The following is a 72089-nucleotide window of genomic DNA, read 5'->3' as shown; positions in this document are numbered from 1 at the left end:
CATCATCAATAAACCCACAAACAAGTGCTGGCGAGGATGTGGAGAAAGGGGAATTCTTTTGCACTGTTGGTGGGAATGCAGGCTGGTGCAGCCACTGTGTAAAGCAGTATGGAGATACCTCAAAAATTTAAAAATTGGATCTGCCTTTTGACCCAGCTATCCCACTTCTGGAAATATATCTGAAGGAACCCAAAACACTAATTCAAAAGAACATAAGCACCCCTGTGTTCACTGCAGCATTATTTACAATTACCAAGATATGGAAGCACCCCAAGTGTCCATCAGTGGATGAGTGGATGAAACAACTACGGAACATTCACACAGTGGAATACTACTCAGCCATAAAAAAAGAAGAACATTTTACCCTTTGCAACAGTATAGATGGACCTGGAGAACTTTATGCTAAGTGAAATAAGCCAGTCAGAGAAAGACAAGTACCATATGATGTCACTCATATATGGAATCTAATGAACACACTGAGCTAACAAGCAGAACAGACAGACTCATAGATGGAGAGCAGATGGCAGCTAGTAGGGGAGTGGCTAGGGGGTGGAGGGATTGAGCAAAAAGGAAAAAGGACTCATGGACATGGACAATAGTGTGGTGATTGCCAGGGGGAGAGGAGTATAAGGGGACTAAATGGTAATGGAAAAACTACAATATAAAATACAGTACAATAAAGATTAATTTTTTAAAAAAATACACGTAGTATTAAATTCATAGGAAGTAACTAAAACATTTACATGAAAGCACAGCACAAATTCATAAGAAATAACTAAAATATGTACATGAAAACCCCTGAGTGTTAAATGGAAGTCAATAGGACTGTTAGTCCCAGAAAGGCCTTAGAAAATTAAAGAGATCTGACCTGAATAAACATTTCTGTTGCTAATGTGGCAGCAGGAACTTAATGAATGCTCTGATAAAGATTATGCCTCTTGCCTCCTTATAAACTTATAAAAATAGGTAAAGTTGATGTACCATTTATTATGTGCTAGGGACTGCCCTAAACATTTTATGTATATGAACTCATTCAATTATCAAAACAATGCTACAGAGGATGCACTATGAGTATCCCCACTTTACAGATGCAGAATCTGAGGTAGACAGCAGTGGAGAAAGTTTCCTATCACACAGATAATAAATGGCAGGCAGGATCTGACCTGGCTAGTCCTGTTCCAAAACTAAAACCCTTAAACACCACACTACTTGCCCTTTGAAACTACAGGGCACTGCATTGCTCACCAAGACCTCTGTCCCCCACTAACTGAACACATGCAACCTCAGGCTGTCTGCATGTGGTCACTTCGCTTCCAGCCAACTCCCTGCTCTGCTGCATTGCCAGGAAATTTTTCCACCTCAGCTCTGTCCATTTAGCTTCCTGAAAATAATCCTTAAGAATGAAAACAGTTTGAAATTATTTACATTTAAAGGTGAACAAGGCTATAAGGGCAGATGGAAAGAGGCTGTTTGAAAAAAAGAGGACTTCTGGGGATTACAAGGGGCAGCTCCAGAGGCAAGAGAGGGAACTTCAAAGAACAAGGACATCACTCAGCCAGTCCAGCCTGATTTGTGATTCTCAAGGACTGACTCCTGGAGAACTAGCACAACTCTCCCTGGTCTGCTGATGGCTGCTCAGTCCTGCTCAGTAGGACCGCAGAGCACGCACTGGAACCAGGCAATCAAAGGGGCAGAGCATGGCACTTTTCCACCCAGCCTGGAACAAGCTTAAAACAAGGCCACAGCCTCAGGAAAGATCTCGTCTGGGAAGTCACATATCAAGTTTGTCTTCTAGGGTGCTGTTTTCTGACGGTGTTGGAGAGAGAGAACTGCTCCCTGCAAAAGAGATCCAAAAAGTTGGGTTTTCTTTCCTTGCTTGATCTTTCCCTTGCTCCTGCCTGTATTGGAATTCCGAATTTAGGGCTGGAAAGACCACAGGGAATGGATGTAGTCTTCAGTCTCCCATCCCACCCTGACGCCTATCGCTGGTAAAGGTTAACCCCTAAGGTTTGGTATGCTTACAGAAGCACTTTAATGTCCACGAAAATGAGCACTGCAGTATGGGAGATGATGAATTTCATGCATGCACGTCTTTGAGTAGAATTTGTGTCACCAGGCTCCGCATTTTTGTTTTCAGTTAGACCAGTTGGTGTCCGCTCATGTAAAACTGAACACATCAGCACACTCTTATTACAGAACGCATGTTCTGCTTCATTAAATGCCGGCCATTCTTTCATTAACACACAATAGTCAGTTACACAATAGCAAGTGAACTTTTTACATATTTCATCATGATTTGTAGTTATTCAGATAGTTTTACCATTTATAATTTGGGGGCACTTGTTTGGCTTTTTAATTGAGTGAAGAAATGTCAACATTGAATTTTTAAATATAACTATTGAATAGTCCTTCAAGTTTTTAGATAGTTTAATTTTAAAAGAAAATAAATTACAAAGTGAACTGCTTAAAACTTTAATATTTGAAGCTGTTTATTTTTATAAGTAAGGATTTTTCTCAATGCTGTGCAACCAAAACACAAAAAGGTATGATTTCAAAATCTATAATGCTGATTTCTGATATTTATGCTCCTAAAAATGGCTTTGATGAATTTGCTGAGTGACTCCCAATGAGTAAAAGTTAAAATTTGACTTTATAAAGTAAATGCATACTAATAGAATGCTCTGAACACTCTCCTTTGGGATCTCATTCCCATGCTTATCAGCTCTGGAGCTGACTTCCTTCTGCAATGTCCCTTGCTCTTCTCAGCTTTCTGCTGCTCTGGCTCAAACCATCTGCCCTAAGACACTTGCAACTACCTTCTCTGCATGCACTTCTCTCATTAGATGCTTTGAGCTGCTTGGGGTCATTCACCTCCAGTTTGTGAGACCCATGAATCATATCTTTCATGTCTGGGTGGAAAGCTGGAGAATAGCAGGTTAAGCCAGCCTCTGCACATAACAGAATGTAGCCTGGCTTTTATGACTGCTGGAGTGCAGAGGGGCCCAGGGTACAGAAGACACAGATGTGAAATGCTCCTAATTAAAAGAGCAGTTGTTAGAGCATTTATTAGGACGACGTTGGCTGACCCCAGAAGCACTTGCCATCCAAGGTGGTAGCCAAAGGCCTCTCTGGAGAGAGGTCACCTCTTCTCCTCCCTTCAGCATCTGGCCCATCGTCTGTCTAAGCTACCCTGGAGGTGCCTGCAGCTCATGACAGCAGTGGAAAGGAGCTAGGGTTTGCTGGGGTTCCGGCATATGCCAAGAGCCAGGTGAGCTTGGGGAGGTTAGGTGACCCTTCCCAAGCCAGAGAACGCTTCCTGTCCATAACCTCCAGGGAGAAGTCACAAAGGTTATTTTGGTTCCCGAGTAAACAAAAATCTCCTGGAAAAGTATGCTTAGGAATGGAACAACCTAAATCAGAAATTCTCCAACAGGGCTATCCGTGTTTCTTCATAACCAGGCAACTGCTGATTAATTGCATAATATTTAGCTTTCAGTTGGGGTTGCCTTTCAGGCCTTATCCTGCCTGACCCAACAGCTGCTTAACTTGGCTCCAGACATTTATGACTTTATTTTGAACAAATCTCTAACATTTTCATTTGACTTTTCCCAACTCGACTATGCAACTCAAAATTTGTTTTAAATTTCACGGTTCTTTTTTTAAAAAATTCTCTCTCCCCTTTTCCTCTTCCCCTTCTTACAGCTGTAGCTTTGGAATTTGAGTTGGTTTTCTTTAGGCAGCAGCAGATTTTGTGCTGCAAAAGAAAGGACGTTTGCAGAAGGGAAGGGGGTAAAGCAGGAGGTGGGGAAGGTCATCTTACTAACTCTTTGGATCCCTTCAGAACAAGCTAAAACCTAATACTGTATAAATATTGAGGTGCACAGTAGAGTCAAAGTGTTCAACAAACCTTTACTGTGAATGGAGGCATTAGGGAAGGCTTAGGCCCCGCCTGAATTCCCATGAAATTTGTAAATATTTCTTTCATTTGTTCTCCATTTACAATTAGTTGCGGTCAAGCTGATCAAAGCCAGAGGAGGCCTGTTGCATGTGAACCCGCATCCCTCACAATGACATCCACGAAGCAGAATGAAATATGGAATATCGGGTTTCCACGGATGTATGAACTTGTAAAAAATCTGAAAGAATAGGAGGTTTTTCACACTGAGTAATGTGAAACATTTGGTGCGGATTGTAGGCCTCTGAAGAGGGAAAGGGAGATCCCAAATCCATCAGGCCATAAAATAGAAGCAGGCCCAAGTGAACACAGGGTCTTCCTCAGCCAGCCTCCAGCGATTTAGCTGTTGCAGGCTCTCTGCCCTCTGGAGGTCCCGGCAAAGAAGCCCCTTGGGCAAGGGAGAGAGGACCTCCACCTGGGATGATGGTTTTTCAGTGGTCCACACTCAACCCCATCCCGCTTCCTTTCCTGCTCTGCATTTCTAGATTGTTGAATTACTACACCCTGATCCCAGCATAATACACACACCTCTTAACTGATACATTCACACAATTCCCAATCAAATAGTGTTAAAGTACTTGGATAAGTACTTAGGCAGGATCTTCTCATTTTTATACACAGACTAAGTAAACAAATAAACCAAGGGAATCCAGCAGTATACACACAACTACAAAGCCTCAAAGCCACATAAAGCTGGTCCCCTGACTTGCTCGTATGGTTTCTTTTTTCTTCTTCTTCTTTCTTCTTCTTCTCTTTCTTCTTCCTTCTACTTCTCCTCCCTTCTTCTTCCCCCTCTCCCTCCCTCCCTCCTCTTTTGCAGACCTCCTCCGCCCATAAAGTCTATATCACTGTTAGCTGGGGCTGGACGCTTTTTTCTGACATTCAGTGTTTCAGCTGCTTCCTGAGTTTCTTCTCAGCGGTCAGGCCACAGTGGGCTCTGAGGTGCGGACACAGGGGGCTTATGCCATGTATACTAGTTCGCCTCCACAAGTGCCTAGGGCCATGAGGCAGTGTCTCCTCCCCTATTAGAAAACTGAATGGCTACTACTACTAGCTTAATAAAAGACCTCATGGTCATTCACAAACGTTCAGAAGAAAATAATCAAGGGTTGTTGTCAATGATTTCCAACCAGCAAAGGTAGGCGGGATTTACAGCATGTGCAAAATGCCAACATCCACCCTTTTCCCACTACTCACCCTCCATTCACCTAGGAGGGCTATCATTCCATTTACTCTCCTCCCCAGGTTTTTGAGGGGGACATACACTGTTCAAGATACAGCCTAGTGCCAAAACACCAGGAAGATAAGAGAGGCTGAAATCCACTGTATTTTACCAGGTTGACAAAAGGTTTGTAAGGATTAAGGACTGGGCATAGGCAGCAGTAGACAAATGGAATAGAACAAGGTCTTTGTGAAAACTCTGGCTCCCCCATCAAATCACACCCTGCTTTCCACCCTCATCTACTCAAAACAACTAGAGGAAGGAAGATCCGGTAGCCTATACAAACAACAGATGACGCTGAGGGCATGGAGTGAAGGGTCACCTTTGAACTGAAAGCCACTGTCTGTTAGCAAGTTCCTCCTTCAGAAAGAGTTTTCCAAAGCCCTGGTTTGGAGCTCACCTGAGCTCCTACAGTGAACAGAAAGCTCTTCTCTTGGACTCAGAAGAACAGATGTACAACAATATGCAGGACAGGAGGGTGAAAACTTAATGTTCGTAGAATCAAAATGGAGAGAAAACCACCACTTGATGTTCCATGGAAGCTGTCAGCTTAGAAAAACTGAATCGTCCCAAACCTTTCAGAATGGGTTGGGCAAAGCAGAGGAGAAAAACGTTAAATGGTGTAGCCAAGTGTCCACAGACTTTGTGAAAACAAGTAAGTAGCTGTACAAAAATGACTTTTGGCAATTGGTCACAAACGGTTTGAAGTGTGATGGGTTAGGTTTACTCTCAAGTGAATACGGGTGGGTTGTTTTGAGGAGGAGCGTGCTCAGAGGATGACTACGACTGGACATTTGGCTAAAGCCAAAATTGGTCAACATACTTAGCTCACTCAAGGTGCACATCCTTTGCTAGGATGTGGGTGACTACAGACTCAGTGGGCAATGTCATCCGGGCCCAAACAGAAAGGTTGCTGCAATATTTTTCTTAAATGAACAACACCCCTCCATCTTTCTCAAAAAGCTGAACAAAATCACACCCCTTAAGCCACTTGTATATATCACTCACGGCAGCCCATTCCTGCCATCTCAGTAGGTATCCTGAAACAATATGCAGTTTGCCTATATATTTGAACTTCACAATCATGGAATTATACCAACATATTCTTCTTCAGTGACTTGCTTTTATCAATTCAATATGTGTTTGTGAGAGTGATCACTGAGGGTCACAAAACTGATTTTTATAAACACTGCTATATAGTATTCCACTACAAGTATACACCTTTCTTTGGGTAAATCTGTTAGGGCTTTCCAGAGAGGCAATATCAATATATATTCTATTGGTTCTGTTATAAATGTAGGTAAATACATGATTTACAGATAGATGGAGATCATACCTATACACACATAAGTAATAAAGAATTGGCTCATGTAATTATAAAGGCTGAGAAGTCCCATGATCTGCCTCTGCAGAGACCCAGGAAAGCTAGTAGTATAGTTCCAGCCCAAGTCCGAAGGCCTGAGGACCATGGAAGCTGATAGTGTAGGACCCAGTTCAAAGGCAGGAGAATACCGATTCCCCAGCTCAAAGAGGCAGGAAGCAAAAGGGTGAATTCCTCCTTCCTCTGCTTTTTGTTCTACTTAGGCCTTCAATAGAATGGATGATGTCTACCCACAATGGAGCAAACAATCTACTGAGTCCCCAATTCAAATGTTAATATCGTCTAGAAACAACCTCATAGATAAACCCAGAAATACAGTTTAATCTGGGTACCCCATGGCACAGTCAATTTAACACATAAAATTAATTATCACAATAAATAATTAGATTATATGTATTATTTATATTCATAACTTATACAAATGTGTTCTATATTTTTGTCCATAAGAAAAGATAACATTATAAACATCTCTGTGCATGTCTCCTGGTATACATATGCAAGACTGTCTGTGAAGTATACACCTGGTCATGTAATTCATAGGTCATGGGGCATGCTCATGTTTTGACTCTGCCAAACATTTCCAAAATGGTTACACTCATTTCTACTTCTAATAGCACTGGATAGGAACTCCTATTTCTCTGTATTCTAGGTAATACTTGATATTGTTCAACAATTGAGCATAAAATGGTGGGCTATTATGATTTCAATTGGCATTTTTCTGACTAGTAGTAAAATTGACCATCTATCCACTTGTCACGTGAAACTGAGTCTATAAAATTGCTATTTATTTCATGTGTCCATTTTCTATTAGGGTGTTTCTCTTTCTTATTAGTTAGTAGGAATTTGTGTATTCTGAATAATATTTTCACTTTTCTGATGAACAGGAATCCTTAATTTTATTGTAGACTATTTTAATCAATATTTCCTTTTACTTGTTATGCTTTTGTGTCTTAAGTAATCTTTCTGTATCCCAACTTCACAATTATATCCTCATATTAATTTCAAAACATATTATCTTGCCTTCCACATTAGGATCTTTAATGTACCTGAAAGTAATCTTTGAATATAGTGTGAGATAGAATCAAATTTCATTGTCTCAATGTCATTTGTTTCAAATACACCTTTTTTCTTCCACTCTGCCACACAGTCATCACAAATGTCCTTATATTCTTGGGTCCATTTCTAATCTCTCTATTCCACTCAAGTGGTCTATTTTCTACCCCTCTGCCAATAACCATCTATGGGGAGAGCAAGTCAGAGGAAAAGAGATGTAGGACCTTCACAGGTGCAATAGCAAGACTGATAGCTGAACTGAAAGGCACATCAGAAGGAAGGCAGGGGGAAATAATGTGCCCAAGTGTAATTTTCTTCTTATTTTTCCTGTTTGGGAATGATAGCACCTCTTGGAACTATAGCTTCAAGTCTTTCATCTATTTTGGAAAATTTTCAGCCATTACCTCTCCAAATACTGCTTCTGCCACATTATTTCTTATCAAATTTTGTTAGATATTTTCCCTGTGTCCAACATACCTCTTATGCTTTCTCTAAAATTATCTATCCTTTTCCATTTCATTCTTTATTATAGATAGTTTATTCTGATCTACCAGTTTATTCATTCTCTTGGCTGCTGTGTCTAAACCGAAGTTAAATCCCTTCAATGTGTTAATTTTAATATTGTATTTTTTCTACTTTAAAATATCCATTTGATTTTCTTTTTTTAAGTTTCTCATTTTTTGCCAACATTCTCTGTATTTTCTTTTACTATTCAACATACTGATCACAGTGATTTTAAAGTCCAAATCTGATAACTTTAATAACTGGGCCTCTCTGTAGGGCCTGCTCTTGCTGTATTTTTTCTCTTATTTTTGAGTCAAGTCTCATCTTTTTGTATATTTTTATATTAACTATTTTGTATATTTGTATATTAATTATTTTTGATAGCACATAGGACATTTTTAGGAAAAATTAGAGGCAGTATGCTGTTATCCTCAAAAGTGGATTTAATTTTACAGTTATTTTTTTAGGCAGTTACTATAGGAACACGTCACCTTGAACCAACCAGGATTAAGCCGATTTGAGTTTTAGTCCTGGGAGAACTTGACCAGTTCTGGTTCATGCTTAATCCTACTTTACAGCCCTTTAGTGTACTAACTAAAGTTTAGGATGTTTATCAGGGTGTCTTCTTGTTAATGGGCCCCGGATTCTCCTTTTGTCCCTCCAGTCCTGATAGTCTCGAAAACTCTGGTCACTTCTGGATCTCCCAGGCCCTGCTTTTGCTTTCAGAATCTCAGTTGTCTCAAGATGAAAAGCACCTCCCAAATTCTCAGCTCGCTTCTTTTGTGGCTTCCATTATTCCAGATCTTGGACCTGAAACTATTCACTGCCTACCTAGCTCTCTGCACCTTCAAACATTCATTTTGTATATTTTGTGCTGCTTTGCTCTGAGGGTTGGCCTGTGCTATCCTAGTAAGCCATTATTAGAAGTGAAACTCTGATATTTAAGAATTTTGGATCCTACTGTAAGGGTTATCTTCTTAAAACAAATTTTCAATTATAATGACATACAGAAATATGATTGTTTTTTTAATTTTTATTTTTATATCTATCAACAGCACCAAATTCTCTAATTCTAATCATTTACTTACAGATTCATTGAGGTTTTCTAAAAAAACAAAAACAAACAAAAAAACAAAAAACCTAATTATGTAGTTATGCATATCTTCTGTGAATTAGAGCTATGTTTCTTTCTTTCAAATGCTTGTATAGGTTTGAATTATTTTTCTTGTCTTACATGTTAGTTGGAAACACCTATACAAGGTTGAATAGAACTGGTGCTAGAGGGCACCCTTGTCCTGTTCATTGTCTTTAAGATAATGCTTGTATATGTTCTCCATCAAGTCTGATGTTTGCTGAAGGTAATTTATAGATGCCTTTCATCAGGATAAAGAAGTTTTCCTACAGACCTGGTTGACTAAGGCTGGCTGTACAGAAATCAAAGTTGGCTCAGATGCCTGGCAGACTCAAGGTGCACCAACACTGTCAACATGTGACAGTTTGTAGAACTCCAGGACAGCATTTCACTCCTTACATAGAGAGAGCAAGTTGCAAGAGTCACTTACTTACCCTTTGGGAGAGGCCTTTACATTCCAGGTATTAATATATTATTAAAATTCATTTTTGCCTGTTGGGCCCCAAAGCAACATCAGTGTATGTTTCTTTCCTCGTGTCCTTTTCACAGTCTCCCCACATTTTATGTCAGAAAGTTCTTTCTAATGTTTATTTTCTTTTCTTGTCTTTCTGATAAACAGAAAATCAGCTAATGACAAAAACAAGTTTTTCCTGTATTTGAAAAATGTTGAGTATTCCTCTTAGTCTTCTTTTCAACATGTTAAATACAATCACCATTTTTTGCTTTACTTTATGGCTGATATTTACCAGCTCCTCTGAAAGTATTCAAAATTCATCATAACTGCACTTCAGTCCCAGCACCCTAACTTGGACAATAACCATATCAACTGCCAGGGGAAGTTAGGGTGTGATTCCTTGCTCTTTGTATTTCACAGGCTCTGATTTTTCTCTGCCTTTTTGCTCACAGCTCTCCACTGCTGAATGATTGGATAGTTGCAGTTCACTTTGACCTCTGGATACTGAAGTGATAGGATGGAGGTCTGACACCTAGCAGGGCTCTTACACTTGTCTGCATTTTCTCCCCTCTTGTCACAGTCACTGGACATCTTAGTCCTGACGGGTTTCGGGACGTTAGCTATCAGTGTTGCGCAATTCCCCATCCATGGCAGATGGAATTAGTATGTCCTATACTTACTCTTCTAAATCACTAATGAACATGCTAAGTAGTACCATATCAGGGGTCAACATTTTCAGGACTCTGATCAAAAACACAACATTCCCACACTCATGGGGCACCCACCATCTAGGTGCAAATTATGGAGCTTTTTAAAAAGGCCAATACCTGGGCTCTGGCCCAAAAGAATCTGATTTCATTGGTCTGGGGTGAGACTGCCTAAGTGATGTGACTGTGTGGCTGGGATTGAGACCACTGATTAATAGTGTTGACCTACTCTGCTGTATCCAGAGTCTTTATCACAGCTCTCACTGTACATCCAAACCACCTGGAAATCTTTTGAAAATGCAAATAATTCTGTAGGTCTTGGAAGGGACCTGAGATTTTGCACTTTCAACAAGCTTTCAGTCGATACTGGTGCCATGGGCCAAAATTTCAATCACAAGAGAACAGAGACCCTTATTCAAATTGAGCGCCTAGTCCACTGCTGAACAGCCTACTCTAAACTACACGAAACATAAACATGCTAGACAAAGTGTCTCTTAAGCCCAACTCTGACACCTTATTCAAAATAGTTTCTGAAACGCCCTCAGTCTTTGCACAGGCCTTGCGGTCATTCCCAGACCACTCTCTGTCTACTTTCTGATCCACATCATACATGACATACTCTTCTGGGGCTGTGAAATGAGTGATCATATGGAAATGAGTTTCCTAACCAACATCTTGGCATCATTTGCAAGTAGCTACCCCTTTCTCTCTCTCCTCAAACATAGATTTTGACAAGAAGCCTCCTTCTCTGTGGTTCACTGGGTATTCTAAAGGGAAAAGGAATCAGCCAGCATCAGTGCCTTTGTACACACCAAACAGCCTTACCTACACCCAAGTGTCCATGTTTCACATGCAGACCATTGAGTTGTCAGACCCCGGACCTCCTGAAGATCTTCAGATTTCGGGAATCTGCTTTCCTCCCACAGGGAGTCTGGGACCCAGGTAGGAAGGGACACTGTGCAAGACCCTCTGCCTGGGCTCTGCCTGTTTTCAATTCCATCATAAACACTCCTCTCATATATGCTTTGTTTCCTCCACCCCAGTGTTGGAGCCATTCAGGAATGTGTAACTGGATGCTTGCAGCCGGTATACTCAAGGGTATCTTGGCATTTCTTTCAATAGTGCTATGAGATCCTCACTGGGGGAACCTAAGAGGCTTTAAGGAGGGCAAGAATCCCCAATCAGGCACTTAGCAGTTGTGTGAATCTGACAAATTATTTGATTTCTCAGGACATCAGTTTCTTCATCTGAAAATGGTGCTAATATTACCTACCCTATAAGATTGTTGTAAATATTATGTGAGATGCATATGAAATGCTCCCACAGTGTCTGATACTTAACACTGGTTCAATCAAGGCTAGTAACCTACGTCAGAATTCTAGGTAAGTCCTACCTGTGATGTTCTGAGCCCTATTTTGATGCTTCACAAATTCTGTCAGAATTCTAAGAGGAGATATATAACCTTTGTTTCCAAACTAGGCCTCATGTTTATTAAGCTCTGAACCACACTGCACACACTTCCACTGGACTTCCCCAACCCTATCCTATCATCCCCTCCAAACACACACACACACACACACACACACACACACACAAAGTAAGAAAAATAAATCCTCCCCAGAAAATGAAATGCCTTGCCCTTGCCAGAGTGGCTCAGTTGGTCAGAGTGTCATCCTATAACCCAAAGGTTGTGGATTCGATTCTTGGTTCAAGGCACATGCCTGGGTTGCGGGTTCAATCACCTATGGGAGGCAACCAATCAATGTTTCTCTCTCAAATTGATGTTTCTCTATCTCTCCCTCCCTCTCTCTTTAAAATCAATAGACATAAAAAAAAGAAAATGAAATGACTTTATCTTTTGATTTATGCTAACCCAAGTCAGGCATAAAATGTGGGCATAAACTCCCCAGTAGATGTCACCCTCTTTTATGGTTTCATTTTTGTTTTCTAAGCCTGAAAGGTTGGCTGCAGCAAAGCCTGAGGAGAGAATGAGAACTAGGCCTTTCCAAAGGGCAAAGAAAAGACTCGACTTTCCTTCTTTCACAGGGGAAATGATGAGAAGCCAGAGAGTGTGCAAAGAAAAGGCAGATTGGCTTTTTTATCTACTCATCTACTGATGGGCACTTGGGCTGCTTCCAAATCTTGGTTATTGTAAATAATGCTGCAGTGAACATAGGGGTGCATATACATTTTTTATTCACTCATCAGTAGATGAGTAGATAACACAGCTGTGATACATTTACACAACGGAATACTACTCAGCCATAAAAAAGAAGGAAATCTTACCTTTTGTGACAGCATGGGTGGACCTGGAGAGTACTATGCTAAGTGAAATAAACCAGTCAGAGAACGATAAATACCATATGATCTCACTTACATATGGAACCTAATGAACAAAATAAACAAACAAAAAAGCAGCAGCCTCATAGATACAGAAAACAGACTGATAGCTGTCAGAGGGGAGGGCGGTTGGGGGATTGGATGAAAAAGGTGAAAGGATTAAGCAGAAAAAAGAAAACCTCATAGACACAGACAATATATGGAGATTACAAGAGCGAAAGAGGGAGGGGGAAAGTATAGAGGATAAAGGGGAAATAAATGGAGACAGAAGATGACTTTGGGTAGTAAACACACAATACAATATGATGTATTATACAATTGTACACTTGAAACTTTTATAATTTTACTAACCAATGCCACCCCAATATATTCAGTACAAAAAAAAAAGGCAGATTGGATACACAAAAGATAGCAATTCCATGCTTCTAGACAATTTAGGAAGACTCTGGATGAGCCTGTAAGGAGTAATGGAATCCACAGTCAAATATCGGCCTGTTTTGGTTTGATGCTGTTAGCTAATAAAGCAAGTCAGTTACCAGGACAACTCCAACTCCTTCTATCCCAACCCCCGATAAAGCTCCAAATGCACAGGACCTGTACTAGGTAATATCAAGGCTCTCCAGATTATCAACACCCCACATTCTTGTTACCTACCCCACCGCAACATTTGTTTTCGCTCCAGTTCATACAGAGGGTGGGGGAAGGAAGGCACAACTACTTTTCAAGTTCTTTTATGGCATAATAATGCGTCCAATTCTTTTGTAAATATAATCTTTAATCAGATCCATAAAAATACTACTTTTAGCAGAAAGCAAACCCATGGTTGGGACTTTCCTACCTTTCCTTTTGGTGTACTTGGCCGAGCAAACTTTTAAAGTTGGAAACTGCTATCAGGATTTGATTCCTAGTCAAGATAAATGTCAATTGTGCTGAGATAGTACTGAAAATTGTCAACGTACATTTATACTATGTCCTTGCATATTTTTCTAAACCAAAATTCAGAATTCCAAGTTTGGTAAGAATATACAGGGTCCAGCACAAATAATGCCCCTATTTTATTACAAAATGTTTTATTAGAAAAATCATAAGCATGTAATTCTGAAACATAACAATATCACACTCAAGTACACCATATAACATTTTAGGTGAAATGTTCAAATTAGAACTATAAATTACTATACCCATATTATTACCCTGCCAACCACACTAAAGCAGGCCTTACTTCTGCCAGACCCTGTATTTTGATTTGTAAAAGACTTCAAAGGTTTTTAAATGAGATCATATTTAGTTACCTATGTAATACAATGATCCCTCACCCCCCAAAAATTACATGAAATTGTCATTTGACCATCCTAGAAAATATGTAACAATCTAAATATGCTCAGGAAACTAATCCTCCCACATGGCTTCAGATAGCAGTTACTCTGCAAACACACTGCCACATTTGGTGTGGACAGGATTCCAAGTCTTCTCGATCCCTCAAAGTCACCATCAGGCTGAGCCACTCAGAAGAAGATGAAAAGAAAGCCATAACTTTGTAAACCCAACTGGCACTCTCTGACCTCAAGTAAGTTTAGCTGAGACATAAGACATTAGTAGAACAATGACAAAACATAGATTTTACTTGGTCAGGACTGAGATTTCTAGATCCATGTATTCTCAATTTCTAGAACATTCTCAGGCACATAGAAGGCACTCAATAATGCAATAATTGCCAAAAGAATAAATGAATGACTTACATATGACTGATTCCTGACAAATAAAAACTAAAATGCTTTTATTTCAAGCACAATAACCCTCATTTTTTTCCCCAGCATTCTGGGCTCAAGAGAGTGGACTCGAAGTATTCACTTCTAATATGTAGAGAGGAATGGGAGAAGGAACAAGGATTCCAGGTGAAAGAGCAGATAATCAGATAGGAAGCCACAGCGAACTGGAGACCTAATGGGAGACAATTAGAGGTTGGGGATCTCCCTAACCCAGTGGTGTTAAGCTAGGGTCCAAGACAGAACCGTAGTGGTATTACACAGGGTCTTGTACAGGAAGCACAACAGAACACGTACCCCAAGCCAGCTGAGTCCATGACTTACTTGAAGGCCCCACCATGACTTTACATATCGTTTACTACACACCTGGCCCTCTTTCATTAAACAGGTCAAACACCTATGTGAGGGAAGGGGCACAAAGGTCATCTCAAAACTAAACTTGTGTTTTGCATCTTTTCTATTTAAAAACAAAACAAAGGCGAGAAAGAGAAAGCATGTAGAAAACTTTTCCAATTTTTGAGTTTCCACGTATTATACCTACAATTTACATGCGAGGTTCACATTAGTTTGTATCTTTTAACACACATCATCTGTCTAGAGGGGATAGTTAATGGCATCCTGGGCGAGAAGAAGAAGCCAGCAGAGGTTTTGAAATCTGCTATTGATGTGTCCCAAAGACAGCAATGTACAGGCAGACAGACAAATGCTGACAGGGCTTCAGTGGGTGCTGAGGCCATGAGACCCACCGCCACCATACCAGTCATCCCTCCACAGACCCTGTACACAGCACTTCAGTGGGAATATCCCTCGTAAGGGGAGGGGAGAGTCATAGACTTTGCTTCATCTTGTCCAGAGAATTCTGCTGGAGCAGACTCCACACTGAGCCAGGCCCACTCACCTACTGAGCCTTTAACCAGTTAGGAGACAGAGTTAATGGTGGTCTGGGAGTAGTTAAAAGGTATGTCTTGGATTAGCTCTTAACCAATAAAAGGGAAGGTCCCAAAGTCCTTGCACCAGAAAGAGGCACAAGAAACGGATAATAAAAAAACTGAGAGCAGATAGTTGTGGGCTTCAAATGAAAATATAATCTATAGTTTCCAACAAGTTTGAAGTATTCACAATTTTGAGTTTTCACATTTAAAAAGTGATTTAGTTGTATTGTTCCACTGTCTAACCTTTATAGGTCCACTAAAGTTTTAAGTAACATACAAGTTATCAGTATCAATAAATAGAATTTCAGTAAATACCTCCACAGAACAAACATTACCCATTGGTAGGCAAGTGGATATTAAATTCCTAGAGGGCAGGAACCTGAATTTGCACGCAGCACGTAATGCAAAAGTGACTATGGGAGTAAGTTAAGGTGGGAAGAATTGCAACATCCCTACATCAATCTATTTATTGTAATGCGGCTAGTATGTAAAACTGTCTCTGAAAAATTGTTGCCCCTGACCTGTCTTCTCATAACTATTAGTCCATAATGGAATCCTCTGATATCATACCAGTACATTACCAACTGCTCTTAAAATTCTGCATTTCTAGGAACCTAATCAACAAAACAAACAAACAAGCAAAATATAACCAAAGACACTGAAATTGAGAACAGGCTGACAGTGACCAGAGGGGAGAGGGGAGGGAATTTAAGGGGAAAAGAGTGAATAGTTTGCAGGAACAATTATAAAGGACATATGGACAATAATGGGGGGGTAGAAACAGGAGGGAGGTGGGGAGAACTGGGGGGCTGGGCTGGACTGGGGGGAAAACACAGAAAACTGTACTTGAACAACAATAAAAATAGTAACAATGTGAAAAAAATTCTGCATTTCTGAGACTAGGGGGAAAATGGTCACCGAAAGGTCTAGGCAGGTGCCCAACAGTAGCAGATTCCATAAACCCAAAAGGGCAAGCACAACATGTTTGTGACTCCAAAGCTGACCCCACCTTTGTTTGGCCCCTCACCTGATCCTGAGTTCTCCACCTCAAAATCTAGAGAGCTCTACAATTCATGCCTCGGTAGCCAGGCAGAATCAGGTCTGTCCACACTTGGAGTTCATAGATGTACCCCAATTGGCTCTTGAATGAGCCAATCTGTGCTTACTGAGGGAGGGTGAAAGGAGGGGCAGCTTTCACATCAGGAAGGTGGTTGAACAGATGGGGCCATGTGGGACCAGGATCCTGACATCACACAACTCCATGGGTATCATCTGCACTAAGTATTTACATAAATGGCAGCATGAATGGTGCTTCCTGGAGTTATGCCACACAACCCTGTATGGGAAAATAATCTGAGACCAGACCCATGGGACTGGTGATAGAAGATTCCAGAATGAAAACGTCTATGGCTTCTGAGCCCCAATCAATACTTCAAATCATAATTTTTTAAGTTAAAAAGAAAAGTGGCCTTCAAGCCTATAAAGTAACTAAACCAAGCAAACCCTCATTCTTCATTGTCATAGAAGGCTCCACAACAGAGACTAGGGGTAGATAAGAACAATTATAGCCTTGGAAATCTAAACAATTAAATGGATATTTTATTTAAACATAAGTTCTAATACATATTTTCTTCAGATAAAGAGTGTGGCCTCTGAAATGGAAAATATCTGGTTTTGTTACTTTCTAGCCATGTGACCTATTGATCCTCTGTTTTCTCACCAGAAAAAATGGAAATGAAAATAGTGAAGACAACATAAACATGATTTATACTTTGTCATAGGGATTCCCCAGGTATTTTTTCCCTTTGACCCTCCTTAGTAGTTGTTAGCTGTCAGAATGCTCCTCATTCTCCCTAAACAGGGCTTCTTTTTTTTAGGGGGCCAGCACCTCTTCAGTTACCTTGTATTCATACTCAGTTGGCCACTACCCACATTCCTCCTGGTTTGGCCCCCCATCTTATGTCCACCTACACCCCAGCTCCAGTTCTGACCTTCTAGGCCCCCCAAAATCATGTTTCATCACATATTCCTAAAAATTCTACAAGTTTCTGAGTGTTGAATCTCTGGATCCATAAATGGCTTTTGATAGTAAGACAAAGCTAAGTCAAGAAATAAGACTTAACCAGCAAAGGCCAAGCAAAGAACATGTTCATCCTATTGGCTTTATCTCACAATTGATGCCCAATGAATACATTTAAAATTTCTAAGAGCATGAATAAATACTTGGTTGCAAAATATTCAGAGATGTCCCATATAGTTCAGGATTTTCTCTTTTCATGTAAATGGGGTCCCTTATTTTCATGACACCTTCTCCCAGCTAAAAAGATAAGTTTTATGGTGTGCCAATTGACCCATGAATCATGGGGAGATGGATTCATTACACAGGCTCTCCTAGAGAATGCATTTAATAGCAGAGAAGCCTATTGAGGTTTTGCTTTTAGCAGCTTGGTTGTTGGGTGTATCCTACCATCAGGTCTGAGAACAGACACGAGGGAGGAATTAGCTTAGCCTGTTAACAGTCCACAAATCACTAAACTCTGTTTCTATAGGATTTCTAGAACAAGTCACCATAAATGTCATTGCTAAAGCTGAGAGCTAGGTCCAATCCCAGGGGCCGGTGCTTCCCATTTTGCATGCCACTCATCACGGAACAAGAACCACATCTCAGGATCTCCAGCTGCACAATACATTTGACCATATGCATTGATACGGAGATCAATCAGTACTCTGGTGGAAAACATCGCCTCACTATCCAGGAGAAGCATGGCTATCAGCACCAGAATCCCAAAAAGGAGAGGAACTAAACATTGTGAGTAAATCTGGTCCAGAAAAGCCACAGAAAGGGCAAAGTCAGGAAAGTAAATATTTGTTTAGTAGTATGTGGTTTCATGCTTGTAAATCAGGCCACACCGTTAAACTTTACTTAGGAGTCATAAAAGTTGTTCCATTGCAAAGCAACCCCAAAACATCCAAATAGAGGATACATTATCCTCAGACCTAATGCTATCACAAGATACCAGTTATGTTTCTACCCTTGGGGTGGGATCCATGGAGATGACCAAATTTCCTTGATGCCAAACTGCTAGGCAGTTTTCAAAGCCAGTGGGCTGATGCCTCTCCCTTCTGACAAAGATGACTGTATCCCAGGAATGTTAAAATCATCAGTCATTTCAGTGGGAATTTTTTTCTAAAATAAAAACAGATGTTTGACAAAAATAACTATGTCTTAAAATACTAATAGTCATTCAACCAAAACCAAATCCTTTGTATTAATGCAGTCTTAAAATGCCAAAGTCTGGAATATCCCACAGGCCAGTGGGCAATGCCTCACTGCTCTCTCGGGGCATCCAACAATGGCGCAGGGAAACTAGGATGAAACATAAATCCTGCCACCATCACCAAGATAAAATATTCAGTTTAGCACCAGTTTGGATGCTGTTGTATTGCCTATCTCAACTGTTAGTCCCTTTTACTCACATTTACACAGCACTAAGCTTCATGCCCCCTAGCTGTGTAGTCCCACGCTCTTGATGTCCCTCCAATGGGTTGACTCAGCATGTCCCAAACTGACACATCCTCTTACCCTAGAAATCTGCTCCTTCTGCCATATTCTCTACTCAGCCAAAGGCCCAGCCCATCGCTCCAGTCATTCACCTCTGCTCCCATATTCATGTTCACAACTGTCCCCTCCTCTCTTTTCCCACTCCCCCCTCCCATTCAAGGTACTCCATGTCCCTGGCCTGGATTATCTCAAAAGCCTCCTAAGTTGTCTACCCTCCCCCAGTCTCTGCTCGACCACTGCATGCGCTGTGGCCTGGTTAACCTTGCTGAGGCGCTGTTTTGTTATGCCGCATTCCTGCTCAAGAATTCGATGGCTTTCCATCCATTCCCAGAGAACAAAGCCCACATTCCTTAGCTTAAGTCAAGACATTACCCTGCTGCCATGATCTAACTTGGTCAAATATATTTTCCCAGCTTAATTTTCTACTGCTCCCTTTCATGTGCCATGCTTTCCAGCCAAACGGCTTTTCCCTATCCACTCCGCACTATATATTTAACACATACCTCTATTCATGCCTTCTCCCAGAATTCCTTTCTGCACACAAATTTATATGTACCAACTATATCCCCCTCAAGGGTCAATCAGAAAGCCATCTCCCTGCTGATACGGAAAGTTTTTTCTCCCTCCTCTGAGTCCCATAACACTTGTACCTCCTCATAGGACACCTGTCATTTGCTTTCTTGAATTGTAATTTTTTATGTACATAGCTTACCTGTTCTACTAGATTTTAAGCTTTTATGAATAAAGGTGCATATTTAAATTATATTTTAACCTCCAAGTTCCATACGCAATGCCTTTTACATAGCACATGCTCTATGACTATTTTTGACTGAACAATCTAATAATTATACATTGAGAGTAAACACTATGTATTAGAGTGTGGTTCAGCAATGCTTAGAGTGAATAAGGGTCAAGATGTCTTTTGTTAGGAGCAGCCACAAAGCATAATTAAGGAAGAACAGAAACTGGAGACATTAATGGGTGATCACTCACCAGCTGTAGTGACTTTGGGGAAATGACTTAATCTCACTCAGTCTCGGTTCTTTTTTTTTATCTGTACGGAGTTGTGGTAAGGGTTATAAGAAAAACACCTGGGCCAGATTTTGATACATAATAAGTATTCAGTAAATGTTAGCTGCTGTTGCAATTCATGACTTACTTGCTGTTTCCTCTCTGCTCCTCAAGTCAGCTCCAATCTGGTCAACACCAACAAGGGTTTGAAGTAGAACTGGCTGGTCTCAGGCTTTCAAAGTGAGAAGATTCACTCCTATCAGAAATGAGCCAGGTACGGGACACCTGGGCCAAACCTGTGTGTTCAGACTGAACTGGACCAGTCCCAGCATAAAATAAGTTGTTCCATTTGCTAATTCATTGACTTATGCCATCTCGTAATTGTAGAAAGACATTTTATTAACGTAGCACACTAAATATTTTAGAATATGTAAAGACAGCTCATCATGTATCATCCAGATATTTAGAACATGTTGATCACTAATGGTATTGCTCTCCACCTGCCATAAAATGGACTGTGAGGCCTTTTTTATATCCCTTTGTAGTTTTGAAATTTTTCCATGGAAAATATTTAGTTGCTTAGTTTCCTATTGGTTTCAGGTGTCAACCCTTGCGTAGTCATTGAAAAGTGAACAGCCTCCCTTGTGGATTGTCTAGTACAGTAGTTTTTCACACTTTTTTCTTTTTGTAAAGGGAATCTCGATACATAAAACAGACAGAAACACAGGGCTGCTCTTGGTGAAACTGTGGAGGGTGGTGAGGAGAAAGTTGAAACAGGCCTAGAGGAGGGATCCTTCTTCCCCCAGGCCATCTAGAAACTGCTTAAGGGTCTCCAGGTAGCCTCCAAGGACTCCTATGAAACACCATTCACTCATATCACACCAAACACTGACTCACATCCAACAATGTTAGAGCTGCTACAGAGCAAAAAAAATGAAATCCATCCTCTCCCTTTTGTAAGAAGAGAGCCAATGTGATAGATTGCTCAAAAACTCAAAGTGGAAACAGGGCAAAAGCAGACAGGAATGCACACCTCTGGAGGTCAGACCAGATCACTGTTCCAAGCTGCCACCCAATGAAAATAGCAGGTAGGTCAAGTTCGTTTTTTTTTTTTCTATAAGATGGTTCTAGTAGCACTTAGTTTTCTTTAACTTCATTCAAAGTATTTTTTTTAGATTGTGTGATAGTCGTCATATCAGTGTGCATTTAAAAAAAACATGGAAATTGGTGAATTTTTGTGCAGCCCTTTTAATACTGAAGATGGAAGAAGATACACAACATTTTCAGCATATAATACTTTATTATTTCAAGAAAGGTAAAAATGCAACTGAAATGCAATAAAAGATTTGTGCAGTGAATAGAAAGGGCGCTGTGACTGATCAAACATGTCAAAAGTGGTTTGTGAAGTTTTGTGCTGGAGATCTCTCACTGGACAATGCTCCACAGTCGAGTAGACCAGTTGAAGTTGATAGAGATCAAATTGAGACATTAACTGAGAAAAATCAACGTGGGAGATAGCTGACATACTCAAAATATCAAAATCAATAAAGTTATTGGTGAAAATGAAAAATTTGTCTTTTAGACGCATGGACAAAATCAAGGGGGAGGGTGGAGGTGGGGGAGGGAATTAGGGGAGGGAGGTGGGTTCAGCTGGGGTAGGGTGAAGGGATGGGGAGAAAAAGCATACAATTGTAATTGAATAACAATAAAAAAATTTAAAAAATTGTCTTTAATTTGTGGAAAAAGCCATATGGACTTTTTGGGCAAGCTGATAAAATCCCCCAGAAAAGGACTGTTGGAAACCCCACATACCACAGATCACATATACTCTAAGCTTTGGTCTCATGAGAGCACCTGGCCCTGCCCAAAAGGAGATATGTGCACATACACACACTCAGCTCTCAGTGTCTGAGACTGAGTTTGAGCCATCGTGTCTGCCTTTCAAATCTGACAGTCTTCCATCTGTCCTGCCAACTCTTTTGTGATATCCATGGTATGGCAGGAAGGAAACAAGAGGAAAAAGCATGAGTGGGCAGGGGAAATACATGGGGTCTCCATGTCATCCTCTTGGTTGTCTCCATGTCACCAGCTTACTAGAGGCACATTATCCTTTCGGATGTGAGTAAAGTGGACTTCAGTCCTCTTTTCCTAGGATGCAGTAGGAAAGCCAGCATTCCTCCCAATAACCCCTGTCACCTCAACTCCCAGTTTCTGCTTCTGCTCAGTTCTTTCATTCTGCTCTGAGTTTTGCCAGACCCCTCCCTAGTTTCCTTATACTCCACCTCTCCACTGGATCTAAGCTATATACCTAGTAAAGTCAACTGAAGATTTCTAGCAAGGCAAAGAGGGTGAGGGTAAAGACAAGGTGCAGTGCAGAACTGCACAAAAAACAATTTAAACATAAGAAATAGATATTCTTATTATTCAAAGTCACCATTTCTTCATCCTGGGAAACTGCACTCATTTATTTTTCCCCACTCAGGGGCCATTCCCTTGCCATACTGCTGGAAACTGCTTGTTCTTATTTACTCATTTTTATTGTATTTTTTCCATTATAATTTCTCCCCCTTACACTCCCTCCCCACCCGTAAGCATCACAGTTGTCCATGTCCATGAGTCCTTTTGTCTTTTTGCTCGTTCTCTCTACCCCCCAACCACTCCCTGAGCTATCAGCCTGCTCTCTCTACAAAAGTCTGTGTCTATTTAGCTTGTTCTTTTTTTCACTTACTACTCTCTAGCTTGACCCCCCCCCACAAATACCTCCAAATCCCTCTTCATTCCTTATGCAGGATAAGTTAGATATCTCTTAATCTTAAAGCTTCCCCAGCTTATCCATATCTTAAAGTGACAGTTTTTAAACTTTTTGATTGAAATCAATAGGAAAATATATATTTTATTTTGTGAACACACATATACACATGCACACACATATATGAGCATATGTATACAAGAAATTATGTGTGTATGTGTATATATGTATATATGTATACATATATATACCAAAAGTTTCATGAAACAATAGTTACCCATGCTCCTATGTATCCTAATATCTTCTATTCTAGTCTCCTGTTTTCTGTTAAAAAAATAATACTTACACAATTCATTGATAATTGATTGCAAGACACATATTGGTTCTAGCCCACTGTCATACTCAGCTAGGGCTGCCATAACAAATACCATAGACTGGGGACTGAAACACCAGGAGTTTATTTCTCACAGTGCTGGACGCTGGGGGGCCCAACATTGAAGTCCTGCTGGTTCCACTCCCCTGTGGGGCTTTCTTCCTGGCTTGCCTGGCTTTCCAACCACCCATCCCTGCTGTGTTCTCACACAGCACAGAGGAGACCTCTGGTCTCTCTTCCTCTTTTCAGAAGGACATTGATCCCATCCTGGACTCCCCACTCTCATGACCTCATCTAAATCTAATTATCTCCCAAAGGCCCCACCTCACATCACGCTGGAGTTAGGACTTTAACATATGAGTTGCGGTGAGGGGTGCAGAATACAGACATTAGTTCATAACCACCACAGTTCGAAACACACTGCCTTAGAGCCCATCCTTCCAGAATCCAAATGGTCCATTAAAGGGTATTGCTGAAAAGTGTACCTCTAGTCTCATAAAAACATGAAAATTACATCAGAAAACTTTACATATCATTCTAAACTAAGCAAAAGAGTATAATAATAAAAATGGATGGGCTATGGAATGAAACAGACTAGATTCAGATTCTGGCTTCAGCTCAGTTCCTAAAATCTGTAAGCTTCAGTTTTCTCATCTTTCAAGTACACTAGTGCAATGATAGCTAATTCACAAGAATATTGTGAGTCTCAAATTAAATAAAAGCATGAATACATAGCATAAAATTTCCTACAAAGCATTTATCAAATGGTAGCCATTATTATTATTATTATTATTCACAAATGCAAATTATTTCAGAGTCCCTGTTTATTGAACTGTCTGTGCCATTGGCTGCTTGTATGAGCCCATGCGGCTGAAATTTGGCTCCCCTTTGTGGCCTGCACTTCTCCGGCAAGACAGTGCCACAGCATACATAACCAAAAGAGAACAGGGTAGTTAAATGTGAGAAGGGACGCATCAGATTTTATATTTATTTCCAAAACTATCACAACATTTCATTGCCTAGTCAGAAACAGAATTTGTTATCCAAGCAAATTTGGAACTGAAAATGCGACCTGTTTGAAAGTAAACAGAAAACATTTTAAATAACCTACATGACCTCACACTTGGTTTCCTCCGCTCCCCATCACCTCCCAGAGTATTTTACACTTTGGAAAGAGACTAAAGAATGGGATGAACGTTACTTCCATGACTGCATCACTGAGTGCGTGTGGCTTGCAGAGGCCTTGGGTCAGCTATTTCGAAGCTAAGAGCCCATGGGTGTATAAGCAGAGACTCTGAAACTCCTACATTGGGTTGATAGAGGCAGGGCAGGTTAGCCTGAGAAGAACCCCAATATCGAATATGCCATTCTGATAATCAGAGCCTATGGCTTTCTCATCCTTGAACTGGTGACTCAGTGGTGGTAAAAAACTGAGGAGCTCAGAGGAGAGCCAGTCCTAATGGTGACTTTCAGTGTCATCACCCTCCTCAGCAGCACACTTGAGGACTCACCTGTCAAATCTTTGCGGCTCATTTACTTCTATCACCTCCTTCGGGACACCTGGCAGGATACTCACACACTATCACGTGTACATCAAAAACGAAAGTAATTTGTCTGTTTTTGCTATGCTCTAACAGCCCAGTAAAAAGGATTGTCAACAAAATGCTTTTTTACATTTTCTTTTTCTTGATCATAAAGCTCTTAGAGATGCCCAGGTCATCATCCCTCTCCCCACTGAGAAGTGATAACTTCTCAGGAGGTGAACCATCCATCTGAGGCTACTTAAGCTGGACTCTCCAGGTTAACTCAGCTGCTAGTAGAAACTTAACCCAGGGCAACGTTAAAATGACTTACCAGGGATACTGACCTCTACAGACCCACGCCAACCCATGCATTCCTGTCCCACTGGAATCCATAATCGCTAATCTACACACTAATTCAGAATACTAACCAGATCTGGGAAGTCCACGCTCTGGGGTCAGCCTGGAACTTCAGCTCTTTCACACTGACCCATGCACCAGGGAGAGCCCTCCCAGACCACTTACTATCTTTCGACATTGTAGCTCCCACACCTACCCTAGTGCCTGCCACATTGCGCATTGTCAATGAATGTTGGTTGGACTGAATTGACTTGACTTGTGGAAGCCAAGATAATGCCAACAGAGCAAGTTGAGGTATTTCAATTCAGTGTCTTAACTTTCCATAGTGATTTTTTTTATTAAACTTTTAAATAAAAAGCAGGTGTATACATCATCCTAAATTATCTGATTACACTGCATCCTCCAAACCACCTAGCTCTCCTTGACTTTTATGAGCATAAATCAGAATCTGTGGTACTTGAATGGAGTTCTTTAATCTTATTTCAATACCATATTAAATTTGCATTTATTAAAAGTATATCACTTTACAGGCCATTCCGGCCTCAGTCCAGCTTAGAGGAGGATGTAAGAATGAGTTTTTTATTAAAACCCTTTTGGAAAACATGAACAAATGATAACCAGTTCTGATACTTTTCCACATTTTTACAATATTTAAAAATATGTATTCAGATATCCAAAACTGATCCCACAATTTGATTTATTCACAAGTCCCCTGAAGTGCTTAATAAGTACAATATGGTACAATGAAAATCATGCTTATTACTGCTACAGGGTTGGTAATTCTCCAAGATGAAATCATACTTTTCAGGTTATAAATATACATTTTATTGTTGATTTTATGCTGCATTTTGAAATACTGCTTCTCTGCTTTCATATTTTCAGGGCCTTACCAGGGCGTCATAAATCAGCCCCAAACTGGAGGAATGCTAATTGATATCAGGTGATTTCAAAATAGGCTGGGCTGAACTTGCTGTATGTTTCATGAATTCCAGTTCTCGTGGAACGCTTCCAAAACCAGACATGCAATGAATTCATCTTCTAAGATTAATTAATTAAATGTGAGCACATTAGATGTTTTTAATATCTGAAAGGAGCTTGAAGGAGGTATGTGTGCAACTCAGCTCGAAAGCCGAAACACAGGAAAGACAGAAGAACATACATAATGTGTTACCACAGGACCCATTGCTTCCTAAGTAAAAAAGGGCAAGTTCGATTACCCATAACTTGATCTGAACTATTTTTCTAACCCTTCTTAGGCCCCTTTGCTTGCTCTTCTGATCTTATAATCTACGCTGCAGCTGTGTTACACAGAATTCCAGGTGTAAATCAACAGATGTTACTGGGAAGACAAGGTTACCATTTCTCAAAGCTTTTTGGAGCAAAAATGATACACTTTAGATATTTTGTGGCTAATGGGAAATAGCCTATGAAATAGCATAAATATTTGGCATATCAATTTATAATCCCCACCAGATAAGCTATTCAAGATAGAAAAACTTTTTTTAAAAAAAGATAGAAAAATTAAATTTGAGTAGGTTTATATTAATCTCTCTCAAAAAATACCATAGCAGCATTTTCCAAAGTGTGTTATTACATGCAAGAACACAAAAAATGTCCATATCCGGAAGGATGGCATGTGCGAGTCTGTAAGTTCGTTACTGCTGAGGAAGAGGATCGTTTTAATGTGACTGAAATAAAAACATTGAGCAAATTATTGACTAGTCTAAATACTGCATAGACAAAGGCAAAAATATGGACTAAGTTGACATAAAAATTAGTTTATTATGAGTTACATGCATTATGCTCAAGAAAAATCCCATGTTTCAATCATATAATGCTAGAACTCAAGATCTCAGGGATCGATGACGTCTAACTCCCTAATGTTAGAATGTGGAAACTGAGGGCTGGAAAATTAAAATATAAGCGGAAAGTTACAAGCTGGTTAGCAAAGCAGGGTCAAGAAATGAGGTTTCTTGCCCCTAGGCTAGTTCTTCCTTTGTATGATGATAGCAAGGACAATGAGTGGACCTTCTGCAATCTCTCCCTTTCTGGAGAGTGACAAGGCCAAGAACGGACCCAGGAAACTATTTCTCACCTTGGTCAGCTCACAGATCACTTGGGTACTTCTCAATCTTACTAACAAAAGTTCTGCTGAAGGAAGACAGTGGTGTTTGCGCTCTTTTTTGATCTTTTACAAATTACAAAGAGAAGTCAATATCCTAAAAAGAGATTATAAGTCATGGATTGTAAAGACATTTCTTGATAACTTTCCTTTGATGTCCTCCTTGTAGATTTACCATGATAGCGTCAGAACATCATCGTGCAGCAAACACAAGAACCCCACCCTCCTTCCCACCTCTTCTCTCCTCCTTCTGTCTCCGATGGTATTACACAAGAGTGTAATATTAGAAGCCGGAATATTAGAAGGGTACATGTAATTGCTGATGCAATTTAAGACACTGAGTTCAAACTCTGTGTGTGTGTGTGTGCGTGCACACGCACCCGCATCCCTGCTTTTGCACATGACTGGGTGCTCCCCTGGTATGGGTGCTCCCAACATGTGTGATGTAGAGTAGCTGATGTCTCAATACACTCCCTTTCTAGGCACATGTTCCTTGATCACCAAGAGAGTAGGACAGAGGTCCAGTTCTGTCTGGTGAAAGTTACAACAGTCTGACCTCCAACGAGATAAGGAAGACTAAATTCCCATATTTGTAGCTCCTCTGGGGAGAAAGGAGTTAGCTTTCAATATCTGAAAGATGGGGCAAGGGAAGCAAATAATTAAGTACTCACTATGAACCAGGACTTGAGATGTGTCTTGTTAATGTTCACCTTGACTTGAGAGGGAAAAGATATCATCCCTATGTTATAAATAAAATAAATGAGGATCTAAGAGGCTAAAAGATTTGCCCAAGCTCACTCATGTCCATCTGATGCCAAAGTCCCTTCTCTTAGTCCAATTTAATCGCATAGTTAAAATCAACATCCAAAGAGATGAGGGACTATCTAGGATCATAGGCCAAACAGTGGCAGAGATGAGAACAGAATCATTGACTAGAGTCCAGTGCTTTTTCTAGAAAAAGCACTTTTAGAAAATTTTATAACTTGCAAACTCAGAATTAATAACAAAATAAAACGAAACACACAGGTTAGTATAAGAGTGTCAGAAACTCCAAAGCAACAGAATAAAACAAGCCATACACCAATACCAACATGTGAATCACGTTATCATAGGGGAGTGGGCGAGTGCGTTGATACAGTTGCATGTATCAATTTATTGTGTGTCTATGTCAGCTATATATGTGATAGGGAAAATTTTTAAACAATAATGAATTGTACTTCTCTTTACATTTCCATTACCAAAAGCTAATTGTTTGGCAGAGAGAAGAATTTTTCCTTAATAAAATTTCTCCCTGTACTACCTGACTAAAAGGGTGCACTCCAGCTGGCATTTTGGAAGGAACTTATTTACAATGGGTGAAATATAAACATTCTGTGTAAAGCAAACAATTTCTTTTTTTTAATTAATTAATTTATTTTTATTCAGTTACAATTGTCTACATTTTCTCCCCTTCCCTCCACCCCACCCCAGCCAGTCCCACCTCCCTCCCTCACCTCCACCCTCCCCCTTGATCCTGTCCCTGTGTCCTTTATAGTAGCTCCTATAGACCCCTCTCCCCACTATCCCCTCCCCACTGCCCTGTGGCTATTGTTACAATGTTCTTAATTTCAGTGTCTCTGGTTATATTCTGTTTGTAAAGCAAACAATTTCTGTAGTCAAAAAATAAATCACTAAATAACTATATGCCATTCCTGAGGATAAAATCTAGATACATTGCTGGATATTTCACTTTCAAACAAAAATTTTCTAGTGCCAAATGTATACATTCTCTTTGCAGTTAATGTTAACTCTATTATAATCTTATTCTATCTTATAGATTTATTAGTTTTATATTAAAATATGCTACCATCTCTGCCACACATTAAATAAAAAGGTGAAAACTCCAGAAAAGAATCAATCCAAAACACTAACTTGAAATGATACATGCATTCCTAGGTTCACTGCTGGAGAGAAGCCTTAAAACCAAAGACAGAAGAAACCACTTCACCACAAGATGGGTAAGGAGTGCGGAGGAGGCGCAGGAGGGCTGGCTGGGCTCCCGCAGGCAACAGCTGAAGGGCCAGAGGGATATTTCAGTGGCCAGGGGGTTCCCCTTAAAAAAGTGTGGGGTCTAAGCCCCAAGCTGGGCTACCCAGCCTACAGCAACAGAGTCGGGAAAGGAACCCAGATAACATCTAGCTGTGAAAAGCAGGAGGGTTTCTACCAGGGAGAGAAGGCAGGAGATACAGAGGGCCTCTTAAAGGGCCAATGCATAAAATTTCATTTGCAGCCACTTACCTGGGCTCTGGCACTTCTGTCAACGTGGGGTACTGGAAACAGGAATAAGTGTGGCAGCTTCTGCCCTCAGGATGAAAATTCTGGAATGTATTCTGTATTTTTCAAAGGAATTCCAGCAAAATAAACTCCCCACCATTGCCTATAGCAGAGGCCTTGATAATTCTCCCAAATGTTTTCTTTTCCTCCTTTGCAGTTCCCATGGTCACCTCTCCCTCACACTGCTTCTTGAATTACTTCCCAAATACACCACCTGCACCCAAGTCCTTACATCAGGCTCTGCTTTGGGGAGAATCTAAGCTCAAATGGTAAAGAATGACACCAAGATTAGCTCTAGGGATCTCAGCACTTAAAAGGTCCCCACCGTGGTGCCGTGGCTAAGGGCTTGATCTCAGAGGACTAAATTCAGTAACTGGTGTGGGGGTCTGCTGTATGCTTGATACTTGCAGAATGCTGAGACAGAACCTGGAGAAGGACAAGGCCTCTGCCCTCAGGAAGTTTAAATTCAAAAAAAAAAAAAAAAGGATTTATGGTGTGGAATATCTGCTAACTCTTGCTGAAACCCAAAGATCCATCTTCATTTGATATTTTTGATCTATGCGGCCCCCAATAATTGTCCCAAAATCCACTTCTGCTTCAGATCATCCCATTCAATTTATGACCCAGGTTCCCACGGCTCCAATTTACATGTGATTCACATAACATCTGTTTAATTTTAAAGTTTATATGGCAGCTTTTTGAAATCCTAGGGACTTTTTCAACTTTTTCCCTCTTCTCTCAAACACCAAGGGGATGGGGAAAATTAATTTCCTGTGTAAAAATGCAAGCTGACAGCAGGTCTAAGGTTAAACCTATTTACAAAGGAAATTGTTGCCAATGTTTAGAAAAGTCTGCTTTTATTTGAAAAATGTAGTGATCTACCTGGCTTCTAGTATCTCATGGAATTTTATTATGAAAGAGTTTCAACCTATAAACAATTAAGAGGAAAATTGATTGTATTGTTTTTCCCCAATGTGCAGTGAACTACTGGCTAATAGGCCAACAAATTTGTTTCACTGAACGGCCACCCTGGGAAGATCCCCATTTCCCCTTCCTCTGGAGTTGTTTGAGATACCACACCCCAGAGCCCCAGGTTTGCCTGGCCTCCTCACCCTCCTGAGACTTTTCTCTTTTAGTGTTTGTTAATAGCATGAACAGTTCTGGACTTCATTTCTGTCTGGCCTGGTGCAAGCCAAGCTTGGCTCACCCAAGTACCCACTCCAGACACAACTCCTCTTGTGGAGGGAGAAGGGTTGAGTACTCTCCACAGTCAGAGAACTGAGATCACTCCTTCCTCCATGTTCCCATGCATATGCTGGCTCCATTCTTTCTCATTTCTGTCCAACAAGACCTTCTCCCTTGAATCTAGCTCTGAGTTTAGGGGGATTTTCTCGGTGCATAAACACATTCTGCTGCTCCAGCACCATCGAGATGTTTCAAGAAACATCAGGAGCCCTCTTAGACCATGTCTCTTCTAGGCCCTGCTTAGCCACATAGGACCATTTTGCTGTTCTCACCTCTTATAAGGTGAGGCTGTTTTGTGTGGTCCCACCACTTGGCCATTTCCACTTCGAGGTCTTATCTACTAGAGAAATGAGGCCCAGGTCTCCTTGGTTTTCAAATACCCCCAGTGTGTCAGAGATTGTGCTATGGGTTCAACTGTGTCCCCTGAAAATTCATATATTGAAATCTTAACCCCTAGTAACTCAGAACGCAAACTTATTTGTAAATAGTGTTGTTGCCAATGCAATTCATCAAGATGAAGTCATGCTGGAGTAGGGCAGGCCCCTAATTCAATACAAAGGCATGCTTATAACAAGCAGGAATTTGGACACAGTGACACAAACACAGGGAACATGCCCTGTGAAGATGACACCTCTACCAGCCAAGAAAGATCAAAGATTTCCAGCCAATCATCATAAGCTAGGCATGAAGCATTGAACTGATTCTTCATCAGAACCCTCAGAAGGAACCAATCCTACCAACACTTTGATCTTGGACTTCCAGCCTCCAGAACTGTGAGATAATAAAGTTCTGTTATTTAAACCACTCAGTTTATGGTACTTTGTTATGGCAGCTCTAGCAAACTAATATAGATTTTATTATTGCTACCATAAGATTCCTTCCTTAAGGAAATCAATATTTCCAGGCCACTTGACTGAATGGAAAAGGGTCAAAAAGACAAGATGCACTGGAGAAAATAAAAATATTTTCCCGCTACCATTTCATATAATGTAAGAAAGACCTGTACAATAAGGATTATTTTGGACTTCAGTTGGGAAAATGTTAGCACTTTAAGATACTGTCAGCATTTTCCAACCTTGATAGCATGACTGCCAGGTTGTTTTAATACCCAACATAATATTACTGCAAAAATCATTGGTTTGGGGTTCACTTGGTAGAGGCAATGGGAAAAATAAGGGCCTATAGAGGCCCAATGCGAGTTCCGACATTTGCTAAATGGGTGAGACCTTGGGCAACACAAAATCCCACTTAATACATTTTCTCATTTGTAAAAGAAGAATATTTCTTTGCAGGATTATCCAGGAAAGCAATGAAACAATTTATATTAAGCACAATACCTAACTAGCACTTAAATTTTTTTCCTACTCCTTGCATCTAGTGTACAGCCATCTGAAAATGCACAAAGGAAGAAAAAGTTTGGCGGCAGGATCAACAAAACAGCGGCCCTTTCATTTTAATGAGAAGCTACGTTTGTGCCTCGTCATCTTGTATTTTACCTGCCACCATCAGTAAGAAAAAGAACCTCCTCAACACCCCTTCTTTCCTGAAGTAAAGCAAGTGATTCAAATGACTTTTCATCATCATAAATTTCCTCTTTATACTGACAAAATGTAAAAAGAAATTCTTAAGAAAATAAAACCTATAAGATTTATGTAGTCAAAGTCATTTAAATATTATTTCCACTAGAAGAACAAAATCACCTCTTTAATTCTAAAACATATTTCTGAATTTGATTCATCCATAAATGAAAAAAAATTGCCTGAAAATATAGATATTACTTTGGAAACTCCAGCAATGGGCCCCCATCATTTAAGGTGATCCCCAAACCAATCTAGTTGCTACCTTAATATGCCCAGAGCAGTGGCTCTTTCTTCAGTTAGCAATGGACACTCACAGATGTCTCCTGGGAGACTGCAAGGATCACTGGCTTGGCCTGAGAATCCAATGAAGGCAGCTCAACCACTGATTCTCAGACATGCCTGATGAGCACTGAGAGGCCTAGGAAATATGCTCAAAGCAAATAAATCCAACTGGTTGACAGTATATCCTCCCAAAAGTTAAGATCTAGGGATGTATGTGTATGTGCATGTACATATGTATGTGTCCGTTTCTATGTCTGAATATGTATATACAAGCATATAGACATATACAGACATACACACCCACACAAGGAATCAAAGTAATCAAATTATTCTGCAACTTACTTTTCTCCACTTAAATTATACATGCATATCTTTCTGTATCAACATATGTAGGTCACTCCCAAATGACCTAACATTTTTAACAACTATGTAGTATCGGTATGTTGTAGTAGCTGTATATTCATTTATTTAACCAGCTCCATTCTAATGTGTTTAGGAGGTTCCAGGTTTTTACTATCACAGAATTGCATAGTTTGATACTTGTACAGACATGGATGTATTTGTACGGAATAAGGATGCACTAAAACTGCTGGTTCAAAAAAAGTGTATTTTACATTTTGATTGAATCAAACTGCCCTCTCAAATAATGGTCCACTAATTGCAAGTCTCCCAGAAATATATGAGAAGACCTACTAGGGATGAGCAGAGATAATTTCTTTAAACAGAGATGCCCAGGCCCCTCACTCTCAGAAAATCTGATGAAATATATCTCAAGGGAGGTCCCAAGAACTGTATCTGTCTTTTTCTTAAGTTTCTGAGGAAATAGAATGATTAGGCAGGATTAGGAACCCCTGAGGTAAACCACCTACCCACCTTTACAGGAGGTACCCATTAGCTATATATCAGTTATTCATCTTATTGAGAATTACTCACACATGTGGCTCTGACCTGTGTAGGAAAAGTAGCATTTGAAAAGCAGCTAAAATTCATGCCAGCGAGACAAGCCCAGTCTGCTGATCCTATTTCCCTACATAGAGCTGCAAAATTTTCAGCTTGTATTGCTGGGGTCTGTTTTGAAACTAAAAAAAAAAAAAAAAAAAAGGAAAGAATATTTTGTTCCAATACCTCACTTAGGGATGGGAAAGGAGATAGCACATCCTTGTTATTATTCCAGTATTCAGTGTGTGAGTTAAAGAATCCTAGTGCTTCAGAAAAGTTTCATGAATGTAGATGGAGCATTTGGCTAGTGGATAGTGACATCCGATGACATTTGCTGCTACACACATTACTGTCCACTGTGGCAGGGGAGTAAATGCTGAACTGTGCCCCTTACCTCGATGGAGAGGAAATCTGCCCTCAGTTTTCCCAGCTGAGTCTGGGAATGAAGAGTAGAGCAGCGAGGAGTGTGCCCTCACACTCAGGAGAATGAGTGGATGCATGCAGAAGCATACGATGTTCATTATCTAACACACATCTCTACATCTGCCTAACAAGATAGTAAAGGACTTTCTTAAGTTCAAAGACCTGAAGGACCCTCGTAAACATCCTCAAAAGCCTAGCCAAACAGTTCTCAGTCCTGATGCACCTTAGACCCACTTAGGCAGCTGTAAAAATGTGGGACGTTCAGGCACCACCCTCAGAGACTCTGATTCATTTGATCTGAATCAGAGGTGGATTCAGAGGGTGGAGCCCAGGCAGTGGCATGTTCTAATTGATCATGTAGAATTTAGTGTATAGCTGGGAGTGAGAAGCACTGGTGGAACCTAGTATTCATGGGACAAATCTAGTGAGCCTCTAATCCTTGCTTTGTAATAGTCTTGTCTGAATTAAGTCACCTATGAGAGAGAAGACGAGAAATGGAAAAAGAAAACTTAAATGAAACCTAAAGAGATTTCCTGGGCAACGCTTCCTTTTTCTCCACACCAACCCCCAAACCACCCCAGTCTCTCAACTTCAAATTATGTCTCTATGAAAACGGTTTTGGGGCAGGGTCACTTTTAAGCGGAAGGGTGGGAAGCTCAAGTGCCCCCAAGGGACTAGGCGAACAACAAAGATGAGGGAGGCAACCGTTCAGGACTGTAGCAAACGATAGCCCACAGGCCACCAGTTGGTTCTAACCAAACACTGACATGTAGTTATTCAACCCCAATGGCCCCAGACAAACTAATTTTCTAGAGATGCCAAAATACAACTTTACCTGAAATGTCACAATTTGTAAAGATTGGAAACTGTTTTTTTTTAATTCTTAATAAGCTAAATAAAACACATCTGTGGGTTAAATGAGGCCCAAAGTCTACCAGCTTATGACCCGGGATTTCAAGATACCCACCACTTTTCATGGTTGAAATCTGGAATCATTGATCATAGAAGTGATAACAGTAAAATACAGCTGGAACCCAAACAGTGACAGGTTTGGTTAACTTATTAAAGGGCTGGCTTGTGTCTCTTAACCAGATGATACTCACAAAACTGTGGGTAGACGGTGCAGGGTTTGCATTAAAAGTTAACCCAGATGGACTGGGTGGAGCTGGTTAAAGATGCCTGTTTCCTGGAAACCATTTCCCTTTCATTCCCCCCACCCACCCACCCGTGAAAGTCCAGGTGCACCTTCTACTTTGTTGTATGTCAAAGAAGAGACTCTTTCTAAATTATCTGCATTCCTTTGGTCACCATCTGTGCCCCCAGCCCCACTTCCAACAGGTATGCAGTTGTCAACACCAGCACAACAGAAGCATTTTCCATAATACATGCAGAATATTCTCCTGAATCCCCTTCCATGAGATTAGATGGCTGGGATTTGCCTTCAGTGCTGACAAACCTAAAGGGTGTAAGATGAATGGACCATAGCATCAATCAAACTACCGGAGTGGGGCAGAAGTGGGCTTACAGTTGTTCATATGGAACAATAATTAATAACTAATAATACAAGAATAAACTGTGTTTTGCTTGCTCACAACTGTAAATCTACTTTTGTCCCAACCTGTAGTAAAGAGATGTATGCAACTATAGATAAAGGATTGGGATAAGTATATACCGGAAAGAGTTTGAGAAAGACATTCTGTGGCCAGTGATGGACGGAGGAAACCTTGTACTTCTTCCATCTCCCTTCTCTCTTCTGTGAAAGGGGGGTTTCAGAGTTCTGTACTGTCTGTTTCCCATGGTTATTTTGAATATCAAATTCTAACAAGACATGAGACATTGGCCTGGCTGGGCAGTAAAACAGGATTGTGGGAGATGTATGCACAAGACTCCTCTTCCCAGAAAAGCAACTGGGCGAGTCCTGGCTATTGGGCCATCTGAGGGGAAGCTGCACTGGACACTGGCTGGGGAGGAAGACAGGGAGGGCTGGGCGAGGTGACTGGGCCTGACTCCTACGCCCACACCTACCACTGACTGACCCGCAGTGGGCTGTAGGCCTTGACAAGCTTCCAGGTGGGAAACACAGGGATGGTCATGGAATGAAGGTTCTTGTTTCTTATATTACTCCAGGCTCCAACAGCACAGCCATTCCCAGCCTCAATGTGGCCAACTCAAGACCCAAGAGTGTGGCAGCATCAGTCTGAGTTTCTTCATCACAATACCTACATGGTTATTATAGGATGGATGCCATACAACAGTTATTGAAAGTACACCTACCCCAGGCCCAGAACAGTGTTGTACTAGGTCCTGAAGAATTCACAATTATCTCCTTCTCTCCAAATGGTCAGAAAGTCTAACTTCATCTACGTTAGAAACATCAGAGAGCTACTCACCTAGGAAAAAAAGAAAAGTAGACCCAGAAGGATGAAAGAAAGAGGCACCAGTGTGTGGCACACACAGAACGTAGAGGAAGGAACAAAGTTGCCGTGATGAGGAGGAAACCTTCTTAGTTTGTCATACAATGTCCTGCCCTTTGGTGTTTGCAGAAAGGTTATAGTAAAGATCTAATGGATGTTCAATTTATTCTAGATATTGAACTTATATATTTTCTGTATATATACACTAATGGGACTGGTCAGAAGGAGGATCAATTCCTTATGAGTTACAAGAAGAAAAGTTAAGTCAAACTCAGAGCTGAATTTATTAAAGTGACACAATACATTCTTCTGTCAGTAAAGGTTATAGGTGATTTGAACAGTGAGAAACCTACATGGGTCAGAGCACCAGGGTAAAGCATTATAAAGCAGACAAAATAAGGGCCCCCGGGGGTGGAAAGGATTTTGCTAGGCAGAGAGGAAGAGGGGGAGTTGCCAAGAGGTGGAAAAAGAAAATAAGCAGGGACATTCCTCCTTTGAAGCCATAGGACTATAAAAGTCCAAGACTTTCCTAAGTGTAAAGTGCTTGCATAACCATTATTATTTTGATCCTTACAAAACCATACATCCATATACAGCTACCCCATTTTACAGATTAGAAAACTGAGTTTTAATTTCAAGTCTTATTTAGAGGTCAGAAGCAGTAAGTGGCTCAAACTCATAGCCCAGGGATCTTTCAACCACACTTGTCCCTAAAGAGGAACTAGGATCTTCTGAGCCCCAAATGTGCTCCAGCAGTAAGCTCTGTGACTTCCAAAACTTGTCCATGGAGAGAGGTGGGTCAGTAAGCAGTACTGGAGGAAAGGAAGATCTCTGGGCAAGAACAGAAGGTGTGGTAATAAGGAAGGGGAGGTTAGTTGAAGGGAGTCCTTCAGAACAAAAAGAAAATAACTTGTTTTTATCCTGAAAGCAGTTATCTGGCTGAGCACTAATGGAGATATCCCTGAACACCCTAAAGGTATGTGCTATGTGGTTCACTGAGTCTTAAAGAATAGACAAGTACTTGGACAAGGGCCCTACCCTCGCTGTCCTGTGAAAATAATGAAAACATTGAAGAGAATATCCACCTGCAGCTGCTAAAGCCTTTTGGAAGAAAGCAATCCATCTATGCAGATGAAAGAAGCATACATAGACATAGTTTTGCTGTTGCTGGTGAGAGAGACGTCAACATACCATCAGCTCAAAAGCCAAGCTGAGAAGCATAAGGAAATTTGAGAAGTCCAGTTGTGCACCATTTCAGAACGCAAGGCCACAGAGGCAACAAGAGATATTTGCATTCAGCACCTAAAATTAACTCTCTTTCTCCTTTTCCACCCCAGGGCCTTATCAGGTTGGGAAATCAGACACTCTGTCTCTGATCTGTCCTGAAAGGCATTTTCTTTGTGTATGTTGTCACACACACACAAACACAAGTTGTACAGAATTATTCCACCCAATGACCAGGAAAAAGGAAAAACACTGCTTTCGTTAAAGGGTTATGCGGTGTTCTTTTGACTCCTATTTTCTTTGAGAATGTTAAGCCTATGAAAGGAGGTAAAGCAAACTAAGCTTCCATCCTTGGTAACATACCCAAGGCAGAGAGCAGAGGCAGGTGAGAAAGAAAGAAAAGATGGTGAAATGAAAATGTTAGATTCGGTGTCTGCAGAGATTCTGTTTGATTTCAGAAAGAAACCGTGTTATTTATGAGCTTGCCATGAACTTTGCCCCATGCCCTACTGCTTTCTGCCTGTCTCTTCCCAAGGGGTTCCTTTGGTGCCCCATGTAATGAAGGGCCCTTTTTTTTCAGATTTTATTTATTTATTTTTAGAGAGAGGGAGAGGGAGGGAGAAAGAAAGGGAGAGAAACATCAATGTGTGGTTGCCTCTTGCACTCTCCCTACTGGGAACCTGGCCTGCAACCCAGGCATGTGCCCTGACTGGTAATCAAACTAGTGTCTCTTTGGTTCGCAGGCCAACACTCAAGCCACTGAGCCACACCAGCCAGGGCCCATTATTTTTTATTTGTTAACTTTCCTAGCCAAACATCACACAGTGCTTCCCCAATGATTACCAGCTGAGTGATGGTTATCAAAACAACCCCCATACTTAGGTTCAGGAGAAATTTGTACATTATTGGGCCTCTGTCAATATTCATCATGAGTCTAGACAACCCATTATATTGTGCAACAGGATGGGGTTGGGGACTACGTATTTGAAGAAAAATTCCTTGAGATATTCTGAAGACGACTGTATACTAAGAGTATATTAATTTATAGACATCTTTGGGAGATCAGACACTCTGCCTCTGGTCTACTCTGAAGGCATTTTCTCATTATGTCATCATAATGTACAAACACACATTGTACAGAATTATTCCACCCACTGGCCAGGAAAAAGGAAAAATCACCACTTTCATTGAAGGGTTACTAAATGTTAGCCACCCCTGTCAGATTTTAAGAATTCTATTTCCTAGGGACATCAAGTGAGGTGTCCCTAAAAAACAGAGATTCCTTAAGTAAGATGCCATTATTAACCATAAAATCTTCACAAAAGAGAAAGTTAACCGAAATATATTGGGTTTTATTCTCTTCTAGTCACTGTGGTAGGGACTTCACCATCTGTGTTATTCTCACAACAATCTGCAAGGGAGGATTCATTTCCATTTCACCCGGGAGGAGCAGAGATTTCAAGGGCAGTGCCCAAGCTCACCAGTGCTCCCACCCCTCAGATTGTGCAGCTCTGTTCGTTCATTCATTCACTCACTCGCTTGTTGATTTATTGAGCACCAAGTCTGTGACAGGCTCCATGTTAGGCAGTATAAATAGAAGATAATTAAAACACATCCTTTCACTCAAGAAATGTTACATCATTTGTTTCTTTGTCTATTGTAATTACCAAAACCAGAGAAAAATCTCTGAATGACATCACCTAGTGCCTACTTTTCCTAAGAAGAGGAAATTGCCTGTAAGTTATGCTTCCTCTTCTCTCATTTTGGTCTTCTTTCCTTCCTTCCTTCCTTCCTACATTTCCCCCTTCGTTCCTTCCTTCCTTCCTTCCTTCCTTCCTTCCTTCCTTCCATTTCTTTCTTTCATAAGAGAGAAAGGAGTTACAAGATTCAGTAATTTCAGATTCCATAGTGCAATGTATGATGATCACTGGAACATAGTGTCCCAAGTCAGTGTTCCCCATAAGGCTAATCCAGGTGAGTCAGTTCTAGATATAACAGAAACACAAATGGCTCCATGGACAAGAAAGTTTATAAAACTGGGTGCACACTACTTCCCTCTGATGATTCACAACACACACCATTTTCAAGACCTCTAGAAGTATTTAAGTATTGCTCAACATAGCAGTACCCAAACTTTCCCAAGGATTGGAATTCTTAATTAACAACTTGACAGTTTTTCAAATATTAGTCTTTGGAGGAATAATTACACTGGGGCACAGTTTAGTACTTTGGGGGGGAAATATGTGGACATTTATTCAAGGTAGCATCTTATAGAGGAGCACAGAAATGGATATCAGAAGGCCATGGTTCAAGTCCATAATCTGTAATATGATGTTTAGCTAAGGTAACTTGAACAACCTGTTTGAGCCTTTGCTTTCTTATATGGTTAGTGACTGGATAATATATACCTTATATTTATTATTGCAAAGACTAAAGATAATGTATATATATTTTTAAATGCTTAACAGTGCCTGACAAACAAGTACACTATAAGTAGTGCCCATTTTCAAATATAGAATGTGTATTACATATATATTACATATTATATTACAATCGAATACAGCTGACCCACAATGAAAAAGATGTGTATTCTAATCTATTTTTCCATGATTTATGAATGTCTTTGAGCTGCCAGCCTTTCACATTTATGCCAGAATCAACTGACTAGAATCACTTTTATATGAAATACTTTTAGAATAAAAAACATAGTCCTTACTGTGGTCAGCACTGTGGACCAGCCAACCTAACGAACTTGCAAGAGACTGGCATGAAATAACAGAAAACAAAAAGGACAACTTTGCACAAAGAATTATTTTTTCCTCATTTATTTTCTTAGTGTTTTTCCATTGTACTGTATTTGTTTCATTGCTATTTTTTCTCTCTAGAATGTTTTTGCTTGTGTCTTCACTGCATAAATTAAACAAAAGAAATAATTTTAATCTGATTTTTTCTAATTATCAAAATCAAGAATAAAACACAATTGCTTGATATCCCATTATCTAATACAAATGATTTGGCAGTTTATGCTCCGCACTCCTACCTACCTTCATTTCCTCCTCTTTGTTTAATATTATCTGGTAACAAAAAGTAGAATATAGTTATAATACAATTGTTTTTCATTTTCAACAATCTGTATTCAGCATTAAACCAAATTTACAAAGTTATTTAGACAATCTTTTTTACCTGTTTCAATTAAGACTTATAAAGAATTGTGTACATTTTATTACCAGGTTAAGATGATCTTGAATAAAGTTACCAAAAGTCTTCATATAGTAATTCCATATACCTATAAATATATGCAATAAATAAAAATATATATATCTTGAAATCTCTATATCGAAATGATACTAATAATGGATATGTCTGGAAGGTGAGACTATGGGTGATTTTTAAATAGTTTCCCTACCTTGTAGTTACTAATTTTTCTAAAATGAACACATGAAGTTATTTTTAATAAAGAATAAATAGGCTACTATATAAAGAAGGCAAAGTGAGTGCTTGTATTTGCATACACTGGCCCCAACATTCCACACTAAAATGACAATAAAGGGACACTTATAAAGATATAAACCCATTAGGGTAAAGAGAGCAGGAGAAAAGACAACAGCCACAAAATTTCAGAAGCTGGAAAGCAGATGGCCCATGGTAATTGACTTAGCAGACCCAAGAAAGCTGAATCCTAAGCTGACAGTAGGAAAACCCATGAAAAACCCAATTTACCCTGAAAAACACCCAGAAGACTCAGAAATTGGCAGCACCAGGTACCTCTGTAAGTGGGAGGTGAAGGTCAGGCTAAAGAGGGATTTGTGCAAGTCTGTTTAAAGAAGTAATGAGATCCCCACATCCCCTCTACCACTTCATGTGACCAGGCAACTGGCCACCCCTCCCCCCAGGTTTCCCCTAACCCATACATAGGACTGGAAGTTTAATCTCTAGATAGAATATAACAGAAGGTCCTAGGCAAAGAGATACAAGATACAGGTGAGAATGAGGGTCCTGAGCCATATTGGAAATTAAGGAATTAAACACACCTTCTGAAACCCACTATCCTTCAGTGCCAGTCCCATTTCCTGAGCACTAATGAGAACATAAATACCAAATAAAAACCAAACCAATATTATGCTATAAATATATAAATATATCAGGGGGAAATGGGAAGTGTGTGGTCTGTAGGGTGTGAGAATCCTGAGCATGTCTGTGTGTCTTTATGTCTCTGGAGAAATCAGAAGAAGAAATCTTTGTCCTTTGGGAAGCAGCAATATTAACATGTAACATGGCATACGGAGGTAAATGCTAAAAGAATCCTGAAAGGGCTGGAAGTGGTGTCCTCTGAGAAGGACAGGTGATGGGAAGTTGGGGTCAGAGGAAGCTGCCTGCTCTTTATAACAAGTTCAACAGGACTATTTGATTCTTTCAACAATGTTAAAAATAAAAGAGTGAAAAAATGATTTTGCTGCATGATGAGACACAATGAAAATCTAATGAATTAAAAATATAGGTCTCAAGACTTCTGGTCAAGATGGAGGCATAGGTAAACACAGCTCACCTCCTCACACAACCATAGCAAAAATTACAACTAAAATACAAAGCAACTATCACCCAGAATATTCAGAAAATCAAGTTGTATGGAAGTCCAACAACCAAGGAATTAAAAAAGTCACATTCATCCATATGGGTAGGAGGGGCAGAGACGTAGAGATGCAGAGACATGGAAAGGGTGGTCCCACACCTATGTGTGGTGGGTAAAAATTGGGAGGGATACCTCAGAAGCGAGGCATCCCAGCCACACAACAGACCACCCAGCCCAGGGTTCTAGTGCCATAAAGATAAGTCCCCATAACTTCTGGCAATAAAAACCAGTGGAGGTTAGGGTGGAGGAAGAAACTGCAGGATTCTCAGGCATCTCTTCTTAAAGGGCCCAGAATGGACTTAGGATTTATGCAGACTCACTTCCTCTGGGTTCTGGTACCAGGGCTACAGCTGGAGGGGCACCAGTAGCATACAGGAAAAAACTGCAGTATCTGATCTCAGGGCCAATGCCAGGGGACAGCTTCCTCCTGGTCAAAACCCAGAAGCCCAGCAGCAGCCAGAGTCCCTTTTCTGAGCCTTCCCCCACACAAAGCCACAGAGCAGAGACACCATATCTGAGACTCCATCAACCTGGTCACACAGGTTGCCCCACACTGGCAATTACCTAAGGCTCTGCCCCATCCAACTTATGGGTGCACTTTTCTACATTAGGCCACAAAACTAAGACAGGGAGTCAAAGCAGCTCTATCTAATACATAGAAACAAATACAGGGATACTGCCAAATAAGGAGACAAAGAAATATGGCCCAAATGAAAGAACAGAACAAAAATCCAGAGACAGAACTAAACAAAATGGAGAAGAGCAATCTATCAGATGCAGAGTTCAAAACACAGGTTATTAGGATGCTCAAGGAACTCATTGGGTACTTCAACAACATAAAAAAAAAAAAGACCCATGCAGAAATGAAGGTTACACTAAGTGAAATATAGAAAAAATTTACATGGAATGGATGAAGTCAAGAATCAAATCAATGATTTGGAACATAAGGAAGAAAAAAATATTCAATTAGAACCACAAGAAGAAAAAAAGAATAAAAATTAAAAATGAGGATAGGCTAAGGAGCCTCTGGGACAACTTCAAATGTACCAACATTTGAATCATAGGGGTGCTGGAAAGAGAAGAGAAAGAGCAAGAAATTGAAAACTTACTTGAGAAAATAATGAAAGAAATAGACATGTAAGTAAGTCCAGGAAACACAGACTCCAAAACAAGACAGACCCAAAGAGGGCCCCACCAAGACATATCATAATTAAAATGCCAAAGGTTAACGATAAAGAGAGAATCTTAAAAGCAGCAAGAGAAAAGGAGACAGTTACCTACAAAGGAGTTCCCATAAGACTGTCAGCTGATTTCTCAGAAGAAACTTCACAAGCAAGAAGGAACTGGCAAGAATTATTCAAAGTGCTGAAAAGCAAGGACCTACAACCTAGATTACTCTATCCAGCAATAGAATGGAAGGGCAGATAAAATGCTTCCCAGACAAGGTAAAGCTAAAGGAGTTCATCATCACTAAGCCATTATTATATGAAATGTTAAAGGGACTTCTCTAAGAAAATGAAGATCAAAACTATGAACATTAAAATGACAGTAAATTCACAACTATCAACAATTGAATCTAAAAAACAAACTGAGCAAACAAGCAGATAAGAAACAGAATCATACATATGGAGATCATTTGGAGGGTTATCAGTTGGGAAGGGGAAAGGAGAGAATGGAGGGAAAGGTGCAGGGATTAAAAAGTACAAATTGTAGTTACAGAATAGGCATGGGAATGTTAAGAGTAAGTACAGGAAATGGAGTAGCCACAGAAGTTACATGCATAACCCATGGACATGAACTAAGAGGGAATTGCTGAGGGAATGAGGGGTACCAAGTAGAAGGGGGCAAAAGGGGAAAAATTGGGACAACTGTAATAGCATAATCAATTATTTGTGTGTGTGTATGTGTGTGTGTATATATATATATCAGTCTTTAAACATATTACAGTGAAATTAGAGATTAATAAACCTATGTTAAAAAATAAAATTAGTAACTCCTATCAGATGAGGTAGGGTAAGGAGAAAATATCATGAGTAATCTCACATCAGGGATAGAACACAATCAGTCCCTTCTCTATTAGCTCTGTGCAAAGTAATTCAATAACAAAGGAAGACGTTTCTGGAGCCCATCCTCTGAGACCTACATAAGCCTTCAGTTCCAGAGCTTTGTTCTCTGCCAGAACTCAAGTAAAGCTAGTCTTGTCCTACATACCAAAACAACATTCATAAAAGTTAAAGAACCACACAGTTTCTAAAATATAGCACGAGAAATTATAGGAAGCTATTTAACTGCTCTGAGGTTGAGGGAAGCCATTCAAAGTATAAAACAATTAGTCAAATAAAGCAAATACTGGCGTATGTGAATACAGTAAATTGTTTTTTTTAACTTCTGTATGTCTATAATAGAATCTAAATACATTTAAATAATTAGAAAAAATTATTACTTATAAATATAATAAAGGGTTAGTATCTACACTAAATTTACAAATCAATAAGAAATAACACATGTTAATAGAAAAAGGAAAAACATGCAGAAAATTTATAATAAAGTGGACAGTAGACTTATAAAAATCAACCAGTGATTTTTTAACACAAATTAAAATTCCTATCAAATTGCAATATTTTTAAAGGTCATATTTAATACTAATAGGAAGAAAAAGAAGTATGTATTCTCATATATTGTTATTAGGATTTTAACTTGGAAAGCTATTTGGCAATATGTATTAAGGACTATAAAAATGCTCATACTTTTGAATAAATAATCCATTTCTACACATCTATCCTAAGTAAATGAGAGATGTAGTAAAAGATTTATATACAAAAATACTTATCACCTAGTAATGCTCTCATAATAGGGAAAAGATTCAGCAAATTAGAGTACAGCGCTGTAACAGAATATTAGGTAGAAATTAAAATCATATTTTTGAAGAATATTTAATAGCATAAGTAAATGTTTATGACAAAATATTAATGTTGAAAACACATGGTACAAATCATATAGCAATGATTCCAATTTTATAAAATACACATATATCAAATTTATTACATATGCATATATGCTCTGTATGCATACTTGAGAATACTAAAAGGAAATATATGAAAATTAATAATAGTTAACCCCAAGTAGAAGGATCATGGGTGAATTCTACTTTATATTTACTTTCCTAAGTTTTCCAAACATTTTCCTAGTGAGTGTGAATTACTTTCAAGTGAAAAATGTAATACAAGTAAAATAGTAAGTAACCTTCCTATACAAATATAACCATTGACTATATATGTAATCCAAATTCAAATTTTCAAAATTCTGAATTTGTGAAGATTTGGACACATGTTGGGTTGAAATTTGGCCTTGCTTAGTAAACCCTTTAAAAGAGACAGAATGCAGGAAGAGGACAAATAAAATTGTAAAAGAAATATGAAGGCTAACATTTATTGTTCAGCAGGTGTAAGGCTCTATAAGCAAATATGTACCATGTGTTCTTTCTGCTATGAGGTTCTCATTATAACGTCCCCACTTTATGGATGAGGAAACTGTGGTTTAAAGGTTCAGTGCCTGTGAAAGCTCACCCTGGTAGGAAGTGTGCTTGCCAGGCCTCACAGCGAAGTCTGACTCTAGCTGCGTAGCTCTTGCCCTCCTTGTAGATCTCAGTCCTGACTGCATATTGCAATCATCAGGGGAGATTAAAAAAATAACAATAAAGCCCAGTGCCCAGACCCCACCCAAGAACAACTAAACCACTACCTCTTGGAAAAGAACTGTCCACATAAGTTTAAGGTTTTATCAGTTACAAAATTGTAGACTTTGGCTGCAAGTCTAGCTGAAGGTTCTCATTTTGTAGTCTGATTGCCAGGTGGCTCCACCAAATTCTGATGCAGCAAGTGTGGGCTGGGACCTAACTAACACACACTTCTAGGTAGTTCAGTTCTGAAGCAGGTGGCCCACAGCCAACCATTTGATTAAATGTTAAAATGCTTTATTGAGAAATATATTTATCTAGGTAAATCTCGATAGATATAGGTATATGCTATTATGTGTGTGTCAGCGTGTGTGTATATATACACACAAGCATATGTGTGTATATGTATAAATTTGTTCCTAAGTATTCCAGTGTGAACAATGCCATGATTTATTTTTCTATACCTTGCTACTAAAAGTATGACAGATAAATCAACAGCATTTGTATCACCTGGAGCTAGTTAGAATTGCAAGATTTCAGGCCCCATCCCAGATCTATGAAATCAGAACAAGATCCCATGTAATACATACACACAGTAAAGTTACAGAAGCACTATTCTAAATCCAGTTGAACTGTCTATCTATACCCCTTCTTAGCAGAGTATGTGGGAACCCAGTTTTCTCAATTTTTTGTAGACTCTTCTCCAGCAGAGGGATCCTAGGGCAACTTGGAGAATGTCCCCTGCTGTTTACAAGGAAGCATGTCAGTGGTCACTCTGAGATGTCCCTTGTCTAAGCAAGCAAGTCCACTGGAGGGGACAGCCCTTCTGCTTGCAGTATCTCCTCTCTGGGTACTCCCAGGTCCTTTGCCTGATGACAAACTTTCCTTAGTGTCCCATCCCAGCCATGCACATTGCCATCCCCACTCAGTGTGGGGAAGGTCCAGGTCTGCTCCTAGAGCTGGCCACATGTTTTGTTTCCCATGTCACAGGAAATTTCCAGCCTCCTCCCTCAGAGATCTCAAGGCTTCCACACAAAGCCTTGCTGGGGGCTTTCGCTTGCTGACCACAGAAGTCCAAAGAAACTATGAATTATCCAGTGACAAGAGAAGCCAGAATATAGACATTGCCCATGGTTGCAAGAGGGTGAAATCACTGCATTTTTACTTTTTTCAGGGTCTTCATGAGAAAGAAAGAGAAAATAATGCCATTTCAAAAAATTATCCAACTTTATATTCCTATATATTTTATATCTTCAGAGAGAAAATTTAAGCATCCTCAGAAATTTTCAAGATATCTACACATATAAACCCACTTCCAAATTAACCTCATACCTTATCATAAGCCTCCTGATGGCTATTAATCAGTATTGCTTGAATGAATGAATGAACAAAGGAACAAATGAATTAATAAATGATATTTTCTAGCCCTAGATAAGATTTTAAAATCAATATTTCATGTATTCATACTACTCTTCTCTGAAATAATTCTGTTGTATTGTAGTCCTTATCCCCAATTACTTCTGACATGACGATCATCAACATCACCAGGTGTCAATCAAATCAAACGGGGGACCTAGGGGGCGGCAGTGCACACTTCTCCGACCTTTGTCCGTACCTGGCTTCCCATAAAACAGGCCATAACAGATTTCTAGGCATGTTAAAATGCTTGGTGGTTTCATGATTCAGATAAAATCTCCAGCTCTGAAAGACAAGAATGTATCAGCAATAGCTTCCACATGAAATACTGCGGAAAGACACTAAAACCCAGGTCTACAGGGGGAAAGGCAAACTCTCTAGTAGAGTATGCAACCACCTCAAATGAATATTCGTTTAATGAAGGCACACAGACTGCAGTGGCTTTGGGACTTACATAGCTAACTGTCCTTTCTACAGACCATAGTAAATATCCAAAGTGCTTTGACCCCAACACCTGCCACAGAAAGAACAGATGACTCACAACACAGAGGTCTTGGTTTTCAATAGGATGCTTGTGGCTCAAATTATGCATGGAGTGACTTTGCTCTGGTGATTAAAGCAAAGTGGTAATACTTTGCATATGTGTGTGCTACAAGCATTTTTCACGGTGTGACTGCAAATTTCTTATAGGAAGACCCAGACTAAGGTAAATGGGAAGGAAAAGGTATTTCAACTCAATAAAAGAGGACAAATTTGGAAGAAAAACCTTGTTGGTTACAAGCCAGAAGCTAAAAAGAGTAAACAGAATCACAACATTTTTGGTGTATGTGATGATATATAAATGACAGCAAATAAGATCTTTACACTTACAATATTTCTTACTTAAGTCCATGGTTTGTACATTCTACATACATCAACATGTCATGAAGAATTCACAGGGGTACCACAATATACTCAAAAATATAAAATCTCCCCAGTGGCACATAACTGAGAGCCCCAAATGAACCCTCACAGATAGGGTCAACTAACATTTGACAAGGGAGCCAGCAACACTTGATAGGGAGAGGATAGTCTCCAATAAACGGTCTTGAGAAACTGGATAACCACATTCAGAAGAATGAAATGACTCCAATCTTACACAACTCCCGAAAACAAACTTGAAATGGATTGAAGACATAAAGATAAGAGTTGAAATTATAAAACTCCTAGAAGAAAACAGAAAAAAGCTCCTTGACTTTAATTGGTCTTAACAATGATGTGTTGAATATTGATGCAGATCCCGGCCCGAGGGATCCATGTGTTGTGGCTGAGATGAGACAGGGATACCGAGTCCTATGGAGGAAAAGGGACGGTAGGGCCACTCTCTCAAGAGCAGAGCACACGGACCCTTGCCTTGACAGGCTTTTATTGCTTTTCTGAGCACATTACATTGAGGAACCTGTGCATAGTAAATGAGGACCATTACATGTAATGGTCCTCATTTACTATGCACAGGTTCACTTTAGGCAGTTACAGAAAACAGAGGAGAGGATGTTACTAGTTACATAAAAAAGGAAGAATATTTACAAATGTAAAGGGAAAAGCGGTTAAACTGGTTGAACTCGTACTTGGAAGGTTTGGCATAGATTTTAGGAAGTTACTTTAAAGATAAGCAGTAAACGTTTGCTGCCTCAATTGAGGGTGGGGTAGTTTTAGCAAAAGCAAGCCTCATAACAGCCTAGGTACAATGCAGGCCTGATTCCCCATGGGAGAACCTATCCGTGGGCATGGGTCCTGTGTGCTGGACCTCGATCTCCACTGGCCTTTCTGAGTGGGGGCTGGGCCCACACCACGCAAAATGGTCTCCTATCAAACTAAAAATTTTGCACAGCAAAAACAATTAACAAAATAAAAAGAAAACCTGTAGAACAGGAGAAAATATTTGCAAATTATAATCTGATAAGGTATGTGTGTGTGTGTATGTATACCTTATCATATACCTTTTATGTATGATATATATACATATATATCATACAACTCAATAGCAAAATAAAAAGCAATCCAACTTAAAAATAGGCAGAGGAACTGAATAGACATTTTTCCAAAGAAGACATAAGACAGCCAACAGGTACATGAAATGATGCTTAACATCACTAACCATCAAGAAAACGCAAATCAAAACAATGAGGTATCACCTCCTACCTGGCAGAATGGCTATCATAAAAAAGACAAGAGATGAGAAGTGTTGGTAGGATGGGGAGAAAAGGAAACGCTTGTACACTGTTTAAGGTACTGTAAATTGGTACAACTTCTATGGAAAACAGTATAAAGGTTTCTCAAAAAATTAAAAATAGAACTGATGATCCAGCAATTCCACTTCTGGGTATCTACTCCAAAGAAATGAAAACAGGACCTCTAAGATATCTGCACCCCCTGTTCATTGCGGGATTGTTCACAATAGCCAAGATATGGGAACAAACCAAGTGGCCATCAACAGATGAATGGATAAAGAAGACGTGATGTGCATATATGATAGAATATTATTGGACCCTGAGAAAGAAGGAAATCCTGCCATTTGTGACAATATGGATGAATCTTGAAGACAATGTGCTAAGTCAAATAAGTCAGAAAGAGACATCACTTATATGTGAAATCAAAAAAGTCAGACTCATAGAAATAGAGAGTAGAGTGGTGGTTACTATTTGGGACCATTTGGGAATTTGTGTGTCACCTCTTCTCTATCCACATGTATACTGAATAATGTGCACCTAAAAGGGAAATACACAGTGCAGTGCCCGCCCTTGAGAGGCAAGACTGAGTGAGATAAGAGTTGAGATCGTGAAAATTGAAATTAGGCCTGGGTTCCCCATCAGGCTTTGCCACTTGGGCAAGCTATTAACCACTCTGAGCCTCTACCTTCTTAACTCTAAAATAGGATATTAACACTTTGAAAGGTTATTATAAACATTAAAGGTGATGCACATAATTAATGTGCTTCACAAATAATAGGTACTTTAAATTGTCACAATTACCAGCTACAAATAATTTTTTTAATGAAATTAACATAAAATCATTATAGAACATACAGCCATATAGTGATACTCATCAATTCACACACTCCTCTACCACCAGTCTAGATCTATAGTGATGGAGAACACACTGAACTATATAGAACTGACTGCAAATGCAGCAGCAATCCAGAGAGAAGAGAGTAAACTAGGTGGGCTGGCACAGTCAGGCAAGTCTTTATGGGAAAGGCAAGGAAGAGAGCTGAATCTTGAAGGGCAGGCAAGTTCAACAGGGTGAGTGATGGTGGGAGAGAGGCCAGCATACCTCACAAAAGATAGTGGGTGTGCAAATGATGGGTAATACTAGAACAGAGCATGCATAGGAAAGGAAAGCAGAGGAAATGGCTATATTGGTAGGTGAAACCACATTAGAAGCAGTTCATCTGATTTCTCAACAATAGGCTAGAAGGTCTTATTTGATCTGTTGCTGAGTAATGATTTTACTAAATCCATCAAAATTACAGAATACATTTGATAATTTTTCTTTTTTTGGATAATTTTTCTAGTAAAAGAGGTTATAATAAAGAACAGTTATAGGGAAGAGCAAAGGCAGGTAAATAAATTTTGTTGTCCTACAATTCTTTTTTGTTTTATTTTGGTTTTGGTTTTGGGGGGTTTTTTATATATTTATTGATTATGCTATTACAGTTGCCCCATTTCCTCCCTTCACTCAACTCCATCCTGCCCACCCCCTCCCTCCCACATTCCCCCACTATAGTTCATGTCCATGGGTCATACTTATAAGTTCTTTGGCTTCTACATTTCCTACACTATTCTTACCCTCCCCCTGTCTATTTTCCACCTATCATTTATGCTATTTATTCTCTGTACCTTTCCCCCCTCTCTCCCCCTCCCACTCCCCTATTGATAACCCTCCATGTGAGCTCCATTTCTGTGGTTCTGTTTCTGTTCTAGTTGTTTGCTTAGTTTTCTTTTGTTTTGGTTTTAGGTGTGGTTGTTAATAACTGTGAGTTTGCTGTCATTTTTACTGTTCATATTTTTGATCTTCTTTTTCTTAGATAAGTCCCTTTAACATTTCATATAATAATGGCTTGGTGATGATGAACTCCTTTAACTTGACCTTATCTGAGAAGCACTTCATCTGCCCTTTCATTCTAAATGATAGCTTTGCTGGATACAATAATCTTGGATGTAGGCCCTTGCCTTTCATGACTTGGAATACTTCTTGCCAGCCCCTTCTTGCCTGTAAGGTCTCTTTGGAGAAATCAGCTAACAGTCTTATGGGAACTCCTTTGTAGGTAACTGTGTCCCTTTCTCTTGCTGCTTCTACGATTCTCTCCTTCTCTTTAATCTTGGGTAATGTAATTATGATGTGCCTTGGCATGTTCCTCCTTAGGTCCAGCTTCTTTGGGACTCTCTGAGCTTCCTGGACTTCCTGGAAGTCTATTTCCTTTGCCAGACTGGGGAAGTTCTCCTTCATTATTTGTTCAAATAAGTTTTCAATTTTTTGTTCTTCCCCTTCTCCTTCTGGCACCCCTATAATTCGGATGTTGGAACGTTTCAAGATGTCCTGGAGGTTCCTAAGCCTCTCCTCATTTTTCCGAATTCTTGTTTCTTCATTCTTTTCTGGTTGGATGTTTCTTCTTCCTTCTGGTCCACACCATTGATTTAAGTCCCAGTTTCCTTCGCCTCACTATTGGTTCCCTGTACATTTTCCTTTGTTTCCCTTAGCATAGCCTTCATTTTTTCATCTAGTTTTCAACCAAATTCAACCAATTCTGTGAGCGTCTTAATAACCAGTGTTTTGAACTGTGCATCTGATAGGTTGGCTATCTCTTCCTCACTTAGTTGTATTTTTTCTGGAGCTTTGAAGTGTTCTGTCATTTGGGCCTTTTTTTTTTTTTTTGTCTTGGCAGGTCTGTTACTTAAAGGGGTGGAGCCTTAGGTGTTCCCAGGGCGGGGTAATGCTGGTCGCTGCGCTGTGACGCTATACATGGGGGAGGGGCCGAGAGGGAGCAATGGCGCTTGCTCCACTCTCCACCGGATTTCAGTCACTCCCTCTGCTACCCACAATCAAATTGGGGCCCTCTGGTGCTGGGTTCCAAGTGGGTGGGCTTGTGCACACTCTAGGCCCCTGTGGGTCTCTCCAACAGCCTCTCCTGTGAGGCTGGGAGTCTCTCCTGCTGCCACCCCAACCCCCACGGGCGTTTTCAATCAGAGGTTTGAGGCTTTATTTCCCCCCCCCCCCCCCCCCCCCCCCCCCCGCCGCTGGAGCCCTGGGTTGTGTGGTCTGCTTCACTCCCCACTGTTAATCCCGGTTTATCTGTGTGCGAGTGTGGGGCCACGGGGTCTGCTAGTGGTTGGACTGCCTGCCCCTTTCGTCCCACACTCCACCAGTCTCAGTCCTGCCACAGCCACGCGAGTCCTCTCCACCCCTGTGCCCTCCTACCCGCCCTTCCTACCGGTCTGGATGTATGTTTCTTTTTTTATCTACTTGGTGTCGGACTTCCTTGCCCTTTGATTTTCTGTCAGTTCTGGTTGTGCGAGGAGGTGCAATGTGTCTACCTATGCCACCATCTTGGTTCTCCCACAATTCTTAAAGAGTTAAAAACTACGTTATGTTCAGGAACTTGGATTTCTGAAGCAACGTCAGATTATTGTGGATAATTCTGTTTTATCAGTTAAGTAGGACTTCCACACCCACTTACCTATACAGCATCTCAATACTCCAGTGTTTGATGGAAACTGGGTACACTTCAGATGACCAAGTCCACCAGACACATCTGTCTTCTACCCTAGACCAACCAAGGAAATCCTGAAGGAAGTCTACAGCCTCTGTCCAATCCCAAAGAAAAACCCTAGCATAGGGCCTCCCGTGTCAGAGCAAAGGTTATAAAAGCCCACATTGTATGACTCATGAAAATTTGCTCTAGAAAAAAACACATCAGGCACAGAGAATTCATGCAATGAGAAAGTTGTGACTTAACTCTCAGGTAAGGAGCCTAAAGCTGAAAAACCTTAACAGAGTTAAGTGTCTCAAAGGCACACTGGCATCTAGTTTTTTAATGTTTGTGGTTCTGAGGAAATAGCTGATGAGAAAATATAATTGTTCATTGTCAATGCCAACATCCTTCTAACTGTCAAGCCAAGAAAAAACTTCATTCTCCTAGTGCCCTCAGGGAAGGAGGCATAAAATCACAAAGGCAGAATCTCCTGAAGGCAAAAGTTAGCCATTCTAACACAAATTTTCTTTGGGCTATCATTAGACATCACTTAATGGAGCATCATGACCCAGCCCGCAGCATCAGCTGTGAAGTTTCAAAACGCCAAAATCTGACCAGACGCTGAAATAAAGGCCTTTGTTCTTTCTGCAGATATGGCAGGCTCTTACCCAAGAAGTGCAAGGTCTGTCTTCACAAACAAGGAATGTTTTTACAGCACGTCCCCCTCCCACCCCAGACAAGCTGCTGGGGTGCAAGGAGAAGCCTGAGCACCCCTCCCAGAGTGGATGTGGCATCCTCCCTTGTGGTCAAAGGTCTCAGCTCTCTCACCACCTGCCATCCCATTTATTTTCCAAACCTCTTTCGCTGGAGACTTAGTAAAACCTTGCTCTCTTTTTTTTCCTTCAGGATCAGAGACGCATCTGCAGATGCAATTTTCAAATTACAGAAGCACCCACATAATCTGCTGATGTTACTGTTTTTCTTTTCACACACATGCTGGGAAGGGAAGTGTGTAGGGATATTCATGAAAACCCAAACAGGACCAAGGAGGGTTTATGAGGAGAGAGAGTGGAGAGGATGAAGGAAGGAGGGGAGGGGAGGAGTGTGGAGAAAGAAAGAAAAATAGAGAGGGAGAGAGAGAAAGAGAAACAAAGAGCCCAAGGAGGAAAGAAGTTTCTATAAACCTTAATTGCCTTCACCAACCTTCATTTCTTGACAAGAGTTCCTCACAAGTTTTTTACATATGAAACTTAACTCCAGCCTGTTTAGTTAATTATGAAAAACCAACATGGAAACCATTATTTCAGTGTGTAAATTAATTCACCAGGTGTTGTCCACCCACTGCCCTCCTGTTCTCAAGCTGACAAGAGTAGCCTGAGGCGCCTGAAGATGAGAGGGGGGAGATCCACAGGGAGCCCGCACACTATGCCAGAAGATGCCAGGTGGAAGAAGCTAGACTTTGTTTCCCCACCTACTGGGCTTGAATTTTAAAAAGGTAACTACTTGGTGAAAGGCCAGGACTGTATCCCAGGGTCACTGTTAAGAAGGATTCACCTGGCTTGAAGTCTGACTAAGTGTTCTGCAGGCACATACATGCACGCACACTTCCCTGGGGGGTGGGGAGGAGGCGGTCTCAGGAGCCTGCACAGCATTGCCTGAGCTCACAAGGATGAGCTGCCTGCTCAGAAAACATTTCTTCTATTCCACTGTTTTAGACTGGTTTCCCTAGAAGCAGGAAAAAAAAGGGATTCTTGTGGAGTTTTGGGAGATATTGACAAGGGAGTTAGGAGCACAAGATAGGGCAAAGAAAGAAGCTCAGCAAAGACAGGGTTTCAGTTGATGCCAAGCTTCACCCTGTATATCATGCCACTGGCAGCTCTGGAACATGAATTGCAACTCAGAACGAATTTGGGCTGGACACCACCAATAACTACTCCTATATCATGCAGCCATCAGTTGAAGGTTGCTCCGCAGGAGAGGGAGATGCATGAGCTCCCATCTCAGGAGGGGTTTCTCTGGGCAAAAATGAAGCTGTGAGTGGTCTACACTCGATGCAGATGGAGACCGTGCACCAGCCCAGCAGAGAGGACCCAGTCAAGTCACAACCAGCAGCTGGTGAGTCCGCCTCTTGCACTTCTCAGAGCCCTGTGTTTCCCACATTAAGTTTATCCTTCCATCCACAGCTTCTCTGGGATTCTGCTTGATCAACATTTCTAGAGGAATGTATAAGAGGAAGATTTTTTTGAAGTACAGTCTCAGTCGGGAGCCAGAACTGATGATATTCATCGACTCATCACTCTTCTCTACCACCATTCTAGATCTTTTCACCCTCAACTAGCACTTCTGCTGGTCTAGGAGATGAGACTGGTGTGGGATTCAGACCTCCTCCCTGAAGACGCTGACGCCCTGTATATCATGCCTTGACCAAATGAGGGCTGCTATAATTGTCTGTGGTTAGAATTGAACATGGAAGGTGAATCATCTAAACGCAAAACATCTTCCTCCTGCCCACCACGACCCAGCAGCACCCCTACTTCCCTGCAGCAACCAGTTACCCCTAATTCTTGTTTCTCCCTACTCTTCTCCTGGAATCCAAAGTGACCTGTTGGAGCCAGACTTTAAATTTAGTATGACTCTTATTGCAACCCTCATGGAAGTACCCACCTCTGGGAATCAGAACCTATAGGCCCACAGAACCTAAAATTACATTCACAAGAAGCAGAAGTCCCCTAGGTGGATCCCTGGAGGTGAAGGGGAGCAGGGCCATTCCTATTTCTATCCCCGAGTTGCCAGAGCCACGAGCCACGCATTCTACCCAGTGGCCACGGGTCAGGATGCGCATCACACCCTGAAGGGCAGCACCCCGGCCCCACGGGCTATCGTCCACAAGTTGGCACTTCAGCTTTTGCCTCCAAGAGATCATTCCACCATCATATCAGGCCTGTGCTTTCTAGATGGAATGGCAAGAGGCAGGACCAGCGTGTCCCCTGAACTTGTGCCCACTGACATGGCTCCTTCACTATAGATTGGGTCCCTTGGTTCCAGGTGAGGTTTTGCAGGACCGCTGTCAGCTTTTCAGATAACCCTGTGAGCCGTTATTGTCATACCAATGAAGTCACTGTGGGAAGGAAAGAAAAATCCATACCTAGAATATATGTTAATCCTGAGCAGGATGATTTGTTGACTATTCCAGGTGGAGGTTTCCAATGCAATCTACTTGCCAGTGAGTTGGCCAAGAAAGCACTGGCTGACCCTGTCCGTTTGGTTACTTAGGGATATCTCTGCAGCGGATATTCTCTGGTGGGCATCGCTCTGCAGTACAAAGTTGCTCACACGTGGTTCCCACTCCCACAGGCCCATCCATATGCTTCTATCCCAGACCACCTTGTCCCCAGCTTTCCAACCAGGCTCTTCTACCTCAGACCACCTCTCCTTCCACACAGAGTGACCAGGTTCTCTGTGTGAAGCTCTGGCCTCCATGGGGGTTCCCCTCAGCAGTGTCTTTTATGTCTACCCCTGGGTGAGGTGGTAGTGCAAGAGCTCTGTTAGGTTTGCACCAGCCCGTTTATGAAAGCAGCTCAGGATTCACCCTTTTCTATCAGTTGGTCATGGAGAAAACATGGGTGTAAACTGAAGAGATGCATCAGTACAAAAGTGGTAGGTGACATGGATCTGTACCATCTGTCCTCTCAGCACTTTGTGCCCTCTCAACTTATGCCAATACTAAATGAAACACTTCCTTCTTATGTTGAGTCATTGTTTTAATGGCTCTGACATGCCAAACTCATGCTGGACAGTTCTGAGCACACGGCCTCTTGCTCATGACACTCAGTTATCTTTTAGGGTCTCAGAGCTTGCCACAAGCCGCTTTTCAAATAGTGGCTAGTTCTCTGCTACAGGTGATATGGCCTTGCTCAAAACACTAGGGTTCTGTGCCATGACTCTCCACCTGGAGTGTGGCTTCCTCACCTACCTCACACTCCTCTAGGACCTTGGGATCTGCTGAGTCATTTGACTCAAGAGGCAGGACTGTTTGTACCACAGCATAGGCCAGGGCAGAGCTCTTTCTGTCTCTGGGGTCCACCCCAGCCTAGCAACTTGCTGTGCGCAATATATTGCCATTCCTTCCTCCTGCATTCATGATAGAACTGGATCTTAAAAGCTCTCAGGGCTCAACCCATGAGGGTGTTCTGCCTCTTCTTATTGCCTTAATTCTTTGGCCTTGCACTAATTTCTGAGAATGATCACAAACTTCCCTTTGAAGTTCTACCATAGGCTCCATGGTAGATGCAGTCCAGATGAAGGGGAGTCACTCCAAGCCCAAAAGAGAAGCACACCTGCACTGATCCACCATAATCAACACTGAGTGATAACTGTAGAGATAATTCAGATCATCTCTTCACTGCTCTGCTCAGGCCTTTTCAGTGGATTCCCAGCTTTCCTGAGTGTGGCATTCCGGGCCCTTCCTGATCTGGACCTTGGCCATCTCTTTAAGCCTTACCTCCCATCTCTCCCCCATCATGCCATGATGTTCCATACACTCTGACCACACTGAACTAATTATATGCTCCTCTTATGCAATATTCCAGTGCGTTTGGCCCCCATTAACCATGTCAATTGAAAGAGCCATTATTCATCCTCCTACACACAATGCGAATGGCCTCTTCTCCCCTGGTGGGGTCAGATGCCCCCACTACTCTGCTTGCAGAGCCCCTTCCTTATAGCTCTGCTGTGATCACTGGTTTGCAAGCCTGTTTGCCTCCTTCCCTAGGCTGTGTGCTGCTTCGTGCCAGGTACCTGTTTCTGTTCAGTCTTTTCACCCTCATCACCTACTCCAGAGCCTAGTACAATATAGGCACTCAATGGATGTCAAGTTAATAAATAAATAAATACATGTAGGAAAAAGTATGTTTCTTTCTCTCTTTCTCAAACACACATACTCACGCACACAAATGACCCACATTACAACAAAATAATTCACAAACATACATGACTAAAACTCTCCCCCTACCCTCATTGGCTAATCCTCCCACCTGAGAATCAAAGATGTTTGCAGGAATGGAGGGTTGTTGGATGTTTCTGATCATTTGAAAGTGGTCTGCGTCATGCCCCCAACCCTCACAATTTCCTACTTGCAATAATTTTATAACTATTCCCCACTCTGTTTTCCCTGTTCACCATTGCCTGTCTCACCACACAAGCACCACTACAAACCCCCTAAAACATTCACCCTTCTTCACTCTCCAAATGATGGCTCCAGCTGGAATAGAGGAACAAGCTAGGGATTTTTCAGTTCTGCCTTTTTTTTGTTCCCAGAGGCCATTCCTGCTGCTTCCCTGAGTAGGCTAGCCACTGTCCTTTCAATAAATCCCAGCCATGGGGTATAGCTTAAACCATCCCTGATAGATGAAAATTTCACACTATGGTTATTCCTCTAGAGGGCAGTATCTTTGCTAAATCACTAAGGAGTTACAGAGGTTTCTTAATTTTTTCTTTTTGTTTTGCTTTGTTTTCTAGTTCTTTCAAGGAACGCCTCTCAATGAATTTGCGAACCCCATAAAATCATATTCTTGAAAGACCACAGAAGCAAGTGAAAGTGCCCTGCCTCTCCCTTGATGACAGGGTGAGTTTGCCTATTCCTGAAAAGACTGCACAGTGGGGAACATCTCAGCATGCTGGCATTGCCCAAACTAATACCGTGAAACATGACTCATGGGGCGAGACAGTTTGCACTGCAACCTAGGCCACAATCCCAAAATCTCCATGCATCATTTCACAGAGAATAGAAAGACACACACACACATATATACTGGGTCCCCAAATAATATAGTAATAATCATTCCTAGTCTTCTCAATATGGACTTAATTATGTCTTAAGCCTTGATTTTGAGAAATCCCAATGTCTCTACTTCTTACAATAGGTATTTCAGAACAAAATAATTCTGATCAAAATCGATGTTACTAATTTTGATTTTAAAAAGACCTCGGCTATGGGCCACTTTTATAAGGCTGTATCTCTCCTGAGAGCCAGTCTCTTGCCATCCAGGCCGTAAGCATTCATGTTACTGCTGCACTCTGACTGCACACACCGGGGTTCACCCATGTCGGAATCACCACACAGAGGGGTAGGACATACCAGCAAACTCCAGCCACAGCTGACCAGCCTGGCGACTACATTTGAACCCAAATCTTAAGATTCAGGGGATGGAGAATATGATTAAATCAAATAAACAACAATGTGGGTCATACCCCCTAACTGGCAGTAAATCACTAGTCTACAATCACGGTTTCAGTTTCTGCTTTTATTTCTTTTTGAGCTCAAAGTTTGCTGGAGAAATTGGGGATTCTCAATAGAGGACAGTCTGACTGATTTGTGTCTCAAAAGTTTCAAGGGCTTGCAAAAGAAATGTGATTTTAATTTACAGCTTTTAAAACCCACTCTGCTTGAAGTAGTTTGCACATTAAGGTTATGACTATATGTCAACACAGCTTGTTGAAAGTTTAAAATATCAGTCTTTAAACTTTGTTGGTGGTGGTTGTTATTCCTTCAGTTAGTTACACACAAGAAGTCAAATAACCAGTTTGACTAGTTTCCCCCTGACTGATTTGACAGCTGAGCTTGGTGTTATTGTTGAAACAATCTGAGAGCTGCTTTGGCTCCCAACTCCCTAAAAGTTAAACACTGAGGGTGTAGTTCCTACCTACACAAACCACATTCAGGCATATACCCTGGATTCATCATGGAGTTGTTATCAGCTCTCAAGATGGGTTTATTAGAGCAGGACTAGAAGAAAACATTTCTATTCCTTAGTTGTCATTACTCTTAGTAGTCTTATCTCTGTCTATATGCTCCCTTATCTGTAAGGGCAATTCAGGAAATGGGACATAGAATGTGTAAACCACAGCCAAACTGTAGCATAGTGTCAGATTTAATTTGTCTGTTTCTAGTAGAGCCATTTGTAGATCTTATCCCCCAAATCTCTGTCTACCCAAGGTCATCATAGACACAATCTCTTGGAAAGAGCCAAGTGTGCTCTTATATTCTCCACTTCTCAGGTTTTACTCTCTCTTAACCACAATTGATTTTGAAATTCACAAAGATCATGAAAACAAAAGAGAAAAATGATTCCCATTCTTTATGTCTTCTGTTGGCCTCTCCCTCATTTTTTTTTCCCTCTGAATACAACAAAAAGAATCTTTTCTCTACATTAGAAAATTCTCAGACTTCTTGTTTTGTACTTTTACCTCCCTGAATTGCCTTCTAGTCCTGCATGTTGACTCTCCGAAGGTCAGTGTCAATGTTGTGTGTCCAAAGTGGGATGGGCTGCCGTGGGGAGTGTCTATCACTGGAGGTTTTCAAACAGTGTTGAATGACATTGATCTGTGCAGTTATAGAGTAAGGGGTTGTGTTACACTGGTTTAAGGTCCTTTCAACTCTGAGATTCTAGATCTGATTATTGAAATGCATGTTTCCCCAGACCACATCAGCATATTGGGAATATGTCAGCATGTTGAGATACATTGTGTTGCATTAATAGCAATGAAACCAGCTCCAACTGCCAGTAAAGCCACCCAAAGTCACTCCTAGTTGTCCCTAGAAGTCTCTAGAGGTGTTTCACATTTTTTTTACAAGTCCTACTTTAACCTCTGCTACACTAACCTTCTTGCAGCACTTGCCACAGTTTCCAGAATATGCTGTCTAGTTGCCCTTACCAAGCACCATCAACCTTGCCCCTCGGTGCCATAACCTCCATCAGGCGCTGCCTCTGATGCCTCCAGGTGTTAAAGTGGGTCTGTATTCTCTGGACTTTGCAATGGGTAGTAGTTGTACTGCAGTCTGGGCAGAGGGCAGGGGATGTCGTCCTCCCCATTGGTAATTGCACTGTGCTGTGTGGATACTGTGACAGATTGAATTATTGCTCTCATTCTGGACTCGCCTGTGGTACTCACATATATCCACATCCTTACCATGACCTCTTGAAGGGGAGAATATACTTCCCTACCCTTTCATTTTTGCCTTGACTACGTGACTTGCTCTGGTCAATGACATGTTAGTAGACAAGATATGAATAGAGGTTTTAAACGTGCTTGTGCCTTTGGTCTTATTCCTGTGCATCCACTATCGTCGTGACCACCTACTCTGCATAGCCTGGTCCCCAGCATGAGTGACAAGGAGAACAGCCACCTCAGATGACCTATGGGGTCTCCCTGCCAACCTGTAGAATCATGTGAATGAGAATAAATTATCGTTGAATTCACTGCGGAGTTTTGAGGTGGTTTGTTATGTAGCATTACTGTGGTAATAACTGATACAGGTATTAAAGTAAGGCTAGTTATAAAATTACAGTGTCACAAAAGCTTTGCTACCAAAATGATTCTTATTTGTTTGCCCTTTGTTACTTCCATAAAACTCAGATACAAGTTTATGGAAGGCTGGCCCATTCGCAAATCTGCATGTCAAATATGACGCTAGATCTAGAGTTCCTTTTCTGCTTTTATGCCTGAGCCTTTGTTTTTGAGCAGAGCTTCTAATGATGGTTTCCAAACAGGGTTCCTCAGGTCTCTAGAGATTCTACTAAGCAACTAGAATGATATCCACAGGGGATCCTCACTCCTAAGTGCTCAAAATTTAGAGCAAATGTGTTAAATACCTCCCCTCATCCTCCCAATACTCCAGGCAAACCATCTTACCCTGGACAGAGGTCATATTTCTTCATTTCACTCATGAGAGCTGAGTCCACTTCTATCTCCAACACAAAACATCTTATACCCCTCACCAGTTCCTTTAGACCCTATTCTCAAAGCAATACTTACTGAGTACCTACTATGTGCTAAGCAATGAGCTGGGTACTGGGAATACAGGGATAATAAAAATCCGACACTCCCAGACCTCCCAGATTATACTGTAGAGTCACAGCTGCAGGTGCCCCAGACAGGGCTTTCCTTGATAAGTGGAAAAATCTATTTTAACTTTCTTTAGCCTAGGCTATAGTTATAATCAATAACATCATTTTGACACCTGGCCTAATTTGCAAGGTAAGTCCTCACTCCATATCCCAGCTTTATCCTCCTCAGTCACTTACTTGGGCCCCCTCTTTGGACTTCCAACTCCCAGATGGCTAGAGAGAGTACCTACCTGCCATTTGCAGAACTCCCCTTCCAGGCATACCTATGACACTCACATTAGTACCCCAAATATGTACCACAAATTTCCTTACCAAATACCCTCCCTCAGTTACTGTGGGGTGGAGGTAGTTGAGCTATGTTTGCATATTGATACCTAGGTTTTTCATTATTTCTCCTGCACATCCATATTCCAATTTCTTTTAGCCAAACCTTTTCTTTCAAAGGCATCTCCTACCCTTTCTGAGGCATACCCAACTTCTGAGTCACTAGCAGTGACACCTCTATGGATTTTGTTCCACCAAAATGCAGCCATCTCCAAGGACCACAGCAAAATGATAACTGGTGTCCGTAGTCTCGGGGCTTTGCCCTAGAAGCATTCCTTTTTAAATGTCCTCTCATTTGTGGTTGGTAACTCGTTGCCTGGACATTGCCTTAAAGAGGCAGATCCCTAACTGTACACACCGTTACAGCCCTGTGTAGCTTTCTAAATCTAGCACACTATAAATCTTTTTTCTTCAGCACCAGAAAGTGGTTTCCTTGCCACACACAAGTGCCCTATTTTGCCCACCCATCTTCCTTGCCCTGGGTCCATGGATGTGAGAACCACAAGACTCCTAGGCCTGTGAGCAGAGGATATGAGGAAGGGTTCTGGGGTGAGGGTGGAAGGAAGTATTATTTGAATCACCAAGAAAGAAACTAAAGCAAAACCAATAAATAGAATAAAGCTGTAAACAATTTTCATTACAAAAAAATTGTTCTGATTTTAAATTCAAAAGAAGACAGTGTAGGAGGATTCGGCACAGCAGCTGCTATTTCTTAATACTTACATTAACCACCCCAAAACCATAAAGGTAGGATATTTTCATAAGGAAATTTGAAGAATTTGCAAGATGCCCTCATTCCAATCTCCTATCCCCCTCAACTTTCTCAAAGCCAAAGTCAATCATATAATACAAAAGAAGAGAATGTTTCTGAAAGACACGGAATGAGGGGAGAAAATTAGAAAAGCCCTATAAGCCACGCCATGCTGGTGTATGCCCTTGGAGTCACCATAGGACCCACTGTAGTTAACACAGGACCGATGCCAACCCTCGGGTCAAAAGGGCAGAGCTTCTCAATAGGATCTTGGGAAGACTCATCTATCTCTGTCCCAGGAAAAGACTATTCCTACCACAATGACAGAGGGAACTCTTAATAATGAAAGAGAGTACCCCTCAGGCCAGCCCAGGCAAGATACTCCTCTCAGTGGTCTTCAGCACCTCTCAGGTAAGAATCTTGTAGTAAGGAGTGGGGGTGGGGGTGAGGACTTAAGCAGCCACATTTCATAAGAAGTACCTGGGAACTTTTTATCATGCGCATTTCTTAGCTTCTCTTTGATATATTCTAAAATGATAGACCTGGGATGGGGTCCCCTGGAGAGTACACTTAACAAGCACCCAGAGTGATTCTGATTTGGGGGTGCCCTGCTCACAATTTGAGGGATAGTGGTGATAGGCCAAAAACAACTCAAAAGACAAAAGACTAGAGATTCAGTCCTAGGCTTGTCACTAGATGTAGTGGCTCAAGTGCCTGATGTCTCCAGCCCCAGCTTCTCTATCTATTAGGTGGGTTGGTAAGGCCAGATGAAGACTTCCCTGAACATCCACACACCCGCCCCTCTTTGAACATGGCATCTCTGTTTTATCAGCCCAAGTTTCTAAAACAACACCTCCATTCTGCATTCAAAAGAAGAGAGGCTAGTCTTCTGCGAAACAAACTTTTAGAACGATTGGATTAGATGATCCCTTACAGCAAAACCTAGAACTCTGAGGGATCTGCTAAATCTGTTTGTTGTCCTATATCCCTGGTTTTCCCAGGACTTCCCCAGTTTTAACACTGAAAGTTCCAGGCTTGTGGAAAACCCTATTCCTGGGCCTGACAAGAAAGTCTAATTTAATGTACTCCCAGTATGTCTATGTTTCTGAAGAGAATGCATCAGGGCCTTCTAGCACTTCCCTCTGCCTTCCTTTTCTTTCTTTAGCCACTGTCAATCGTTACAAAAATCTCTTGAGGCTGTTTATTTCAGTACATCCTGAAGAAGGAAATCGGACTGCTAGATCCTAAACTTTAGTTCTCCTCAACCATTCCATTTCTTTTCAACTGTGTTAGCCCCATGGCCTACGTCTCCAGCACTGACTGTGGAAGAGTACGGGACAGGCTCAGGCTCTTTGAAAGTAAGGCATGACCTCTCTCATATACTTCTGGTGTAAATTGCCTCTAACGTCTGCCTAACATTATATGAACAAGACTTGGAATCCTAGAACACATATGTCTAGCAACTGAGCTGGCTTCCAAGTAACCCACACTCATCTCCTCAAAATGAATATGGATGTAGAAGCCTTCATTAGGAAAATCTTTATTGCCCTCCACACACTAGTTTAGAAACATGAATCTTTCACTGTCTAAGCGTTTTCATCTCTTTTGAGCTAGACCAAATGAGTCATGGAATCACTCAGTGGTTTTGCAAAAGACGTGATGAATCTCACATGATCATCATTTGTTACTGTTAAGCTAGCTATAATTATGAATAAAAGTGGTTGGCAATGACCCAAATAATGAAAATTAAATCTTTTTGTAAAGGACAATCTGATTCAGACAGTAAAGACCAAAAAGAGGAAAAGAAAAAAAAAAGATAAGAAAAAGAAAACGCTTAGAGAGCATAAAGGCTTCCTGTATTCCACTCAGTTTTGAGCAAGAGAGAAGTTAGTATACACATCACTACAAAAATTGATGTAAGGTACTATTAAAATGTCTTTTTAAAGGTAATGCTCAAGTTTTATTTCTAGTTTCCAAAAACTGAAAACTTGTCAACAGTAGAATGGGCAAATAAATCGTGATATTCACACAGGGAAACTCTACATACCAATAAAAAGAATGAACTACCGACATGCACGAAACATTCACAGCCCTGGCCGGGGGCTCTGTGGGCTGGAGTGTCACCCTGTGCGCCAGAAGGTTAGGGTTTGATCCCTGATCAGAGCACACACTTAGGTTGTGGGTTCAATCCCCAGCTAGAACTCGTACGGGAGGCAACTGATCAGTGTTTCTCTCTCTCTCCCTCTCCCTCCCTTCTTCTTTCTCTCCCTTCTCCTCTCTTTAAAATCAATAAACATATCTTCAAGTGAGGATTTTTAAAAATGCATAAACCCTAGATTTGTTACTGAATAAAAAGCCAGGCACAGAAGGATATCTAATGTAAGATCCCGCTTATATGACGTTTAAGAAGAGGTGAAACAAATCTGGTGATAGCGGTGAGAGCAGCTCTTTTGTGTTCCCCTATGGATACAGCGGTTTGAGGAAGAGGGCAGCCCCCTTACCTTCAAGAGAGAATGTAGGGATAACCTTGCAGAGCCATAAGGATTCCTTGACCCCAGAACGTCCCTAATTTCTTCCGCTGATAATGGGAGGTGAGGAAGGCTGAGGTGCGGGGGAGTGGGGGGGGGGGAAATGGAGACAACTGTACTTGAACAACAATATAAAAATTAATAAAATAAAATAGTGCTCTTGAACATAAATGTACTATTCTCTTCCCCAGTAAAGGGTTTCTATTGACACACCTTGTAGGAACCCAGGCTTGATCTCTGCCAGCCTAGAAAGTTCAAGGATGTCACTTTATTTAATAATAGCAATGAGGGTAAGAATAAAAAGTAATTCACATTGCAAATCACAGGCATTATAGCCAAAGGGCTTAGGTAAGGGATTAGCAAATACATAGCACTTAGGTAGGATATACAAGCTCTATTTTTAGTGCTCATTTAATCTGCTCGATAACCTGGGAGATAGATATTATTATCCCCGTTTCAGTAGGGAACCTGACACTAGTAAGTAGCAGAAAGAGGATTTGAAACAGGCAGTCTGATGCCAGGGTCTGTATCCTTAAGGAATATACATTATATTGCCTTTAACCTGTTTGGCATTTCTTTACATTTTCCTCCAATGTAATACTGTATTTGCTGAAATACAACAAATCAGGTTGCTTCATCATTATACTTTCTGTTCTTAATGCTATTAGAGGCATGATAGACTTATTTTTCTGAACATCTGTATCTCTTTTGATCCCTCTCAAACCATTCTCCCTTCTGTTCTCAGCCAGGAGGGATGGAAAATCACCATTTCTTGTCCATCTTCCCATACCACTTTGACGAAGGGCAAGCTTTCCCAGCCAGCCAAGTTTAGCATTTCTTGCAACGATCTAATGTGCTGTAAAATGTTTCAGAAAGCTATTGTTTTACTCCTTGGAGTGCTGATCAAATTCTCCTAAACAGAATAAGAGTAAGTTTTATACCAAACTGAGACCAAACAAGGAAAGAAGTCCAGGGTCTCCGGTTCAATGTAGAGTTATCTGAGCCCTTTCTCTCTCCCCCTCTTTCAGTAAGGAAAAGAGTGCTTTAAATCACAAACCTCATTGTCAATGATTACTAGAAAACCTAATGCACCAGAGGGCAGGAAGATCAAAGCTTAGCACCTGGAGAGTTCCACATGGTGCAGATTAATAAGACAATGGCCTCCATTACATAAATCTTGAGCAAGGTTGCTTATGGACCCACACTCCCTCCCCCCCAAAAATTACTGTAGGGGTCAGATAACTGATACACAATACACGCAGTCTTCCCTCCTCAGGCGCAGTCTCTCACCCTAGCTCAGTTGTTGACACAAAGCAGGGACACTTTATTTTGTTTTAAGCTTCTTTTGTCTAAAATTGACATTACAGACTTTGGACCTGGACATAGCACATCTGCAAGCCAGCGGAAATGCCAAGATCCCGTGCGCTCCTTTGATTGTTACATTTAAGATATCATGTGTGCTACCAGCTCAGCTGCTGCAACGCATTAGAGGCCCTTACTCAGGGCTTGTAAAGTACTTTGGAAATACTATAGACCAGGATTAGAGAAGATGAGTATTCCACATGGTTTCAGGAGGGATGATAAGCAAGGGCAGTGCTGTATAGTTAAATTGATCTATGACCAGCATGTGGAAAGTAAACGTGTGTGTGTTAGTGGTTTTGAAATGACCATGTTAGTTATGTTAGTCGAGCTCTAGAGAAAGAAAAAAAAAATGGTTGGGAAGGAGAATACATGTGTTTAGCCTTTTTTGTAGTTTTTTGTGACAGTGAAAGCAAAGCCAAAACAGGATCTAACCATCCACTGCTGAATGTCACTTTGGAATTTGGCTGACAAGGCCTGTGGCTTTTTTATATGCGAGAGGCAAATCATATGGAAGTTGTGAGCCTAAGTGTAAGGTAGCAGAGGTTTCAGTATTACATTCTGTGTAGGAAACTTTAGCACGTGTTGATAATGTCCTGGAAACTTTCCCAGTGATAAAAATAAGATAACTTTCATTTGTGTAGGCCATTTAGTGCCGCTAGATCCCAAACAGTGCATAAAAGCCTATACAGGTATGTATAAGAATTACAAGTTATTGATTCATTATGGTCATAGCTTCATGCATGCACACATGAGTTATTTATATATGATGCCCACAGAAGGAGGATAACCGGGCATTGGCACAAAATAAGCATATTGTATATGTGACCTGACAATGTCCCACCATTGTGTAACGTGGCCCCACGAATGCTTTTCTCATTTGAATCTCACAACCAGTCTGTGTGTTGGGAAAAGACAGGTATTAGTTACTATCGATATATCTAGCTCACAGATAAGGAAACTGCATCCCAAAGAAAGTCAGTGATTTGCCCAAGCTTTCGTGATTATTAAGTACAAAACTTGATAGAACTCAAGTTCTCTTCCTACAAGTTCCCCATAAATCCCACAACACTATTTTGGGGGCACAAGGAATTGGGTTTATCTGGCCTGCCCAAAACCATTCTCAAGAAATTTCGGGGCTTGCAGATACTATGAGTAATGGAGCAATGAAAACCTCATCCAGCCCTGACCACTGTGGCTCAATTGCTTGGGTGTCCCCCAAAGTAAAAGACCACCAGTTCCATTCCCAGCCCAGGCACCTGCCTGGGTTGCAGGTTTGGTCCCTGGTCAGGGCACGTGCAAGAGGCAACCAATTAAAGTTTCTCTCCCTCTCTTCCTCCCTTTCCCTCTCTCTAAAAATAAATAAAATCTTAAAAAAAAAACACCACCAACAAAAAAACCCTCACCCAAAGTCATTTTGCCATCATTACCTCTCTAGGAATATATAAAAGGAGTTCAGTCAGAGGGTGGTGGGGCGGGTGGGTGGGTGTAGGTAAAAAGTCTGTCAACTTCCCTCCTGAGCATAAGATCTTCCTACCATGCAGAGGATCTTATTTATCTTTTTTTTTTTTTTTGATGTCTCACACAACAAATCCTTCAGTTTATACAATGCCTTAATTTTAAGGTGTTTGGTGAGGAGGAAGCAGAGAATATGGAAAAGCCTCTTCCGACTGAGTATATATTTATAGTTTTTAATGTCCGTGCCCTTTTTATTGTTCCTTCTAAGTAAAGAAACAATACATGGTCATGCTGAAAAACTAGGAATATACAGAACATATACTCTTTCTGTATATAGTTTTTCTCTATCAGTGCATCGATGTTATAAATTATTATCCAGTTGATTTAATTTCAAAACTGTCATTTGTGTTTTCCCACAGGAAACAAAACCAGAGTGGCCCGGTGGGAAAGGGTTGGATTTTGCAGTGAGGAGCTTTGGGATGTTACAACCAATGTCATTGCAGCTTTCATGCTGTTTTCAAACACTGAAGATGGACCAAAGGGCTGCTCTATGATGCATATTCCAGCATGCATTGCTGGGCTGGGAAAGGGGCGCACTGAAAAAGAAACGAGATTTGGGCTGTAGAGAAGAGTGTAGGGTTGGTTTAGAAAAATAGCCAAGCAGACTAACAGAGAACTAGAGCACAGTAAAGGAGATAGCTTTTTCTCTTTAGAGCTTACTGTCTTCTAAGATCTGTATTAACTAAATGCTTTATCTTGTTCTGTTTGTTTCTTTTTAATCTTATATTTGTTTTACTGTTTTCAACAAATCTTTGGGGTATGACCTGTTTGCATCTGCATTTTCCTGATGAATGCGGCTCAGAGAAACCCTCATCATACGGCTGAAGAAATGGTGGGACTAGAAAGTCAACCTAGTTCTGAAGTCGTGGAGACTGAACTCTTAAGAAAAACTAATGTAAATTGGATTAAATGATTACTAAAGCACCATGCTTCGCTCTTCTCTCTCACATCAGTTTTCACTTAATCCTCACCCCAACTTCCTAGGCAGGTATTACTAGCTCCATTTTAAATGAGGAAATTGAGCCCCAAAGAGAGTGAGAGGCTTGTCTAAGATCATCTTGCTGTGAGAACCAGCAAAGCCAAATTCAAACCCACATCTGATGGGTCCCAAAACTTTCACTCTTTCCAAGGCATCACACCTGTTCTCTAGCTCGCCTTGTGTGCATGAAGACGCCAAGGCCAAATCTCATCCTCATTTAGCAGCACCTTCCTTATGATATTCAGCCAAGAAACAGTCATTTTTATGTTGTGTTCTTTTCCCCATCAACCAAAATTCCATTGTCCCTAGTAAGCCCATTTAAACCCCATTGAACCATGGTGTAAATGTACAAACACACACATACACACACACACAAAAAAAATCCCTCAAAAAACTAACAATGTATTTTAAACCAAACCTAGTCATTAAGGCTGGGATTGTAACTCTTGCAACTGCCGTTTCAGAAAGGCCAGGCATGACTGGAAGGCAATAGAACTTTCGGAACAGCTGGCCCAGAGCAGGCAGATTGAGCTGCTTTACACTGATTGCTTTGATCTACATTCTTCAGTTCCAGCCCTCCCTCCTGTGAGCAGCCTTCCCATTGAAGTCTACGAGAGCCTGGAACCCCTGGGAAAATAGGTAACATAGAATACAGCCCTTTGTTCTCTAGCTGTCCTGTCAAAATTCTTTAATTTAAAATAAATCCCTTTTCTCACTTGCATTCAATTATTCCTTTTTGGCTAAAATTCTCTCTGTGTGTTATTTCCTGCTTAGTCTTTTAAGGTTTTTGTTTAAAAAAAAAAAAAGGTCCTTCTATCTTGGAGAATAAGTGTGTCTTGCACAGTATGAAGCAAAAACCATACTGACAGAAAGCTTTTTATTTTTTCAGATACATTAGCTCCAGTTATAACTTCAAACCCTGGTAGGGTTTCAATCATATTGGGATACATGCAATTTATGGCAAAATAAAATAATACCAGGTCATTGGAAATTTAAAAAAATATTCCTAATTTATTTTTGCAATACTGTAAAAATATATCTTTGTGCATAAGTGAGCATATCAGGTTTTAAAAGTTATTTTCTCTACAATCATAATAAAGGTTTGGGAGTTAGGGCTCCGAATGGCTTTTCCATGAGTTTTCAAGAAAGTTGGGTTTTTGTCCAACAGTTGGCTGTAGAGAGGTTTTTGCTGAACGTGCTATATTTTCATCTGCCTCCTGACTCTAAATTCTGAAAGACACAAATTACTAGCCATAAATCTGCCTTCTCTACTAAGACCAAAGCCATCCAGTAAAGTCCTGGCGGTTCGGTGATGTTTTTATTGTCATTGGCTATGCTGTAGGCATTTCTTTTGCTTATCTGGTTGATAATGTATTTCCTGTTCCTCCGATGATTTCAATTATACCTTTCCATACTGATTTGACCTCAATCTTCTTGTAAAGAATGTTGACCACAGATCAGATTTGTGTTTACCACACAGTGGAAATTCAGTGTTCAGTCCTTTCAGATGGTTAAGTCAATGATGATGACATGTTTGTTAACCAGGCTTATCGTGTTTAGTTACTGCCAATTCAGTGTTTAGCAATAAATGTTACCAAACAATTTTTAACCTAAACTCAGTCTTTTTTCATTTTTAATATGCCCAAAACCACAAAGAAAAAAGTATATGAGAGTGAATTTATATGTTTGTGTGTGTGTGCATGAGTGCATTTAGAGGATATATAGCTACATATACATACACACACATATTATATAACTACATATTATATAGTGACATATATAACTACATATTATAGTTACAATCACATATATTATATGTAATATATATATAAGGCTTATGTGTGTGTGTGTGTGTGTGTATCAAGCTTATTTCAAATCCTTAGCCAAAACTGATCATTTTTTACCCCTTTTAGAGTTGGGGCAGGGTTTTTTTCTCATTCTCATAAGGGAAATCAAAGTCATGTCTAAGGGTCCCACCATGGGGCTGTGTCTCTCCTTCCTTTGCCAGTTGATCTCAGCCTCTGTTGAATCTGTGGACCCACCAAGTCGTCAAAATCTACTGTCTTCTGCAGCTTGTGCAGCACATCAAGCCATGAGCTTTAGTGCTTAACAGAGATGTAGTGAAAAGGCGAATGCCTTGCCAGCCATTTAAAATGTGTGTAAAAAGACCCAAATAGAACCTCATCGAATATCCACTCTAGCATTGGTGGGGCAGAGGGAGTGGGTTGGAGGGAGGGGGGATGCTTGAAACCTGCCCAGCACCATAATTTATTTTGCCAGGAGGTAAGAAATTGACCGGGGTTCAGAATGTAATCCTTCTTCAAATATTATTTCTGGGAACACTTTTCTCACCAAAGCATGACCCCGTGAATTGAATCTTGCCTGGCCATCCCGGGTCTGCATTCCATAAGTTCTGTTCGAAAAGTAAATTGTTTATACAGGCAAAAAGCAAGTTGGTCTCATTATGCAGCCTAGAAAGACTTCGGATTTTCTATCTAATAGTTTTCACTGCTCTCTTTTTACCCCCATCCCGATTACCAAAACAACTTTTGTAGGTCATGTTTTAAGTAGACCTTGTGAAAGCCGCCACCACACCATATTCGACACTCTTAATTATTCATGGATATGGATAGTCAGGAAAGCATGCAAAATTGCAAACTTTAGATAATATAAAAGCCTCACTTAAGTGAATGATTTTATTTGTTTTT

This window comes from Desmodus rotundus, chromosome 1 (genome assembly GCF_022682495.2).
Source record: "Desmodus rotundus isolate HL8 chromosome 1, HLdesRot8A.1, whole genome shotgun sequence".
Lineage (NCBI taxonomy): Eukaryota > Metazoa > Chordata > Mammalia > Chiroptera > Phyllostomidae > Desmodus > Desmodus rotundus.
Note: the sequence above shows the minus strand (reverse complement) of the source record.